This window comes from Diospyros lotus, chromosome 9 (assembly GCF_014633365.1).
Source record: "Diospyros lotus cultivar Yz01 chromosome 9, ASM1463336v1, whole genome shotgun sequence".
In the NCBI taxonomy this organism is placed as follows: Eukaryota; Viridiplantae; Streptophyta; class Magnoliopsida; order Ericales; family Ebenaceae; genus Diospyros; species Diospyros lotus.
This window is the reverse complement of record NC_068346.1, coordinates 31,388,038-31,460,126: the sequence shown is the minus strand read 5'-3', so window position 1 is coordinate 31,460,126 and position 72,089 is coordinate 31,388,038. Positions and strand designations below refer to the sequence as shown.

General features: G+C 34.2%; 2 protein-coding genes across 3 annotated transcripts; both read left to right on the top strand.

Annotated features, from left to right (window-relative positions):
* Positions 1-43,041: 43,041 nt before the first annotated feature.
* On the top strand, positions 43,042-45,583 carry LOC127810193 (uncharacterized). The gene is made up of 3 exons (XM_052349527.1): positions 43,042-43,485; positions 43,576-43,734; positions 43,824-45,583. Exons 1-3 carry the CDS (start codon positions 43,168-43,170, stop codon positions 45,246-45,248), a joined length of 1,902 nt encoding a protein of 633 aa, XP_052205487.1. The 5' UTR covers positions 43,042-43,167; the 3' UTR covers positions 45,249-45,583.
* A 5,675-nt stretch (positions 45,584-51,258) lies between these two features.
* On the top strand, positions 51,259-64,987 carry LOC127810473 (uncharacterized). 2 transcript variants are annotated; one of them, XR_008025456.1, is made up of 12 exons: positions 51,259-51,406; positions 51,782-51,880; positions 53,152-53,279; positions 53,357-53,504; positions 53,653-53,762; positions 55,350-55,433; positions 55,517-55,565; positions 55,656-55,747; positions 57,201-57,339; positions 59,548-60,616; positions 61,010-61,195; positions 64,009-64,116. XR_008025456.1 is itself a non-coding variant. In XM_052349985.1 (12 exons), the coding sequence occupies exons 2-12, from the start codon at positions 51,788-51,790 to the stop codon at positions 64,818-64,820; spliced, it is 2,625 nt and encodes an 874-aa protein (XP_052205945.1). In that variant the 5' UTR covers positions 51,259-51,406; positions 51,782-51,787; the 3' UTR covers positions 64,821-64,987. The 2 variants fall into 2 exon arrangements, 1 of the variants encoding a protein (XP_052205945.1); XM_052349985.1 differs by lacking the exon at positions 61,010-61,195 and adding an exon at positions 64,216-64,987.
* The last annotated feature ends 7,102 nt before the right edge of the window (positions 64,988-72,089 follow it).

The following is a 72,089-nucleotide window of genomic DNA, read 5'->3' as shown; positions in this document are numbered from 1 at the left end:
TATATACTTAAATGACGGATTTCTCACGACTAAATTATGTGGATTACACTGTTAGATTTAATTAATTTAAGTCATAACTCTGTTAATCACAACAAAACGTTTTACTTTGTAACGGGAGCACAAGAGAGGCCTAAAGCAGCCAGTTTCAGGCAAGCTCCTAACCTTCTCCTCGCGTTATTTATTTCCCGTGAAAGTCTCCGTAGTTTCTCGTATTTTATTCTCTTTCTCACTATGACTTGGTTCCATGCACTAATAATGATAATCCGCATGGTAGCCACCCTACGACTTTTATTTATTTAATGAGGTTATTGTTAATGGAAAGAGTTAAACAGTGATGTTTTGGTGTCTTTCATTACGTCCGTCACGGGGCCTTGTATCGCTCTGTTTCCATTGGGAATGATGTTATACTCGTTGGGCTAGGTTCCTAGAAAAGTTTATTATGGTTTAATGGGGTTATATTAATAATTTATTATGTATGTTGAGATGGTTTTATGTGAATGAGAAGGAATGAGAATGGTATCACGATGTTATGCAGTTATGTACATGAAGAGTTATGGAGAAATGTTGTGTAAAGTTAAGCTAGGAAGATATAAAGTTAATAGTGTCTATGTGTGTCTTAAGGGTATGGGGTACAAAGTCACTGACTGTCGACCGTTGGTCGTGGCAGTTGATGGCTGGATGTATGGGCGCCAGTCATCGGTTGTTACGGTAAGCGCTAGATGGGCCAGAAGAGCTGGTATTGCCAGATTCTCGCCTTAGCTTGTGCATAGCATGATGTGTGTGCTGCAGAGGATTGAGTTGCATTCACTATTGGGACATGCTTTGTGTGTGATGGGATGTGTGAACATTTGCATGACCTGGTTGGTCTAAGAGCCAACTTGGGTACTCTAGGTGAGCCGGTGCATTTAGAGCATATCGCATGTGTGAATTCCTATGTGGGCGTAGCATGGCCTGATGCTTGGTTTATGGGGGCCTTGTCATCATGTTGATGCTACATAAGCCATTGCATTTCTTATTTGGTACATTGCATGGTGAGGATGTAAGCTCGAGGTAAGACCTTAGAAATTAGCTCAAGGGAAGCCCGAGGGAAGATCACGATCGCGGAAGGATATGACAATGTGATGGATGACAAGAAGATCATATGAGGGTATGATGAGTATCAGGAAGAGCATGTGACGAGTGTCAGGAAAAGCCGACCATGGTCAAGAAAAGGCGGGTCCTATTGAATGATGAAATGGTAGCCTATGTTAGGCTGCAACAGGTTTGTATGCGAGACTTGGGTGCCAATGTGTGGCTTATGTGGGCCCCAAGAACCCTTTATGTGCAGTTGATTTTATGTTATGCATTTAGAAGTAAGGCACGTATGGATCATGACATGATGTGGGTGCATTGGTATGAATTGCATGGGATGTTGGGAAGAGTCTTATCTATAACCAGTTGCCTTTCTTTCTAGAGCTTGCTGAGTCTCGCGACTCACATTTGCTTTATATCATTCTAGGTAAGAGTATCTTGAGACTGCAGGTGCATACGGCAGAGTTGGGTCTAGACCGTCGTGTCATGGTAGCAAGTGCAGAGCTCTCCCGAAACTAGATCGTGGGTGTCATTGTACTTGTGTATGATGTAAGCCAATTGGGTTCACGATGATCAGCTATGTAATGATGATTATGAGATGTTATATATATATAAAAAAAAAAGAATATGATTTTAATAAGGGTTGTATATGAGTTGTAGTTGTGTTATTGTTCAATATCATTTTAATAATGACCCTCTCACGAATCTTATATGCTAGCGGAGGCTCTAAGAGACGAGTCGTTACATAAAAAATAATATCTAAATATTAGTGTATAAATAATAAATTTATAAAGTATCACTAATGCCATTTTTTTGCAAATGTTTATGTTGTGAATAGTATCTACATTTTTTTGCAAATATAAATAATACTCGATTTTCAAACTACTTTGAAAAATCTTTGTTGTGAATAGTATCTACATTTCTTAGGTAAGCATGTGAACGTCGTAGCAATTGTTTATGTTCTCTATAAGAAAAGTATACTAAGTATTGAAGAATCACTCAATAAGGGGTTGAATTGGGTGTTTTGACTATTTTTTTGATAATAAAGAAAATATACATTATGATTGAAAAAATAAATTTCATAGTGTAGAATGAGTTGCAACAGTACTTTAATAAGTTTATATGCATTAAAAAAAATTTCATAAAGATTTATTTGATCATACTTTAGACATAGAAAAAATATGTATGGATGAAAGACAACATTTGAAGAAGAGCATGATAAAACTATTGGGATGGCAGCAACAGAATCCTGCTTGCTTTTTTAAATTTCAATATACAAATCTTATGAACAAAAATATGCACTTCAGAAAGAAACATGAAACATGAAAGATTAAAAGTCATTTATACATGCAATGAAAAAATGAGCAATCTTGCATGATGCTAATGAAGTTAAATCAAATGAGAAAGCATTTTATGGTAGGAGAAAAACAATACCATTAAAGACATAAAAGTCAAACTATATGAACACAACATTTTGAGTGGTTCAACTAAAAAGCCTAGTCCACTACATTAGTTTCTTACTAAGGATTTTGAAAACATCCATTAAGAAATTTTAGTTTTTAGGGATCAACTAGAACCTATACATAGTTTTTATAGGTTTAACTAAAACCTTCATTTTTCATGAACTAAGTAGAAACCCCATCTTTTAAAAGATCAATTGTAACCTTTACAGTTGGCTTTTTCATCCTAGGCTCAGCCACAACCACCATCTTTCAAGGATAAGGTGTAACCTATACAGTTGTCCTTTTATACTTGACTTAGCCAAAACCAATACACTGTCTTTCAAATGATCAAGCGTAACCTTTTACAAGTTTCACAAATAATATGAAATGATTTCTCAAGAGAAAAATATGACATGATAGAATGATTGCTAACATTCTCTTGAACAAAAGAGAGTTTCAATATATGAATGAATAAAACACTCAACTCTCTTGTTTATAATTTTTGGTTTAAGAAAATCTTCACAAGGTTTGACTAGATAATGAATTGAAGTGAAGAAAATGTGTCTAGGTTTAGGTTGGCTCTACATTGCTTGAACAACAGCAGCATCTCTTGCAACACTTGGACTTTTATAGAAGTTTTGAGATTAGCCTTGATATCTACACATACTCACAACTTCTTTTCATTTGATTCATAACAGTCAAATTTATCAAGAGAAACATGCATATTATAAAGATAGACATTTTGCACATTATATATATGTTATTTCTCATCTTGTTATAAGAAGACATAATCAGACTTCTTAAAATAAAGAGATAAATCTCAAACAATCAAAAACATTCCTTTCTTTCTTCTCTGAGTAACGACTGTATTTTTTGAAATCTGACAGTCAATACTCGACTATCGTATAGGGTTACTCGACTATTATAGCATCTTACTCGATTGGACTTTTTATATAATCGATTATATGATAGACTTAGTCGAGTATGACCAAGTCAATACTCGACTAACACAGAAGCCTCATAAACTTTCATTACTTACTCTATTACAAGGTTAAGATTACTGGACTATTATAAGATTTCACTCGAGTACCAACGTATGTTACTCAATTGCATTTAGGTTCAGAGACTTAGCTAGAAACCAATCTATCTTCACTTAACTAATACATATATTTACTCGATTAACAAAATACATTAGTCGATTGAGAAATAAGCTTCACTCAAGTAAAAGATGCTCAGAATATATTGTAAGGACCCGTTTTCAAAAGTCCCATAAACATAGGAGTTTAGAGAGAAAACCCTCATGGAAATGGATACAGAAGCAGACTTAAAAAAAAAAAAAAAATCTCTAAAGAGCTTTTCATTAATATACACAACAGAAGCAGAAGTCATATAGTACACAATCTTTAATGACAACATTAGGGCCCACATACTTTTACATCCCACAAGAAAAACCAAGCCTAGCAAAGCAAGACAATATTCTTCCAGGACTCAAAACAAGACAAAACGCCCAAGAATCTTTCAGTTAAGGTGTCTCTATACAAGACATCTATCATAGGGAAAGCAATGCTTGTTTGAACCCACCCTCAACTTGTTGTATCATATTTTTTGATATATGAGAAAAAGTGTTTGGTGAAAATCCAATCTTAGAATGAAAAATCTTTATGAAAATCTCATATTTCAAAATAAGTTTTTCATATTTCCAAACAAGCATGATTAGTGTTTTGGCGCAAATGTTCAAATGTTTGAAAAATCCAAAATTCATGCATCATGTTTCGAAACATCATTCTGCCATGTTTCTATACATGTTTTGAAATGTCTTTTGTTAAGGTTTCAATGTTTGCTAAGTTTATATGCTATATTTCAAAACCTATTTGAAATCTAAGCATATCTTTCGAAACCTATATAGTATGTTTCAAAACCTCTGTCATTTCTGTCAGCAGAGCATTTAAAAAATATGTTGCATATGTTTTGATATATGTTTTTAAAGTATGTTTCGAGACCTTCATAGCATGTTTCGAAACATCTAACTTTATCAGCAGAATATTTGAAAAACTGACATACTTTTGCTTTTTATCTAATAGCTGTTTAAAAGCTTACTTTTGACTTAATCTCCATACCCTAATGTTTCAATTTCAAATATTTTGAAAGTGGAGAATAAAACATAATCATTTTATTTTTAAAAGCATTGTCTCCCAATCATTTTGTCTCTATGTGCATTACCAGCTATAAAGGCTGGATGTTTCGAAACATGTGATGTATGTTTCGAAACCTTAGTGTAAAAGTGTGTTGTTTCGAAACCTATAATGTGTGTTTCAAAACCTACTTTATCATCTTGTCTCTAATGGTTATAATTAGCCAAAATTCTTTTTGTTGGTATTTATATCAGTTCCTTGAAGACAAGAAGCACTTCTTACAAGCATTCATACGAGAACACACATACAAGAGACATTGATACATACATAAGCACAAGTGAACCAAAATCTTTCTGACAGGCTCTCAAAGAAGATCCATTCAACAATCCTTGATGTGCATTGTGGTGTAAAAAGAAGAAGTAAACTGAAATCGACGTCTCATCCATTCTAAGCTCTCCTCACCTCATACCAAGAAGTTTGTACAACCATTTGGTAAGGTTTTCATTACATTAAAAATGTTGGGTTGTAAAAGATAAGTTTCATTTATCTTGTTATTGATTATAAGGTTTGAGTTTAGCTGTAAAACTCATTGTGGTGTTAAGATTTGTGTTGAGCCATAAAAACTCATTGTGTATAAGGTTTTAGGGTGAATCATGGTAAAACCCTTGTTGTGGTTAATCACTAGTGAAAGTGATTGTGTTTGAAAATCCTTTAAGTAGGTAAGCTTGAAGGTAGTGGAGTAGGCGGGTGTCGAACCACTATAAATCTTGTGTGTACTTGCTTTACTATTTTATTTACATGTTATCATTGTTCATGCTTTCAAAAGAAACATTTTCAAAAGCTAAAGGCCGTGTTCTCTTTACTTTTCAATTTTCAGTTTTGAGTTTTGAATTCATTTTCAGTTTTTTGTTTTGATAGTCTATTTTTAGAAAATTAAAAACGCGTTCTTTTTATCATTTTGAAAAACTATTTTTCAAAATAGAAAATTAAAAAACGCGTTCTCTTTGAAATTTTGAAAATATTTTTTTAATAATATCTTATTCAATAAATTTGATTATTAAGTAAATTATAAATATTTAATGTTAATATATTATTAAAAATATATATATACATTTTTAAGTTAATGAATTTTGTAATATTTTTTTCCATTACAATAATAAAATATGAATAAATAAATATGTTTTGAGTTTGTTTTGGATGAAAACACTCAAAACAACTTTTTGTTATTTTCAGTTTTCTTTACAATTTTTTTTTTTTTGTTTTCGAAAATACATTTTTAAAAACAGTAAAGAGAACGCGTTTTCATTATTTTAGAAAATTGAAAACTAAAAATGACTTGAAAATAGTAAAGAGAACACAACCTAAAAGTTTCAAAATAAGCAAAACAGAGAGGAAACTTTCAAAACATAATCTCTTAGGTTTTGAAACATACTTAACAGAATGGTTGGTTTCGAAACATATTTAACAGAAATGTTGATTTCTAAACAAACTCCTTGATATTTCGAAACATAGTGTTCTATAAACAATAGAGTTTTAATCTATCGAAGAATTTACCCTAATCCCAATTCACCCCCCTCTTAGGATATATTAACCATCATTTGGAACTAACACGAGTGTCTTTCCACGCTTACCTGGAATGATGTAAAGCGAGAGTGAGTCACAAGACTCAACAAGTATATATATATATATATATATAAGAAAAAGGATAATAGGGTTGTTAGCAGACTCGCACATAAACATCCCCACACATGATATGTATCGCATTTCAAGCCATGCCATAAATCGTAATGTCAAGTCATAATTAAAAATGCATAAATGCACATATATGGTCCTTGGGGCCCACATAAGAAATCACAGCCAATGGCTCCCAATGCCTCATATACAAACCTGCAAGGTATTTCCCATTTTTCCCTTTTCTTTTCTTTTAATCTCCACCTTATCCCTTGACCATTTAAATAAATGCAAATATCATATAATTCCTTTAAATAAATCCTCTTTATGTAAATACATCGTTATCTTCTTTTCCATTTCTCATATAATATTCTACACGCATACCTTGCATAGTTGTGGGTCCCATTTTCATCAAAGTCAAATCCCTAACTTTGCCACCATTTTATCTTATGTGCCAAACCAACTAAAAATAACACATATAATCCTTCAAAAATAATGGCTCAAACAAAGCAAATATTTTATTTCCACAGTTAACACCCGAACCCACTAACGAGTGGTTACATATATAGCTTTAGAGATACTTGATTTTTCAAAAAAGCTCACTCGAGTGATGAAAGATTCTTACTCGATTTCACAAGCTCCATACTCAATTTAGCTTCAAGATAATAGAAATTTTCATAACATACTTGAGTAGGAACCTATGATAGTCATTTGAATCAATTCATATACTCGATTGTTTTTGAAAGCATGCTAAGTAGTACTCGATTGAGTTTTAACAAAAATCTTTTTCATACTTAATGGATTTTCATAAAATTTTCTCTCAAGCTTTATAACATACTCAACTAAAATGAAAGTATACTCGATTATTTTGAGTATAAAATTATCATCCTAAAGAGAAAATGTTTTGGAAATATTTAATAAACCAAATTTACTAAAAATATATTTAATCACTAAAAAATATTTTCTCAATAAATCAAAATATAAATTTCTCAACAAGTATAATAAGGCTAATAAAAAAGATAAAACAAAATATAAATCATTTTCACTTAATGAATAGTTGAATTTCAATAGAATTTTTTAAAACATAAAGATGAGTTGATAGCCATTCATCCATTGTAATAACTTATGTGGGGTTATTTTTCCTAAATCACCTCACTACAAAAAAAATTGACTTTTTACAACGGTTTTTTTGCGGCGGTTCTAAAAACCGCCGCAAAACATGGTATTTTGCAGCGATTTTGAAACCACCGCAAAATATGATTTTTGCGGTGGTTTCTTTAAAATTTTGCGGCGGTTTCAAAAAACTGCCGCAAAATTCAGTAAAACATGTTTTTTTGCGGCGGTTTTTAAAAAATCGTCGCTAAATTTAAAAAATAATTAAAAAATTAAATTCTTTTTCGCAACGGTTTTTAAAACCGCCGCAAAATTTAAAATTAGCGGCGGTTATTCCAATAGTTACTGAAAATTGCCGCTAAACGCTTCGCGACGGCTGACTTAGCGACGGTTAAAAACCGTCACTAAATGTAAAAAAAACCGCCGCTAAATGCTGATTTTTTTGTAGTGCCTGTCCTTTTGATAAAAACAAATTCTCCTTCAATACTTGATTCTCTAACCTCATCATAATTTCGTTAACACAATTAAATCGAGTTTCAATTCCATCCAAATACCTAAAATAGAATATCAAACATTCTTTTGTAAAATATCCTTCTGCAATAAAACCCCTCCTAATGTCTCTTATTACATAGATAAGATTTAAACGTACATAAGTACCTATATAAATTGTATACATATAAAACTTGAGTGATGAAATATACCTTTTAAACCCTAGGTACAAAAGTAAATAATTTCAAATATCGAAAGAGAATCTTTCAATTAGGTACATCCACCGATATTTATACTAACCCTATGATTATAGCTTCACTAGGTAATGAATGGACGAGTGTTCCATAATATTGAAGAATGTTAGGAGAAATATATGTTCTAATTTATAAAGAGTTTATATGATTTCCATGTCAAGTTGACATAGTCTTTCAACTCATAATACTTTAGAACACAACTCCCTAAAATAGTTGTTTAGTTCAATCAACCACCCATGAACATATTTGGGTAAGAACAGTTATAGTACTTGTTGAAACTTGAAATTTTTCATTCCTTAATATTTATACATCTATAGATGTTCGATGAGTAACCATCAAGAACTTTTATGTTTTTCAAGATTTCAAGCATCATCAACTTTTACATTAAAGATAAAATATAGCAAACCAAAGGTAGATTACAATTATTTTCACCGATTATGTGAAGTTGTGCTCTAGTACCCACTTCTATCCAATCCATTTGAATTTTCTTACTGTTGTCACTCAGACACAATAATAAAATTTGTAATTGGGAAATTCATCGTCAAACCGTTTGAAACCTAGAAGACAGAAAACAAGCAAAGGTCGCAAGCCATTCCCCACACAGACACTCTGGTGCTTAAGTCAAGCACTTGAAATTGCAAAATTTTGTGAAGATACTTAATTTACTATTTAAAGCGTACCTTTTCTAGGTTGAGGGCCTCCCTATTTGTAGGAGAGGTAAGGAGTTTATGATAAGCATCCCTGATATTCCAAGATTGACTAAGATTTGGACTCTTACAGATAAGCCTTATCCCTTGCTTGATTCCTGATGAGATTTTTGGAGGTAAATTTGCATGTCTTCAATGGGAACACCTCACAAGAGAGTTTCTAGGAGACTTATAGGTCTCTCAGAGCTTGTTTTCTCCCTTTTGTAGGATTTTCCAACAGAAGAGTCTCTAGGGGACCTCTGGGTCTCCCAAGCCCCTTCTTGGTAGCCTTTCTTAGCTCTTTTTTAGCCTTCATTTCCTTTGGGCTCAAGTTTGTTAGTAATGGGCCTTGGTCCATGACACATCAATTACTCCTTACTTTTTCCTTCGAGTTTCTCAAAGGAAAGAGTATGCTATGATATTTTACTCTTGTGTTTAGTTTTGATGATAAAAAAACATCAAATAATTATATACTCTAAATCAAAGTGTATGATTTGGAAACAAAAATCAATTTCAAGTGCTTTATTAAAATGAAACCAAATGATCTATAATTTTTCATAGATAGAGATTTGCACGAACAAATATTAAGATTTAAGAGAATCACCTAAATGATTTTCATAAATTGGTTTTAAACCATTAACAAAACATTTTCAAAAGAAAAAGACCATGCGTGCTCTTTATGAATTGATGTTTTTGTCTTTGATATGATTTTTAATGATGAAATTCAGTTATATTTTATGATGGAATTATTTTATTAATTTTTATTAACTTGGTGCTCTAAAATTCTTTTATATGATTTATTAAGCATCAAAATAAAAATTAATCATACAATTAAATGTCAAAAATATTGTTATAAATTTCTTAATGACATTTGAAATGTTATGTTTCTATTTAATCAAATTTATTGAATGAAAATTAAATCCAATACCAAAATATCTTGTGATAAATTTTTTAATAGCATTTGGAATATTATATTTTTATTTGATTAAAAAAATTATTATTAAATGAAAATTAATTTCATCATGTGATAAATTTGTATTTGAAATATTATGATTTTTATTTGATTAAAAATACTCCAAAAAGTTATTTTTCAAAGAGTTTAAAAACAAAACCAGCTTGTTGCCCCTGAGATTCAAACCCAAGCCACCAACAAGCCTAAGCCTTAAGTATAAGTAAAGAACCACTCCAAATGGAAGCTTCTTTGTTTCTTCATACGCGCAAACTACACTACAAGAACATTGTTCTTCTGTGATGACCTTATGTGGTCACAAAAAGATAGAATTTCATCACTAAATCTTTTCAGTGATGATCAAGTATTCGTCATGGACTCGTCACTGTAAGTCCCCTATCGATTATCTTTGGTGACGAAATTATCATTTCATCACGATAAATGCATTATTGGTGACGAAAAAACTTGTCACCCAACTCATCATCTAAGATCATTGTCTTTTCATATCTAATCACCAAAAATACTATTTAGTGACAAATTATTTCATCACTATTGGCATAAAAATTTCCATCACCAAAACATATTTATGACCACCATTAATTCTCACAAATATTTTTTTATCTCTTCACCAAAACTGTCTCACGATGTTATCTCCTCACCAAAAAACAAAATTGTTCGTTATGAGAAACTTTTTGTGACAAAACACTTAGTCACCAAAAGGTACTTGTGATAAAGTGAAGTCCTCACAAAAATATTTTGTGATGGTTGGTAAAATACTTGTAATTTACATATATATCAAGAGACTTAGACATCACCAAAACATTTCTGTGAAGAAAGCATCTCATTGCAAAAACTCTTTTACCACAATACAATATCATCACCAAAAACTTTTGGCGGTGAGAATTTATCAAGGAAATAGCATCACTAAAAATTATAGATGACTCACCCAACCTGTCACTAAAAATTTCTTGTCTTTGATATTCTCATCATATAGTCCCACAAACATCCCTATTAATAAATTCCAACCTATTTAAAATACCAAACACAACTGCCACAAATTTCAATGAATTACATCATCCAAATTGTTAGTCCATCAAAACATATCCCACAAATGACAGAACTCATCAAATCTAATATTCAAAAACATGTTCCAAGCATAATTCATCAAATAAAGACAAACAAGCAAAAAGTATATCAAGTCAAAATAAAGTTTGAACTTCTTTAGATCCTTAAAGTCCCACACATCTAAGAGTGGTTTCCAACTTCTGCATTTGATTATTCATCTAGAGGTTTTTCTCCAACTTTTTCTAAAACAATGGCCAACATACTCTTCAACCGATGGATCTCCTCTTTCTGTGCTTCAAACTCAATTTCTCTTGACTCATTATACCGTAACAAGTTCTCCACTTATTGTTTAAGTTGTTCTGTTTCTGAATGATTCGTTGGAGCTATCCGAGTCTTTTTAGATGGTTTAGTAGTAAAGTAACATAATTTCAACCTTATTGATGAAGCACAAATTTCTTTTTGAGTAAGTGTTGAACTTTCTTCTTCTTGTGATGCAAAGGCCGCAACTTGTTTCTCCAACATCATCTCCTAATGGAGTGAGAAACATAATTAGTATAACATCATAACATTTTAACATAGCATAAAAAATGTAAAATGAGAAGTTTAATGAATCAAATATGTCTATATCACAACTTACATAATCTGCCTGGGCTATTGGAGATGTCCACTTTCGACTTTTTTCATTGTAATGAGTTGCTTTAAAAAGAGGAATATCATCAAGTAATTGTCCCGTGGTTGGATCATCCTATTGTTTTTTTAAATATAAGTTAGTATAATGTAAAACTATACAATTTATGTCAGAATTTAATAGAGGGAATACATGAGTAAATGGTGATTCATGAACTTGATATTGGGAGGAGGGTTTGTCCAAGTACAATTATCAAAAATAAAAAATATATATGATATATCTAAGAAAAAAGCTAAACAAAAATAAAACAAACTTAATATAACATGTGAAAGGATATGAAATGAAATTCTAATATTTATACAACACTCTTATTGAGTTCAATCAACTGTGGCATAATGAATTGAGTCATTCTTGGATATAGTGATCAAGAAAAAAATAAAAGAATACATTTTTTATGAATAACAAGAAGGCAAGTAAAACTAGAAGAATAAATATACCTTTTTCTTTCTCACTTGCAAATATGTGCTACATCCTGCTGTGTGGTTGTAGATCAAGCAAGCTCAATTAGTTGTATTCGTTAAACTTTTTTTCTGTTTACACGAACATATAAGATATATAAGAACATATAGACAAACTAATATAAAATATTGACTATTAAAAATTATATATACCTTAAATTTTGGATCCTCAAAGAAATCACAATATGCACTCCATGCCTCAAGAGAATCTACATTTTTTGGCTTATTATCCTTGGGAGCTAAACCTTCGAATATGCATTTCTTATAGTGGGAATGACACCTATTTTTGTGATTGGTATACAAATTCTCCAACTTTGCATCCACAACATCTCTAATCCATTGGTGCTCATCATACCCAACAATATCAAAGTGACCCTAATAGAAGAAATTAGATATATATATATATATATGATCAATTTGGACATTTGGACATGTTTCTAAATATTTTAATATCAAGTTTAATGTGATAGAATTGAGCTGATGTGATATCCACCAAGAGGGGGGGTGAATTGGTAAAAAAAAATTTCTTTTGGAAAGTGAAAGTATTTATTTTTTTTTTGTAAAGAGGAATAATAATGTGGTCTTATTGAAGAATACACAAAGTCAAAAGTGCAACGATGCATGCTTAAAGGAGAAAGTATGAAGAGCAGTGAAGACACAGATTTATAGTGGTTCAGCCTTCCAAGCTTAATCCACTACCTTAGTTATCCACTAAGGATTTTTAAAACCAATATCACTATCAACCCCCTACTCAATATGAGTAGGTCCTCTAGTCCTTGACTAGGCAATGAACAACCTCCCAATTTAATGGGCCCTCTAGCTACTGCTAGGAAGAAATACAGACAATGAATTAGAGAGGCTAAGAGTACAACTCTTAGTTACAGATTTCTCTCTTTAAATAAATAAACGAGGCTTAAAAGAAATAGAACAGTATATATCAAAGCCTCTTAAATGAGAGTACAGAGAGAAAAGAAGTAAAAATCGATGTAATAGTGAAGGCACGATCGTTCAAGATATTCAATAGTTTCTCAACAGCCTTTAATGCATCTTCAACCACCTATTTATAGTTGATGGTGGGTATGTTTGAAATTTGGACCGTTGTGGGTGGTTGGCGAGCATTTAATGCACCAAAAACTAGCCGTTGTAAAATCTGAGAAACAAAATAGTCGACAGAAGAAAAGATTAGTCAACTATTTTTACAAGTAAAACTAAGAATAGTCGACAGACATATACTGATAGTCGACTATTTTTAATACAAAAATCCAATAGTCGACAGACATACTTGAATAGTCGACAGTTGCTGAAATGTGAAGAAATTTTTGAATTTCATGAACAAAAATAGTCGACAGATCAAAAGGCATAGTCGACTATTTTTACTCAATAGTCGACAGATGTTAAAATAGTCGACAGATACTTAAATAGTCGACAGAACAATAAAAACAGTCGACTATTTTGAAACATAGTCAACAGAATAAACCTGATAGTCGACTATTCTTTTAGAAAAACTTAATTTTCAAAACAACCTTATTCGATTCTTTAAAAACTCATTTTGATTATCTTAAAAACAAGTTGAGATTATCAAAAGTATGATTTTGAAACAAATCACTCTTAACAAATCAATCTTTCATCCATACTCAATATTTCATATCTTGCTTTAAGATTTATGTACTAAAAATGCATTTTCTCATTCACAAAATCCATATAGATTGATTTTCATATATTGATTTTCATATAGACATTCATCAAAACCATTTCATTACTCAAGAGTAAAATATCATAATGAAGTACTTACTCTTAACTCACTGATAAGAGGCATCTTATCCACATCATCCATTAAACTCCAAGTCTCTTTTGTTGGTACTAAACTCCTCACGAAGCTTCCCATTAGACTAACAAAAGGATGATATCCTTCATTATCATCTGCATGTCGAGTATCAGGATTAAAAGTGATTGTCAAATGTTGAACACCAGAAAGCCGTTTGACTTTTAATAATCCAACTCCTCTTGTTAGACCGCGATCTTTTCTACTAGCATTTGAACCTGCATTTGAACCTTGGAGTTAGTGGAAAATACCTTAAAGTTTTGTGAGGAACCCACTTGCCTTTATTGTCATCTATCTTCCATCGAGGTTCCTCACACAGAATAAGTATTTCTTTCACTCAACTCCTTCCAAAACAACACGCAATCATTCTTGCATGTATCAATAGACATATAACCCAATCCCAAATCTCTTAAAATTTTCTTCTCTTCATAGGGTGAGTTAGGAATTATCGAATGCTTTGGTAGAACTTCCTTGAATAATTGGAGTGTCATTTCAAAGGACTTATTACTCCACTTATTCAATACCTTCAAATGAAGGATTTTTACCAAGAAAGATAACAATGAAACATCTTGGCAACCTGGATAAAGTTAACGTTTGGCTTCCCTGAGCAACCTATCAAAGCAACACTCTTCCATTCCATCATTGGGATCATGATCCTCTGTTTGTCCTTCTGCATTTGTCCCTTCATATATTTCTCCCACTTCATCATATTCCTCTCCTTCATTGTTTTCCTCTTCTTCACCTAAATCATCATTGCCATCATCAAGATCCCAATAATTCATATTTTCTGGCACATCTTCTCCATACCAAAACCATCTCTTATAGTGTAAACTGAATTTATGAATGTACAGATCTCCAATGATGCCTTCAATCGTTTTCCATCTCAAATTATTGTAATTATTACATGGACAACGAATTTTTCTTTCACGGTTCATATTGTTCTTAGCAAAAGCAATAAAGTTTGATACTCCTTATTGGTATTCAGAACTTGTAATTGGTTGTCTAATCCAACTTCTATCCATGCTTATAGTGAAAGTGAGAAAATACCTAAATCATTTTACCAGTATTAAAATCACAAGACTAAGTCAAAACATATAACAATATATTTATTGGAAAACATTTAAGACAATCACTACTACAATATATTTATTCGAATCATGAGCACAAGTATTCAGATAGTCGGATATGATGTTTAAAGACATCTAATTTTTTCCAAAATATGAAGTTGTGGCCGTTACAAATGCATGTATTTTGAGTCTAATTAGTATGGGCCATAGTGAACACTCCTTTCATCTATTGACAAGGAAAAAACAAGACGGCCCATAGTGATTATTGTTGTTGTTGTTGTATATAAAAGAAGACATTCTACCAATACTAATCATATGCAGGAAGTTGGTTTATGTATTTCAAAGGTCTCTGATGTGGATCGTGTTGCATTAGCGTATTTGGACTAGGACGATGGAAAGAATTTGAAGACATGGTTGTAGTGATCAGTGTGCGGTTTTATGGGCATAGAGTTCGCATACGGTGTCCGTTTTCAGCCCATAATATATGCTTCGTGGCTATTGTTATCATGTTTTAGCCATTTTAAATTGCCTTTTATGATTATTTACGATTTCTTTATTTTATGTTTGGGTTATGTTTTTGTTTTGGGAATAAGAGTTAATCCAGAACTTTGACAAAAAAAGGGAACATAAATAAAGTACACGCATTGTTTAACAAAGTAAAATATACAACAAACAAGTGATCTTTAGATCTGGCGATGGGCTGGAAACAGAAGGAGATGAAGCACTTGCACTGTTTAACAAAGAAAAAATCAAATCTCATTCTAGAACCCCAAATAGCACACACACCAAATCATCTAAAACACATCAAAAGGAGAAACTGAGAAGAACGAGAAAATGTAAAAATGTACAATAGTAGTGTTGGACCCCAACCCAAGTTCCACAGACAAGCTGAAATGGAAGGAAATAAAACAACTTAATTAGATCTTGTTAGTAGAACTAGAACTTACATTCCTTAGTAAATATCCAAAGCTAAAAGCAAGAACAGTAAGCCTAGAGATCTGTTGCTGCAACTGCAAGAAAAATACCAATAATATTAAACCGTAAAATATGGTAAGAGAGGGAATGAGAGCAAGCAGAAACTTGAAGTTTGCTATTATATATCCAAGCTCACTAAACGTAAGGAAGAAGAAGACGGTGAACAGAGTTGCTAGAATGAGGAAGTTAAAGAAACGATCGTTGGCTTCTCCATGGAACAAGGAAGGAAGAAGACGGTGCTCTCGTTGTAGCGATTTCTCACTGGAACGAGGAAGGAAGAAGACGGGGTGCTCTCGCTGCTACGGCTTCTCACTGGAACGAGGAAGTAAGAAGACAGTGCTCTCGCTGCTAATCTTCTTTTTTCCCCAGCTTCTCTTCTATTAGCAAGAAATGAAGGGCAGAAATAGACTCAAGATGAGCAACTTCAATATCTTTTACTGCTTTCTTTTATGTTATATACGATACGCACACAATGTCTTTCTCCCTCAATATCTTAAAGCTGATAATATATGTATATATATATTTATGCATCTCTTAATATATTACAATAGCTGCACATTTGGACCTTGAGGGCAAGCTTCTAGATTTCAACTTTTAAGATGCCATCATGATCTCTGCTCTGCTCATGCCTTTTCCTTTCTTATCAATAGTCTATCAATTTATTATTATCAATAGTCCATCAATTTATTATTTAGCGTGGCAGCACATGGGAAACCCCCTTCCTTCCCCACATAATATACTTTATGCTATTACCTTATATATATATCACTTTATATTCATATTTAATACATCATATTTACACATTCCTCTAGACCATTATAATATTATCCACCTAAAACACCATTTAACCTTCAGATGCCCATTACTTTATTATCTACTGTCACTATAATTTTATGTTAACTCTAAACATATATTTAAATGGCTCTCTTATGTTATTATTATATTATTCAGTTATTGATTATTTTCTTTAAAATACAACCATACATTAATAGAACATAATATAATATATCATATAACATATTTACTCATTTACTCATATACGCATACCATCCAGCCACTTGAAGACAAAGCTTCCAAATCTCACCTTTTCATCCTCCCAGGTGAATGATTGCACCCTGCCATCCCTCATTTAATTTCAATTGAAATTTTTTTATATTATATAATATCTATGCTATTTATATATATTAACAATATATATATTACATAGTTTTCTTTGTGGGGGCAAGTTGCATGGCCAAAAAAAAGTTGGAAGCTTCAATTGCCTTCTTAACTATTTACTTTTCCAATACATAATATATATTTTAACTTAGTACAATATTATCAATGTAATATATTAACCATAGGTTTACTTTACACACACTGCTAATTACCATCACTTCCCTATTAAAAATATGATAAATTTAATATTTTCCTTTGAATTCCTCTAAGCCACTGGTTTTCTTTCTTTTTCAAATATTGGGTCTTTATAGTAGCAACAATGGAAAAAATAAAAAAACTTGTTGAGATTAAGAATTAATCAAAGATGAAAAGAAAAAAAACCAGCGATGGCTGCTCCATGTTTTTTATTTCAGGAAAATAGAAGTAAAAAAATAAAGAAATCAAAATGAACGAAAGAAAAATAAAGTTGCCTAAAGTTAGTTGTGGTTTGGCAAAGGCTGCTCCATGTTTTTGATTTTAGGGGACGAGTGATATATGTGTAGGAAGAAGAGAAATCAAAAGGGGAAAAGGAAGGGATGGGAAATTGTAATGATGAATTTTAGTGTTGACTTTTTAGTTATCACAAAAATTACTTTCGGTGATGACTATTTTTTATCCCCAAAAGCAATAATATCATCACTGAAAGTTTTCCCACCACGTAGCAGGAAAAATTTGAGGGCCAAATATTAAAATGCAAATTTTGAGTGATGACCTTTCATTATCCTCACCAAAAGTTCACTTTTGGTGACAACCCAAAAATCTCGTCACCAAAAGTGATCTTTGGTGAGGAAATTTCCCTCATCACAAAAAAAGTCCGTCACGAAATGTCCTTTTCCTTGTAGTGCTAATATATATAATAATCTGTCGACTAAATTCTTTGAAGCTGTCAACTAATTCATTGATCTGTCGATTATCTCACTTGCATCTATCAACCAAGTGTTCTCATCTGTCAACTAACTCCTTGATTTTGTTGACTAACATAATAAATAAAATGATTCTGTGGACAGATAATATCAATTTGTTGACTAAGTCTAGTATTATTTCCTGAATCTGTTGACTAACTTATTTCTTCTGTCAAAAATTTGTTTTGCAGAAAGTTTCCAACAGCTAGTTTTTCAATTTCCAACAGCTCTAAATAGTTAGTTTTTGGTTGAAGCTTGTAGGATGCCTATAAATACAAGTCAAGGATGATCTAGAATAGGCAAATGGATGGGAATGAAGTGAAATGAGTTTACAAATTATTTACATCTTCTCAAATTGTATTTGTGCATTCATAATTTTCTTTCAAAGGCTTTGATCTTCATTTGTATTTAATTATTTCAATCCTTGTATCTTCTTGGGAGACATTGTAACTAAGAGTGCATACTCTTAGAACCTCTCTATTAAACATTTCTTGTATTTCCTAACTTGTGTAGTTAGAGGGCCTACTTGGTTTAAGTAGAAGGTTGTAATTCCTAATCTTTGACTAGAAGGCCTACTTGGGTTCAAGTAGGAGGTTATAGTGGATTGGTTTACAAAATTCTTAGTGAGGAGTTAAGGTAGTGGATTAGAGTTGGTTTAAACCAAACCACTATAAATCCTTGTGTTCATCTCTTGCTTATGCTTTTTGTTTCATCTATTGTTACAAGGATTTCATCAATTCTCACTTGCATTAAATTTTTATTTTTCATCAAAAGGATTTTAAGTTTCAAACTAAATTTTTAATTACCCAATTCACCCCTCTCTTGGGTGTGTGCCATAGCATTTCAAACCTATCATGCTAGACTAATCTCTGGAAGACTCTCTAGAATAGGTGTATTCTCCTTTGTAGTTTATTTTGGAGCTTATTGTGGACTTTACCTGAGAGAAACCTTTCTCTTTTCATCATAAGGAGGTGCTCTCCTAATCCTTTTTACCTTGCAGCTGAGTTTTATTATTGTTTTGTCACTTTGTCTCTTGAGGTTTGTGAACAAGGATGAAATAAGCTAAATAATGGAAAGCTTACTCCAATAATTGGAAAACTTACTCGAGTAACTTGAAAGCTTACTTGAGTAATCGAGAAACTTGAGTAAGTTAGAAGATACTCAAGTGATTGGGAAGACTTACTCAAGTAATTAGAAGACTTACTCGATTAATTAGGAATTCTTTCTCAAATATTTATTGAACTCAAGTATGGTATATATATACAAGAAACCATTTGACATATCTCATAAAAAATAGAAACAAATTTAAACTAGGCTTAGATGAGAAAGTTTATTAATGAAACTTTAATCTTTACTGGAATTATCTTTTGTGAACTATTCACTACAAAAAAATGGGTTTTTTGCATTTAGCGGGGGGTCAAAATCGCCGCAGATACAGCCGTCGCACACCATTTAGCGACGATTTTTAGCAACCGCTGGTATAACCGCCGCTAAGTGATATTTTTAGCGACGGTTTGGAAAATTTAGCAATGGTTTTAAAATCGCCGCTACAATTAATTGAATTTAATATTAAATTATTTAATTTAATATTAAATTTAATTATAAAAAATAATTTGACTGCGATTTTCGTAATTTTTTGCAGTGGTTTTGAAACCACCGTTCTTTCTCGCACGCGGGCAAAAATAGCGCGTGCGCAAGGCCCGCCCCTACACGCCTGCTGGAATAAATTCCAGCAAATGCCTTCCCCAAGTTTCGATCCCATGACCTATCGTACGCGCGTGCACGAGCGAAGTCACCTGATCTGCAAAGCCACCTTGTAATATACTCGCCCATATTAATTATAAAGTAATCGAACCACTATTTTTCAAAATTTCCTTTGCACCCACAAACTCAAGTTTTTGAAATTACACTTGACCCCAAATTAAATAAAATAAAAAATAATTTTATTTTTATTGAATTGAATTGAATTAAATTAATTAATTAAACTCTCAAAACACCTAAAAAAGAGTTAACATATTAAATTAATTAATTGAACAAAAAATGTTTTAAACTAATTAATTAAATTAAATAAATTAATTGATTAATTAATTTAAAATAAATAAATTAATTGATTAATTAATTTAAAATAAATAAATTAATCGATAAATTTAAAATAAATAAATTATTTAATTGAATTGAATTAAATTAAATAAATTAATTGATTAAAAAATAAAAAAAATAGATTATTTTGTAAATTTTAATTTAATTTTATTTTTAAATTATTAATTTTTTTAAATTTAATTTTTTTATTTTTTATTGCTGAATTTTGCGACGGTTGATTAAAACCGTCTCGAAATTTATTTTTGAATTTTTTAATTAATAAAATTTGCGACTGTTTCAACAAAATCGCCGCTAAATTTAATTTTTTTTAATTTTTTTATTAATAAATTTGGCAACAGTTTTAACAAAACTGTCGCTAAATTTATTTTTTTATTTTTTATTGCTGAATTTTGCGGTGGTTGATTAAAACAGCCAAAAATTTTATTTTGAATTTTATTTGTTAATGAATTTGGCGGCGATTTTGACAAAATCGCCACTAAATTTAATTTTTTAAAATTTTTTTTATTAATGAATTTGGTGGCGATTTTGACAAAACTGCCGCTAAATTTTATTTTATTTTTTTAGTCCTGAATTTTGCTATGATTGTTTAAAACCACCGCTAAATTTAATTTTCTAATTTTAAATTAATTAATTTTACTACGATTTTTCAAAACTGTCGCAAAATGTTTGATAAACCGTCGTAAAAAACATATTTTGCGGCGGTTGAAAAACCACCGCAAAAAATCTATTTTTTTGTAGTGATTGTTACATGAACTTTGTTTGTTTCGGGGAAATCTCAACAAGAAGTCAGTAGGGCCTGGCTTCGAACAGGGTCATCTGGGGGGTGCTAGAATATGCTCGATCTGCTATTAGGGAGAAAGTGATTTGCAAGACAAAAGCATCTTAGAAGGCATGCGAGAATTTCTCTTGCGTTGGCCCTTGGATTCTTAAGTCAAAAAATGAAGTCCAAATGGGGCAAAAAGTATGCAATAGTATGTTATGTAATGTCATGATCGAATCGGGAGAAATAGGTTTTCTTCCGAAAGAGGTGAAGTCATCAGGGTGTTTGAAATATAAATAGTCGAGCTAGCAAATAGAAAGTCCCAACAGAATGAGAAAGAAAATATGATTGAAGGTCCTTGCATATGAAAGGCGAAAAGTCCCTACATGTGAAGGCACTTAGGGTATTTATAGACTTTGTGATTGGGACACATGGCACGCATGCATAGGGGACACGATGCTCTTCCAGTCACAAGACACGGTGTTGTCCCGAATGCACACGATGTTGTCTTGAAATTAAGCTCAAAGAAGGGCCTTCATTAGAAACCCACCCTCCCTAGCTAGAGGAATGATCCCCTAGAGGAAGGATGGCCTGTTGTAGGCAAGCCACATTGTACGAGACAACATGGGGCAAGGTCATCAAAGAAATGGGTCTCCTTTGATCTTTCTCGAAAGATTAGCTTGACTAGGTGGATTGTAGCATGTGAGGTATCTCCAAGAGGATTGGCCCTAGATAACTCTTCTATGAGAGCTTTATCTCTTCGAAAATGACGCCTTCTCCGGGAAACTTCCCCCCCAGGGGATAGGCTACAACAATAGCTCCTCACTCTTGTCTTCAATTGAAAGTCAAAGGGAAGTGTAGACTTGGTGGCGAAAGTTATCTCGAAGAAGCTAGAACTTACTCCAACTTTGAGTTGCAACTACCTAAAAGAAAGGGTGAGTTGCCTAGGGGAAAGGGCATGTGTTATTAATCTAGAAGAGACGCATTTTATAGGTTCGAGAAAGGCGCGTGATGATTGTGTGTCAATTTTCCTTTCGAGTAAGAGGTCTATAAGTAGCGAGTGGTCCCCTCACAGGTCCATACTTTTCTCTTACGTTGTGTTGAGATCCTTATACATTTGAATCTTACCAAACAACTTCACTTCCTAGGTTGCCTTGCTAAGTTTCTAGAAGAAAAATGCCAGTCATGCGGAAGAACTTTATCCCACAAAACTTGTTCTAGAGGGTTTCTCGAGATAACCTTTTTCCAAAAGAACTTGCATTGTTTGAACAACTTCAAGTCCTGAAAAATGAACCGTTTTAGAGCAATAGCTTAAGTAAGAGTTGCTAAGAAGCCAAGGTTGGCTCCCGAGGCTCAAGAGCATAAGCAACAATAGCAGTTGGGGAAACAACAACAACAACAAGAGGGGGCTGTTGAGAGCCAATGGGAGGCTGAGGTCCCCTTAGAGAGGAGAAGTAAAAGGGTAAAGGATGAAGTCGGTTCCTTAAGTCAACCAAGTCCACTGCCTTTCTAACCATCAAGCTAGTCATACGAGGGACTTGCCACCTCCATTCCCTCTCGATGCTTCTTTTCAAAAGAGACTTCAAGCAACACTGGAGGAGGTGTCCTCACAACTGGATATGGCGGTCATGGATGAGTACTGTCAATAAGGCCATGCCACTAGCCAGCAGCCTTACTAATTAGAACGTCGTGAAAGGAAGCAATTGGACGTCAAACAACCTTCTATGCATCTTATTTTTCGAGTTTGCTTCCCTTACTAGGCAAAATGATGTTAGAAGGTGGCCACCATCCTTCCAGCAAGAAATTTTAGGTTTACCCTAGGTTCTTGGATACTAACACAGTGACTGAACTAGGGGTCAGGGTAAGGCTCATCTATTTGACAATCTTTCCTCGTGATGAATGGTAGTTCTTTTAACGGGCTCCCAAAGACACAGATTAAGTTGAACGCCTGATTATTGATGTAAAGATTGTACTTTTCATCAAAGCCTTATTGTGAATCTTGCTCCAACCCTAACCCTTAACATTATTGTATGTTTGCGAGGCGTGCAAACGATGGTAGTCACCAAAGCAAATAACTGTGCTCGCTTAGCATGGGCCGAGACATAGGCCGCAGCATAGGCAGACGAGAGAGCAGGTTAGTTGAGAGAATGAAAAAGTCTTTTAGTGCGAATTTGCAAACTTGAAGTGATGAAGTCACCAATCAAGACCCAACCCAAGGCCGACCCGACCAAACCAGAATAGTAGCTCTAAAACAATAACACTGAAACAGTAGCAAATAATATTTTAATACTTCATATATTTTAGGATTCTACTTCATGTTTGATTAGGGTTTTATTTTTATTAGGATATTAATTGAATTTTATTTATGATTTATTTCTATTAGGATTCTAGTTGACTTTTACTTATGATTTATTTCTATTAGAATTCTAGTTGAATTTTATTTATAAATATTAGATGGATTTGGATTAGCCAAATACTATAAATATGCCTAGAATATAAAGTTTGTAATCAAGTTTCTCAATACAAATTTCAGTAACCTATTTGGTTTTTCATAGCAAAACAGTCTTATTTTTGTGTCTTCTTGAAAGCCAAGCTATAAGAACTCATATTTTCGTAAGGTTGCCACGTAATTTAAGCAAGTTTAGAATATCGAAAAATTAGCTTGATAGCAGTTATAAGTGTCGAATCGACTGCAGGAAGTGCCCTGAAGCCGAGATGCCAAAGGAAAATGATATGATCTCGATGAGCATTCCGAGATAAGATTTATGGTATCGAAAGAAATCAGAATGGGAACAGTTTTTGGTACAGTTAAAATGCAACTGTCATTTAGGCTGTAAAATCGAATTGTCGTCGGGGACTTTCAGGAAGTCAACGGAACCCTATGGGGGCTCCGATTTTTCATAATGAGCACCATTCAATGGTTTCAGGACGAAACGATAGCCCGGTGAGGATACTGGGGCAGAATCGTAGTAATCTTGGATTATTAATTTTGCATTTTCGGTATCGTAATGCAAATTAATTATATATTTGAGGCTGTAATTGCTGAAATGTGAGGTTTAAATGTATAAATTAGTAAAATAAATAGTTATATATAATTATATATATGGGCATGCGTGAGGCCATTCATAGCCATGCCCTGCAACTTAGCCCATGCTCTGCAACTTACTCCATGTCCTGCAATTTCATAGCTGCAAGTGAAGGATTTACACGCAAGGAAGGATGGATGAAATGTGATTTGCACACATGGCAGGAGAGTTGGTGATGAACTTGCTATAAATAAGTAGCAAATGGAGAATGGAAGTGAAGAAGAGAGCAAGCAATGGCCTTTTCTCTTGAAATCAGAATGGCCAAGAGAAGCAAGAGAGTGAGAAGCAAGAGAGAGAATGAGATGGAGGCGGTCGGAACGGGCCGCAACAACTTGCGGCAGCCATGGTCGCAAGCTTCCAATAGCTGGGCGGTGTGGCGGTGAAGCAAGGGAGCTACTTGCAGTGGTTCGTGGCGAGGCCAACGGAGGCTAGAGGCGATCGGAGGAAGCCCAAACGACAACCGGCAGATGGTGCGCAGAGGGCTGGCCGGGGTTGTTCGTTGCAGAGGAGGAAGGTAGGAGAAAGAAGATGAATAGGAAAGAGAGAAGGAAAAACAAAAAAAAAAGAAAAGAAAGAAAAAAGAAAATAAAAAGAAAAAGAAAAAGAAAAGAAAAGAGAAGAAGAAGCATGGTTGCGAGCGCAGGAGTAGAGACGGGAGGAAGAAGAAGAAGAAAGAAAAAAAAAAGAAGAAAGAAAAAGAAAGGAAAAGAAAAGGAAAAAAAGAAAAGAAAATGGAGAAAAATGTCAAAAAATCCTAGAAAATTCTAGAAAAATAGGATTTGGAAATTTAGTAATATTTCAAATATTTTGGCAAGAAAAATGATTCGGGCACACGTTTCGAGGATATAACACGCATACCGAGAAAACCTAAGAGGCTAAGTCAAGGTAAGTAAAATTTTCTAGAAAATTTCAAAAGTTCAGGAATATTATTTTATGAATTGTCATAGTGAAATATTTGAGAAAATATTTAGTTTGAATTTATTGAGGAAAAATAGGAAGAAAGAGAGAGAAAAATAAAGAAAATGTAAGAAATTATAAAAAATAGGTTTTAATACTTATTTAAATAAATATGGTGATTAGGATGGTTTGAGGCTTAAGTTGAAGTGACTTGTGCGAATTTTGAGATTGGCACACAAATCAAGGCGATGCACGTATTTCAAGGTAAAACACGAATTTCAAGGTAGCTCGATAAGCTTGAGAAGGTAAGTGGTACTTGCCAACTGGATTTAGTTTTATGAAAAATGCTTGGTTTATAGGTGATTTATGTTTCAAACCCCGATCCTTGGGGATGTTTTCATCATATTGACATGCTCTGATATGTATCAATTACGTAAACTGTATACATGACATGACTATGAAATGCATAAATACACATTGATATCATTGATCACGCACATGTTGTCCATTTGAGAGTACGAACTAGCACCGCTGCTTTACCAAGGGTGCCTCCATACACCTCGACTTTGAAAGAGGTTGCTGTAAAAATGGTGAGTAACATGAAAGGGTGTAGTTAACCCCTATGAAAAAGTAAGACATTGCATACATGCATGATAAAATATTTTGTGCCCTTACTTAGATGAGTCATCATCTGACTTGGGCTTTGCTCCTAGAATATTCAAACGTTCCAGATGGAGATTGTAACAAATACGAGGATGAATGAGGCATCAAATGACACTTAGCAAAGTGCACGATGAATTGAATGATGAATGAAATGTATGTTATGTAGCCCCTGTATTTAAGTTCTACTGCTTTGAATTCTGAACGTTTTGAGGCATGATAATGTATAACCTTATTCAGGGTTAACGATGATGTAAGAACTTATTTAAAGTTAAAGTAAGATGTTAAGTTCGATCCTTGCTTCTGCATTTGATGTGTATAATGATTCTTTTTCGAGAAAATGTATGAAAATTTTGGGATAGATATGAGGAATGATATGATTTAGCTTTAAGTTTGAAAGAAAAAAATTTATTATCCTAGAATTGTCCCAAGTTATAACGTGCCTGAGAAAGCGAGGCGTTACACAAGTTTCGGCCATTGAAGTTTATCCTTTTAAGAGTTTATTTTAGTGTGTGTTTTTTACACATGCGCTACACGTTGCGTCAGGTGATTTCAAAGCTGTTCATCAACCAATCAGATGGCCAATCTTGAAGGTAACGATAGCAACTAGTCTCATGACAGTGATCGAGGGTTGCCCGCGATTTGGACAGCAATCGAAGAATAATGGGAAATAACTCATACAATGCAGCAAGAATTGAAGCGAATCCACAACCAAGTGGGCGTTTTACAACGAGTTAAGGATAATTGGAACCAGACCAATGGCGTGAATCAAGCCGGCTATGTTAAACAAAGAAGACTAGCCGTTAATCCTGTCCTCTTTAATCCTAAAAGACCAATGATGGATGATAGAGACGATGACAACAATCTTAGCCGTATGATAGCCAACCCTAGTGGTAGAATGGTTAGGAGGAATGTGCAACGACACAATCATTGGGGAAATGATGAGTATAAACTAAAGAATGACTTTTCAATGAGTTTAGAGTTTGATCTCGAACATTATGTTGTCCCAGCAACCTCAATGTTTGCAAACTCATGCGTGGTTTATGTTGCTAACATGACAGAAACTCTAATGTTCTTGACTCATACTGGGGTATTTTCCAGTCCCGAGGGCTCAAGCATTGCTTTGCAATCCAAGGATGAGAGTGTTTCTTCTAATCGGCTTGCGACTATAAAGGAGATAGAGGCCATAGTAGAAAATCCTTCTACAATTTATTCAGGATCTGGCATGGTTGAATTAAAGGCAATAGGAACATATTCACCTTTGCGATTACAAAAGCAAGATGGTCACAGGGGTCTCATTATGGATAGAGGTGTTAAATCTTCTAGGCTAGTTAACTCAGGTAGCGCAACTGCTTTTTGTATTAATTTGAAATTAGATTTCGAAATTAGGAATGTTGTAGCAGCTGCCACTATAGTTGATCAAGTGTCTGGACCAAAGGAGAATACAAGCATCAATATTTTAAGTGATGGAGAGACTACTGGTAGTCATGGAATAAGCCTATATTCAAAATAGTTCCAAAAGAATGCTTCTCCAAGTAAGAAAACTCTACGGGTGAAATCAGAAGTTGTTAAGGAGTCAAACTCAAGAAAGCTAATTAGAGGAGAAGGGCCTGTAATAAGATCTACCAGATTAGAGAAGCGCTCAAGGTGGAAAGTTCAACGTCCTCAATCTAACAATAATAATACAATGGAGGTAGAGGGAAAAAAACATGGTGATGGTTGGACCCATGCCAACGAAGATAGGGCTAAAAGGGGAAGGAATGTCTTTGCTTATGTTCCTTTAACAGAAAAGTTCAAGCAGTTCAGGAAGATGTCAAGCAAAAGTTGCATAAATAAGAAGTACAAGGCGACAATTAACAAGCACAGAAAGCATAAGGTATTTGAGGTTGGAGATGAAGTCATGATATTCTTGAAGAAGAAATGAATTCCAGTAGGAAAGTAGAACAAGCTCAAGCCAAAGAAGTAGGGTCCTTACAAGATTGCAAAGAAGATCAATGATAATGCTTATGTTGTGGATTTTCCTGATCATATGGATATTTCCAAACATTCAAATTGGCTAATCTCTCTTTGTACTTGCCAGATATGGGTTTGTCTTACCCAGATCAAAATTCGAGGTCGAATTTTTTCTCAAGTGAAGGTGAATGATGCGGTCACCAATTAAAACCCCGCCCAAGGCCGACCCGACCAAACTAAAACAGTAGAGCTGGAACAGTAGCAAATAATATTTTAATACTTCATATGTTTTAGGATTCTACTTCATGTTTGATTAGGGTTTTATTTTTATTAGGATTCTAGTTGAATTTTATTTATGATTTATTTTTATTAGGATTCTAGTTAACTTTTACTTAGGATTTATTTGTATTAGGATTCTAGTTGAATTTTATTTAAAAATATTAGATGGATTTGGATTAGCCAATCACTATAAATATGCTTAGAATATAGAGTTTATAATCAAGTTTCTCAATACAAATTTCAACAGCCTATTTGGGTTTTCTTAGCAAAATAGTCTTATTTTTGCGTCTTCTTAAAAGCCAAGTTTCGGTCATTGAAGTTTGTCATTTCAAGAGTTTATTTTGGTGTATTTTTTTCATACACGCTGTGTCATAAAGAAGCCCAAGATCGAGCTTGCAATCTTGAGGCAAACAATGAGATGTTAAGGGCAATGAATCTTTATGTGGAGGAAGTGTACCAAAGAGTAAGGCATATATGTTAGGAATGGCAGGGGCATTCAATGAGTTACAAACGTCCTTTACCACCCTCATCTAAGACCATAATCAGGTGAATAAGGCACTAAACCTAGCGTGCAACAAAAATTCACATCTTCAAACCTGCCTTCAAGAGGTATGCCATACATTTGAAGGGGTAGACATAACAGTTGTTCGCTCGTAAGCTGCGAAGGAGTATCTACTCTAAGGGTCGCTACAAGAGGAAAGAATCGTACTCCTTCAACTTCATAAAGTATGGGTTTTACCTGGCCCATAGACTGTTGTAGTCACAACATCCTAGAGAGTTGTTCCCCGAGCTAGTTTATATTGATGAGATCTCCACAATGGAGGATTTGGATTGGAGGAGATATAACTCGAATCCTCATGATCCTAAGGAGTATTTCAATTTTGCTTTTGAGGGTGACCTGACTAACTTATCGGGGTCATGGAGTCCACACATGTGGGAGCCATATATGACTCAAGAAATGATCAAGGCAATATTGGACCTTAATCCGGAACCTCTTGAGGAGAACTAAATCAGGGATCAACTTGGGGTTCCTGCCACGGTTGTTGAGCGATTAGAGGTACCTCTTTGAACACCTATAGAGTAGTCTCTTTGGTGTATTTTTTGGTTTTTGTCTTGTGCGTATTGTAAACACAACTCATTAATGAAATGAGTTTTTTATGCTTAAGAATGATTTCTAATATGCATGGCTTGTGTATGTATTACATCCATGTAAAATTCTAACAGCATAATAAGAAGATAAATAACATAAGTCCCAAAGTGAGATAGACGTACCTGACACTTGATTCATTAGTTATGTTTTCCATAAACCTGTCAACCACAGAGGTTAGGGAAAAAAATGTTAAGTCTGCATATGAGTTATTATGTGTGTGATGAGACTGCTTCACATAGCATGCTCGTGTCTTCTTGTTATTCCAATACGAAAATCTTAGGTCCCCAGTTTAGGAGTATGGGGAAGCCGATTTTTCTCGAACACATAAGAGTGAGATATACTTTCATATGAGGAGTTGTACGAGCATTTAAAAAATTACGAGAATATAAATAACTTACTATAGAGCATACCTTAACCACGATCAGTGAAGTGTTTATATAATTGTTACTTGTAGCTCGAACCAAGGAGTGGTGAGGGCTTCAAATGTCTCGTACCCGTATCTTAACTCAAAGAATAGCGAAGATCTTGTTTGTTATGTTGAATACTGTTAAAAACTAGGACAAAAGCCTATGCCTAGGTCCTGCACTTGGTCTTGGTCTCAAGTGTGATCACCACATAGAATCCAAGTGGGTCACCCTTCGCCCTGATCCCCCATTGATAAAGAGTTAAGTTAGCCAGAGTTCTATGGTAGTTCGTTACCTTGGAATGAGTCATTAAGGTCTTAGTTGCCTCAGAATAAGTCGTCAAAGGCTTTATTGCCTCGAAATGAGTCTTCAAGGGCTTTTGTTTGCGAGTAAATTATGGAGTAGGGTTACTCAAAGAAGGTAGGCACACATAAGATCACTTTGAGGTGAGTGTAGGTGAGATTTGAGCTGAACAAAGGAGTAATGTGCATCGGGCTCCCCAACAATGTGGGAGCTTGGTCTTTTGCTTGCTTTCTATATGGTGCTACCTTGCTTAATGGCATGGGTGGTACACACGTGCACCACTGTTTAAGCACACCTTTGTTTGTGCAGTTCACTACTATGATTTTGTTCTGCAGTTCAAGTAGAGCCTACATCTACAATAAGAATATAATTTTGTTTCTGTGATTCAGACCAATCTATATCTGCTATAATAGAATGCTGAAAGATTATCATTTATTTATTTATTTATTTATTTTTGCAGTTTGACCCTACTTACATTTATAATAAGAATACCAGAAGAATATCATAATTTTGTTTTCATAATTCAGGCAAAGCCAACATTCGCGATTAGATGGTCACATACATACTTCATGAGAAGACAATTCACAGATACTCTACGAGAGAATGATCCATGAGATGATACCCATATATGCTTAAGAAGATCACCATATATTTTTTTTTGTTGACGTGATTTGGTCTTACCTATATCCGCAATAGGAGTACCATAGTTTTGTTTATGTAGTTTTGTTACCACCTACATCCATAATAAGAGTACCATAGATTTGTTTACACAATTTGGTTACTACCTACATTCGTAATAAGAATACCATAATGAGAATGCCATAATTTTGTTTACACGATTTAACGTGTCTTGCCTACTTTTGTGATGAGATGATTGGAAGTCCTTTTATTAACGAAGTTTGAGTCCCCAAACCTACCTCTGCAATAAGAATGATAAGAGTGTCATAGTTTTGTTTGTGCGATTTAGGCCCCCACCCTACATTTGTGAGTTTTTAGGTTTTTATGTGGTTTAGTTCCCTACATCCACAGGGGAATTAATGCTTTTAGGTTTTATGTGGTTTGGTCCCTTAGGTCCACGGGTTGAGATTTTTGGTTTTTACATTGTTCAGTTCCCTATGTCCACGATGCTATACTGGTTGTGAGAATTTCGAGTAGGGCCTACTTCGCAATGATCCTCATATGTAGTTCGACGCAATATGCATATCCCTATGGATACATACACGCTTAATTCACATGGATCGTACAGACTTGTCGGTAGGATTTTTGTTTACGTGGTTTGGAAAAGGCCCATGTTCGCAGTCAGGATTTTTATTTGTGTAGTTCGAACAAGAACTACATTCGCTGATGATGTAATGATAGTGATGATGAATGTTTTTGTTGACGCCGTTTGTGCAAGGCCTATGTCTACAATAAGCGAATTTTGTTCGCATAGTTCGGGCAAGCCCTACATCCATAATACAAGTATAAGAATGCCTTTTGTTTGTGTTGTTTGGACAAGACCTACATTCGCGATATAAGTATAAGAATGCCTTTTGTTTGCATGGTTCAAACAGAGTGTACTTTCATTATTAAGAAACCATATATGGATGACAAAAGGAATAATTGTAGATGCTTCAGGTACTTAAGAAGATAACCATGGGTTCTTGGAAAGATAACCATATGTAAGTGCTTCATGAGAAGACAACCAATGAGTGCTTTTGCGAGCAGATAGCCCATGAAAGGCATAGCCATAAGAAGATGAAAAGGTGATCATGGGTGCTCAAGGAGGTAATCATGCATGAGCACCTCATGAGAGAATGGCCATGTATAGATGCTTGAGAAGGTAAATGCTTTGAGAAAATGCTCATGTATAGATATCTTTTATGCGGTCAACAATTTATAAAGGCTTTATATTGAAGCTAAGTCTTTAGATGCTCTTGTCATTGTATAATGATCGTGACTAGGCACAAGGGTTTTTCCACTAATGGTTGAGCACAAACTAATCAAGCTTTCCCTCGCAAATCCAAGTGTTCTGACTGATTTCTCAAGGCACGACATTCCTTTATTGAGTGGAGTGTTTTGGCGAGGGACTTTGAGAAAGGCATGAGGGTTTGATACTTCACTCCAATGCTTCTTTCTTTTTGCTTTGAGGAGCTACATCCTTTGAGTATCTACACTTGCACCATAAAAAGGTGCTAGTTGAATGCCATACATCCCTTTAGTGGGGTAGGGGTAATCCCTTGTAAAAACTCCTATCGCAGTTGGTCATGTACAAAAGTAGACCCTTTAGGAAGAGTGTGGTCCACTAAGGTTAAGGGGAACATGCAGCATACCATGGCACTATCCCATCCATGGAGATGTGTGAGGGATCATCACTAGCATTGAAAGGAATTTTGCCTCCACGAGTAGATAGGTAACTACGAGAGTTCACATTTTGGGATAGCAATTGCTTCACCAGGTTGGCCTTAAATTGGCATTCTCTCCTAGTTGGCTCTATTACGGGCAACATTATCCCACTCAAGGAACTCTTCGATGATCTTCTTTAGTTGAGACCTTGAAAGGCTTTGTGAGGCATCCTCTTTTCTTTACCTTTCTGTGTATCTTGGTTCAAGGGGAATCACATGAGGAAGTGGCCCCGAAATGTCCTCTAGCCCTTTTGAGTTCTTGAGAAAAGACTGGTCCGAGAGGATACCTCTGTGGTCTAGCATGTCTTCTTTGACCAAAAGCTGGAGGAACTTATCTTGGGGAGTTGTCCAGGAGAACCTATGAGCAAGCCTCTAGCTCCCCAACTCTTAGGTGTTCATGAAACTTCTTTGGTAAAAAGTCTTTAATTTCTTCTTTTGAATTTTGGCCTAAGTTTTTTAAAGACTTCCCACCTAGTCTTGGCCCAGCTGGATCCCAATGAATGAGCTTAGGTTGTGGCTTTTTCCATCTTTTGCCATCAAAGGGAGGTGATGGCATTGCCTGAGGTATCTAGCTATTTTTATAAGCTTAGGTGTGTCAACCAAAGGGTTAATTTTTACACCTTTCAGCAAATCCTTAGGACAGACAAACTATTTATTGATCTCCCAACGAAGTAGAGGAATTTAAAGGTACTTAGTTCGTGTTAAAGCCTTCAGTCGATTGGGATGCCCCCCGTTAGTAGTGCTGGGATAAAGAAAGCAAGGATTGGGCAACTAAGTTCCTTGCTCTTAAGATGTTTCGTGTTGTATAAAGTGTGGCAATATGGGATTTGGTGTCTTTGGGCCTTGCTTATCTTCACGAGACCCTAACTATTGAGAATATAACAACTACCAGATAAGGGTTCCTAATATAAGCTTTAATGGGTCTTTTTTGGACTTTTAATGGAGTCAGTGCATCCCTTCTTGGTTCCTCCTTTGGGGCTAGCGATCAATATTTTCCAAGTGAGGATTTTCACTTGTCATACTCTTCTTCGAAGGTTGAGTGGAGAGAGAGAGAAGAACTAAGAGGTCTCACATGCACACTTCTACACCCTTATAAGAGTAAGCTTCTCTTAAGGATATTTTTTTTCTTTTTATCTATTTTACAGCCATAGTCTTCTTTTCTTCTGGTTTCTTTCTTGGTAACTTATTCTCTTTACTTTTTTATTTTTTAGAGATGGGATGATTTGGAGATGCCTTACAAAAACAAAAGGCCTTAGATGTAGGGAAGAAGTGGTTAACAGCCCATATAGAGGGCCCCAATAAGCATCTTCTTCTTTCCTGTCACATTTTGTGGGCCTCCTCCCACTTTGAGCCTAGGAAGGTGTTAATCCATCCTCGTTTTCCTCTTCCCAACTTTAGGTTATAGTTGTAGATCATATAGCTAATGTAAAGGTCGTATCGATTGCTTCTTTTACTCCAGCTCCATCTGGCTTCATTCCTCATCCTCGTCCACTTCCTAATGTCGATAAAGGGAAGGGAGTTATGTCTCCTAGCCCTTCCTTCAAACAAGTGGCGTTAGATAAGTATAATTATTTGGATTAAGTTGAGGGTAACTATCCTCACTCTTGCTCCCCATTTTGAAAGGATCATAAGACTCTTACTTGTGAAGTGGGTCTTTCACAGTCCTCTAGTCTTCCCTAAGCTCAACCCCTCATGTCCCTAGTTGATGCGATTGTCAAATGGTAGGCGGGTCCAAGGTGATCATTTTTAATTCTACATTGGGTTGGTGTATACTAACTCAGTGGAAGATCCTAGCATTATGACCCACCTAATTTATTCATCCATCCCACTAAGGGATGAGCAACACATCTTTGGTAACTTCCTTACTATTCTTGATTAACCAAAGCAATAAATCATTCGGGCAAGGACCTTTTTTCATAATTTTTTTTAGAGCATATGTAACGCCTCATTTTCTGAGCATGCTATAACTTAGGACAATTCTGGGATAATAATTTTTTTTCATTCAACTAATACTAAACCATATCGTTCCTCATATCCATCCCAAAAATTTCCATACATCTATCTCGAAAAAGAATCATCATAAACAATAAATGCAGAAGCTAGAATCGAGCATAACATCTTAACATTAATCATAAATCAGTTCTTACATCATGGGAACATAAATTTCTCAACATGACTTAATACACAACATAAGTTCTCAATTAACATTAACCCTAAATAAGGTTCCACATTATCATTCCTCAAAATGTTCAGAATTCGAAGTAGCAGAATTTAAATACATGGGGTACATAATATACATTCAAGTCATCATACAACTCATCATGCACTTTGCTAAGTACCATTTCATGCCTCATACATCCTCGTTTCTGCTATAATCTCCATCTAGAATATTTGAATATTCCAGGGGCAAAGCCCAAGTTAGATGATGAATCATCTAAGTAAGAGTACATCATAATGCATATGTATAAATGCAATGCATATAACATCATAACTCTCATGTTTGGGTTGACTACACCTTAAGATTACCCGTCATTTTTACAGTCTCCCTACTAAACCGGGGTGTATGGGTGTACCCTTGGCAAAAGCAATGGCATCAGCACCTAATCCCAAACCCATGAACCGTATGATCGTGAATCTCATCATGCTCATATGCATACTTTGTCATCAATACATGTAAATGTAATCCACATGACATGTTCACATCAAGACATGACAATATGATGAAAATATTTACATAAAATCAAGTTTTGGTGGAACCACTTACAAGCCATTTTCATAAACTAAATCTAGTTGAATAGTACCACTTAACTTACAAAAAGATAATTTTACCTCTAGCGTAATTTTGCCTCAGAATTCGCGTCAGACTTCAAATTGTACTCAAATATGAGCCTTGATGTACCCTAGGCATCATAATTACTTAAGAAAATCAGATTTCTAATTTTCTCTAATTTTCTTAATTTCTCCCATTTCCTCCTATTATTTCCTCAAGATTATGAAATAAATACTTTTTCATAAAATTTTCTCAATTTCTCTTCACAATAATTCCTAAAACAATATTTCTAAGCCCCAAAAATTCCCTCATAATTTTCAGAATCCATGTTCTATTTATTTTTTATTTTTCCTTTGATTTTCAAGCATCTATTGCCTCAAAAATCCATAATAAATATCAATAATGCATTTCTCTTCCAATTTCATCACGAAAAATTCTAAAATATCATTATCATATTTTTGAAGAAATTTTCAAAAATAACTCACATTCCCGCGGAGCGATTCGGTATTCTTTTATATTGCAACGAAGTCTCAATTTGCATATTTAACAATGTCTTCTGCCACAAATTTTTATACGAATTACTAAACCCAGCCTATAAGGTTTTTTCTAAGAATTTTTTGATATTTTTCTCTATATATTTTTTTTCTATTTCTTTCTTTCTCTTTTTCAAATCTCTCTATCACTCTCAAATCTTTCTTTCTTACAATCTTTCTCTTTCAAATCTAAGTTCTCCAACATTTTAAGTGTTCTTTATTTATAGAAGGTTGCATTAAGCTTAATATAATTGTAGTGACCCACTATCTTTAATTATTTTTTCATATTTCTTAATTATTTTCCATTAAATCTCACCTATAATCTTTAATTATTTGTCTACACCCTACTTTTTCTCCCACGTTTCTCAATTATTTCACCCATTATCTTTGATTATTTGTCAACACTATACTTTATCTCCTACATTTCTCAATTATTTTACCCATTATCTTTAATTATTTTGTCACATTTCTTAATTATTTTTCATTAAATCTCACTCATAATCTTTAATTATTTGTCCACACCATACTTTGTCTCCCACATTTCTCAATTATTTCACCCACTATCTTTAATTATTTGTCTACACCCTACTTTGTTTCCCACATTTCTTAATTATTTCACCCATTATCTTTAATTATTTTGTCAGATTTCTTAATTATTTTCCACTAAATCTCACCCATAATCTTTAATTATTTATCCACACCTTACTTTGTCTCCCACATTTCTCAATTATCTCACCCACTATCTTTAATTATTTTGTCACCTTAATTATTTTTCACTAAATCTTCTTTTATTCTTTCATTTAATTCATTAATTTTAAGCCCACTTTCTAAGCCCATTTACTTAGCCTTTCCTCCCACTAAGTCTAAACTCATTTACTTAGCCTTTCCTTTTTCAACTTAGCCCACTAGCTTTAAGCCCATTTACTTAGCCTTTCATTTTTTACTTAGCCCACTAATTCTAAGCCCATTAATTTTCTCAATTATAATCTCTAATGAATGTAAAAAATACACAAAAAATAATTATTATTATTCTCAAAATACTAGAATATTACAGCATATCTCTTTTTCATAACATTTTTTTTTATATAAAGGGTCTAGAGAATGGTGGAGGCCAGTGCTTAAGGCCGAGCATACCACTATCTTATATAGGAGGATTTGGACTATTAGAGGAAGGCAAAATAGAAGTGGGATGAGAAGGCTTATCTTCTGTGGGAGGCTTGGATGTGGGCTAAGAGGGAGAATCTGGAGCTTTACCTAGCTTTTAAAAAGTTACACAATCGATTGGCAAGCATAGAGTTTGACTGTGCATGCTAGCTTAGTTCCCTTGAGGAGAAAGTTGAGGGCCTAAAAAGGGTGAATATGGACCATAAGAGAGACAATCAAGAACTAAAAGCCATCTATTCTTGTTATACATCATTCTTTACTTCAATTGTTTACCTATCTTATAGAGTATTTGTTGTAAGAATAAGGTTGTAAAACCTTATGAGCTAAAATTTTATCATTATATTGAGTAAGGGTCGGGCTAAAAAGCTTAAGGTATAGCTCTTGGTTATTGGGTTTGTTAGTTCCTAGTGAAAGAAAAACTAGTGAGTTGAAGATAGTGATTCTTGTTAGATAACATTTACTTGTATGGCACCACACACTCAATAATGGAGTTAATTTGGTGTTTTAAAAATTATATTTTGAAGATTGTTTTATCAGTGAAATACAATAAAATGACAAGATTTGAGAAAATGTAAAAGCACAAGAGACAAGAAGATTTTAGAGTAGTTCGGCTATCCCCAGTCTATATCCATTACTCTAACTTTCTACTGGAGATTTCCAAATCTACTAAATCAAAAACAAGACTGCAAATTATAATCTAATACAACTGCTGGCTATCCCGCTAGCCTTCTGACTCTTCCTATTAGGAAAACTTCTTACAAAGAAAAATAAGGAAATATACAATTAAACAGAAAAGTCTCAATACGAGATCTTATTACAACAAGGCTAAAATATATTTTATAGAATAAGAACAAGCCTTAAATGAGAAAAGATTGAGATAATTAGCTCAAAAACTAATTTGAAGATCTAATCTCTTAGATGAATAAGCCCACACTTTGGACAACTCTATTATCTTTAAAGTGATTAGTATTTATAGTCTTGAATGTCCCTGGGAGAATTCTAGTCATTGGAGATTGAAATAGTATAGAATCAGTCTGCAAAATATTAGTTGTTTGTAATTTCCCAATAGAAACAGTTGACAATTTATTTCAGAATATTGAAAAACTAAGATAATTTATTGTGTAGTCCTAGAACATTGATTCAGAATGTATACATTAAATCAATCAACTTGTTTTAAGCACCAGTCAATAATTTCAAAAAAAAAGGTAGACAGTTCGAAAAAACCAATCAACAGTCATAAAGAATGGGTCAGTTTTTCACTGATTTCAATATTTAATTGATTTTTCTTCCATTTTTGAGCTTTTTTTTTTTTTTTTACTTTTAAAACCATAACAATATTTTAGGATCCACAAGATTTTATTCATTTAAAAGACAATTTCAAAAACCATTTTCAAGAATTCAAGAATTGTTTAAGATCAAAACCTTAAAGTTCAACACACTTATTTCAACATGTCCAATACTTTAAGTCCAATATTATCAACATTTTATTAAAGGCTTGTGCTTAAGATATACATCATCAAAAGGTCATCAAAATCGAGTCAACAATTCTTTATCCAAAAAAAGAATTGGATTGTGATCTTGAACCCAAATGATCATTGTAAAGGTTTGGTCTTCACCTTTAAAAAAGATTGAATCTAGTTGATTAAAATCTCAAGCTTGATAAGTGGATCGCTACAAAAATTCAACGTTTTAGTGACGAAAAATTCCGTCGAAAACATAAAAATCCGTCGCTAAATTTTAGTGACGGGTACCTTTTCGTCGCTAAAAAGACCGTCATTGAAATTTAGCGACGGGGTTAGCAATGAGAGTATTTTAGCGACAAAATTAACGATGGGGGTTGTACCCATCGCTAATCAGCGACAGGGGTTGTACCCATCGCTAATCAGCGACGGAGTTGAGCCCGTCGCTAAATTTTATTTTTTTTTTAATATTTTTTTATATTTTTAGCGACGGGGTTGAGCCCGTCGCTAAATTAAATTTTTTTTATTTTTTAGCGACTGGGTTGACCCATTCACTAAATTTGAATTTTTTTTTTTAATTTTTTAGCGACGGGATCGACCCCGTCACTAAATTTTAATTAATTTATTTTTTTATTTTTTATTTTTCAGCAAGAGGATTGACCCCGTCGCTGATTCTGTCTCTAAATTCAACCCCAAAATTCAAAATTTAATGCACGCCAGGCCCCAATCACCCCTCATGTAGGTCACATGGCCGCTCTTCTACTCGCCACGTGGCAGCGCTGGGATAATACTCTCAACAATTATCTCATGCTCTCATGACCATGTTTTGCGCGTGAGCCAGCCGATCTGAAAGTCTCTTGTTCATTATGTATATAAAATATATTTATACTATTCTCTTTTAAGAATTATATTTATACACCAAATTTTCTCAAACTTATTTAATGATATTAATTTTAATATTTAATGTTAGTAAAGGGAAATAAATATTAATCTTAATTTTATTTTGTTATTAATTTAAATAAAACTTTATTAATTATTATATTAGTAGTGAAAAATTATGTTTTTATTTTGATTTTAATTTTAATATATTTAAAAAATTATTAGTTTAATTTTTACTAATATTAATGTTAGTAAAAATTATTGTGATATGTTTAAATGTAAAATTCTTATTTTTTATTTAATTTTTTTTATTTTTTAGTGAGGGGTTGACCCATCGCTAAATTTTAATTCTTTATTTTTTTATTTTTTATTTTTTAGCGACGGAGTTGACCCGTCGCTAAATTTTAATTCTTTATTTATTTATTTTTATTTTTTAGCGACGGGATTAATCCGGTCGCTAAACTTTAATTTTTTTATTTAATTTTTTTTATATTTTAGCAATGGGGTTGAGCCCGTCGCTAAATTAAAATTTTGTTATTTAATTTTTTTTAATTTCTAGCGACGAGAAATACCCCGTCACTAAATTTAATTTTTTTATTTTTTAGTAACGAGGTTGATCCATCGCTAAATTTTAATTTTTTATTTTTATTTTTTAGCGACAGGATCGCTTCGGTTGCTAAAACATAAAAAAAAAATTAAATAAAAAATTAAAATTTAGCGACGGGGTTACTCTCGTCGCTAAAAAATAAAAAAAATTAAATAAAAAAATTAAAGTTTAGCGACGGGTCATCCCATCGCTAAAAAATAAAAATAAATAAAAATAATAATTCGAATTTAGCGACAGGTCAACTCGTGGCTAAAAAATAAAAAAATAAAAAAATTAGTGATTGGTCAACCCGATCGCTAAAAAATAAATAAAAAATTAAAATTTTGCGTCGTTAAAAAATAAAAAAATTCAAATTCGCTAAAAAATGAAAAAAATTAAATAGAAATTTTAAAATTTAGCGACGAGGTCATCCCATCGCTAAAAAATAAAAAAATTTAAATTTAGCGATGGAGTTGAAATAAAAAAAACTAAATAAAAAATTAAAATTTAGCGACGAGAGTTTAAAAAATTCAAATTTGCTAAAAAATAAAACAAATTTAAATAAAAAAAATTAAAATTTAGCTATGGAATTTCCATTGCTAAATTTAGTGACGGGTATTCCGTTGCTAAATTAAAAAAATATTTTAAAAAATACCAACGAAAATTCCGTCGCTATCCATCACTAATTAGTGACGGACTAATTCTGTCTCTAAATTCCGTCACTAAATACGATTTTTCTTGTAGTAGATCTAGGGGTTCAAGGAGGAACTGAACTATTATAAATCTTTGAGTCTATTACTCTCTTACCTTATTAAAACTTGAAATCTTAATTATTTGTACTTAATATTGTCGCTTCTATATTTTATTCACCACACACAAATTATTTTGCTATTTGAGAGAAAAGTAAAAAAATTTAACCCCCCCCCAAATTGGGTTGGCTCATCACCTGGGCCAATAATTTTTCTTAGAGATAATGGTCTTGATTTCAGTTTAACTGCTATGAGTGATCCAAGTTCTTAATCTCAATTGTCTCGACCCTCCAACTTCCACATGTAATAGGATATCAAGTTAAAATAAACACCAATTCTAAGGTACGATAAATAGATTAAATTCTTTGTTCCTTACATATAATTACTCACAAATTATTTCTCTTTGACTTGAGCATCAGAGTATTTTCGAGTACACTCTTGGATGGTCCTTCTAACTGCAATTGTAGGTTACATAATCATTTAACAGTTGATCCAGATCAACCTCTATTATATTGTATTGTTTTTCATACCATATAATAATCATCAAATATTTTCACTTTTCATTTGAAAAAATTCTTCAACTGGAGCATAATTAGCAATATAACCCTCAACGTGGGCTCCTTTCAATTATTATATGGTATGAAAAACAAAATTCCTAAACAATGCCATACTTGTTAGAATCGCATGATTTACAATTTAAATCTCACAATTCGTCAATATGAATTTATGGGATAATTGAGAATTAAAAAGGATCAAAAGTCACTCACTGAATCGAAAATGATATCATAAGTGCATTGGTCGATTCTTATCCAACCCAAATTTGAAAGAAAAAAAAATTCTATTCGCCCATCCATCTTCTAATGGTATTTATATTTTATGCAAATTCAAAAAACTTAAGAATTGATTAAAAAAGAAATGATAAAGTTGTTAAGTGAATAAGTTAAATTGATTGAGCTTGAGGATGATTAATTTGAAAATAGAAGATAATGATATGCATTTATTTATTAATTTAGTACCTTAAGATATAATTTTAAGATATTAAATATTTTGCAGGAATATTTATTAATTTTTTGTTGAGTAATATGTGATCATTTGTGCTTGGATTTTATATATTTATTAATTCCAAATATATAAACAACTGAATTTGATTCTTAATCTGAGATTAATAAAATAAATAAATCAATTCACAATTCGAATCTTAATTTAACAACTATCGCTATCATCACTCACACATCTGACATCTCTAAGCTTAGAGGTGCCAAGTTTGGTAAGAAACCAAAGAGTTTTTAGCACTTCCCTATATTTGAACACCATAGGGCTAATTTAAACAAAATGCAAAATAAGAATAAAATTACAAACAAAATCAATTATCTTTTGACCTCACAAGAGAGTGTCTCCTATCTAAAAATATCCACAAGTTGCATGAATGGTGTTTTGATGATAAATTGTTTACAAAATACTATAATAAATAAATATTCTTGATGATGCATGATAAATTTATAAACTTCGATGGAGTATATCAAAACTATCGACTAAGTTGAAATTTTAGAATTAAAACAGTCGACCAACAATTATAAATTGTCGACGAATTGTCAAAACTATCAAACCTTTAATTCAAAAAATTTGTCGACTAATTGCTAAAATTTATATTGGATCTTTTTTGTCACAAAATTTTAAACGGATAATTACACTTAATCTCTGCAGATTAAGTTTTTATTTCTAACGATAATAAATTCAAAAAGAGACAACAAAGTCTATAAATTTGAGAAGATTCGAAGTTTAAAGTTAATCAACTGGGCTTTCAAGATTATACACTTTCAAGCTTCTTATGCTTAAATTGTCTCCACTCTCATTTTTCTATCAAAGCTCTTTTCTTCATCGTAACAATTTCTACAAACCTTGTTCTAGATAGATTTCAAAGAGAGATGTGGGATTTGATTCTCTTCATATTTTCCTTATATTGTATTTTTTCCTATCGGGTATAGCTTGAAGAACTAGCTTATTTCCTAATTAGTGTAAATGATTGTGGTTTGCAACATAAAAGATTTCTAGTTGGATTTCTAAATCTTTAGCTGTAAACTAAAATAGTGGATGTAGGTCGCGTTGAGCAAAACCACTCTAAATTCTCTCTCTTGCACTTTTCATTCTTTACTTATCTTGCCATTTCTTATTCTATTTCACAAGTTACTATTCCATTGACAAAAACTAATATTTATCTTCAAGTTTTTGCAAAACAGACAACTTTTAAATTACCTATTTTACCCTCCTTTTGAGTGTGAGGTACCATAACATTGATCATTCTATCAGTGATGAACCACCCCCCCCCCCGTGACAAGGAGAGTGGTACTCTAAGAATACCCACAAAGTTATGATCCGCAAGGGGGAATCTCGTACCAAAAGAATACCCACAAAGCCACCTTTGCTTTGGCATTTTTGGGTCTAAAAGAGAGTGCTATAATACCACATCACATTGCCAAAAAAAATCAAAGAATTATCTGTCAGCCAGTTCTTTTCAATACAGTTGACATGAGGTATACAAAACCCAAGAAAAATAAAAAAAGAAAAACAATGCATCAGACCACCGTACCAGAGAGTACAAAATGCCATAGTTTAAACCAAGCAAAACGATAATCTACTATTAATATAATGGTAAAGTAAGAAATGGGTTATCTAAATAATACATTATGAAACCAAGTCAAGGATCATGAGGAACACTCATTTTTAGTTCCCATGAGCAATATAGAATAAACTAACATAACAGCAACAGAAGCACAATAAAGAAACAAGAAAAGGAGAATGATGATACATCTACTAGAAGCCATTTAGTTGCTGAAATAGTCAACGAAGATAATCTCACACAACCACTCCAGGGTATTCTACTGCTTTTCAAATTTGCTTACACAATCAGAAGTTGACATCAAAATGCTCTGTTTCATCCATTAATCCGAATGTCAACACCCCCGAAAATTTCCTTTTCCCCAATTCCAAGTAATATGCCTTAGCAGCTCTTCTTGTTAGCACGAACAAGAAAAGTTCAGAAACCTGGCAGAGGTCTAGTCGTTGAGCAAGATGCCGAAGTGGGATGTCTCCCTTTCAAGATCAGAAACAAGGAGTTTCAAGCTCCATCTCGTAGTATGTGATCTTGAAGGTTTGCTGATGGATGATGTATCAAATAGGGAGAAGTATACCATCAAAGTACAGATAGAATGGGCAGTTCCGAGGAATAAGTACCTGGCAAGAAGAAAAGTCGAAAGGAATCAGACATCCAATCAGCATGTGAATTCGAATGGATGCGTCCAGTGGAATGAAGGTTTTGTACATGAGTGCAAGCTGAAGATAAAGAACTCCGAGAGTTTCTGCAGCCATATGATCAATTTAGTGGTTCATGTAAGTACTAAATCTTGGTAACTTCAAACTTAAATGTTATTAAAGCGGGAATTATATTCATTTAAATGAAATAAACAAATGAAATACCAGGGATTAGGTGCGGAATCAGACAGCAGAGCAACAGAGCTGGCAAAATTTAGGATGGATATAGCCAAATTTGCTGCACAGACAGAAACTTCAGAGAACATTATCAAACTTCCAGCCAGGTGCTGCAATATTGGAAGCTCCAATGTTGTTGCTAGGCTAAAGGTAAGTGGAGATTATATTTTTTTGTAGCATTACCACACCTTGCCTTGCCAAAACATTCTTGAAAAGATTTCCAAGAAACTGAATTGCAGGTGAAACTGAACTCCTTCCAGCTCCAGCCTCTACATAAAAACGGCACAGTACACCCTCTTTGCCCTACCCATCTATTGCCATCTCTGTCAATATGTGCAGGATATCAGAATCATACAAAAAATGACATCGACAACTCTACTTCAGAATCAGATGAAGAAGCTGAGCCCAGCTACAGAAACCTGGCAGCAATAAATCACCAACTTGGTAACCTCATAACTCACAAGTTTGTGTATGACAAAGATGAGAACAGGGGAAAAAGGCAGCAATATCAACTCGCACAGAAATCTCCATTAATCAGGTATTTTTCGTCTAAGAATATGAGGATTAGTTATAGAGATATTGATCATCTTGGAGACACTCCCCTCTTGAACAAAGCATGTAGAGAAGATGGTGGAGATGACATTGACAATGATCGCCGTTACCTCTTTTCGCTCTCACAAGCAAGTCAGAGTAAGGCCCAGTTGAACACACAGCTTTTCAGAATTTTGGGTAGTGATCGATTTGAGATAGGCAACTGGCAAAGGAGGAAGTTTGCAAGCAGAGACAAAAATCTGGAGCTAGAGACAGAAGTATTTCTAGCTTCAATTGATCAGCGGAGTGAGAAAGCATCAGGTGCAGGCGCGTGCACAGCTCTAGCAGCAGTTATAGCCTATTGGCTGCATCAGAACCCAGAAGAACTACCACTACGATGCGAATTCGACAAATTGATCAGGGAGGGATCTTCTGAATGGAGAAGACTATGCAAAGAAGAAGTGAATAGGGAGAAATTCTCTGACCAGCACTTTGACCTTGATACTGTCCTTCAAGCACAAGTTCGACCACTCAAGGTGGTCCACGAGAAGTCCTACATAGGCTTCTTTGAGCTTGAAAATATGCCAAATCAGTCAGAGTTCCTTCAAGGTGCAATGTCTTTTGATAGTATATGGGAGGAGCTTGAAAATATTGAATCAAGATCGGCAGAAGAGATCTACATTGTGAGTTGGAATGATCATTTCTTCATTCTGAAGGTAGAAATAGATGCAATTTACATAATTGATACACTAGGAGAAAGGCTGTGCGAAGGGTGCAACAAAGCCTTCATATTAAAGTTCACCAAAGAAAGTAAGCTTTACAGAGTGCAACCAAAAGTAGGCTCAGAAAAGGATGCAGAGAATCAGCCAAGGAAAACAGGACAAAGGATGAATCCCAGAAGTCACCAAAGAAAAAAAATACATGAAGGAAAGTCTGCTTGCAAGGAATTTATAAAGGGGTTTCTTGCTGCTCTCCCTCTGAGAGAACTAAAAACTAACATCGAAAGAGGAATCACTGCAGAAGCACCTCTCCATCGTCTCCTGCAAATCGAGTTCCAATACACAGCTCCATGCAACAACACAGCCAATCATGATGATCATGCACTGATCAATCAGAGGCCTGCAAAGCAGTAAGAGGCATAAGCCTAGATGGTGACAAAGCTCTAAGACTTCCAAATTGTAATCAATAGCTAAATACGAACTTCACCTGCAATGAGCCCATCTCTAGTTGGGATTTATCAGCATTCTCCAACAGTTGGTTCTTTGCTCTTGTGAAGTCCTCGTTAGCTAGTTATAAAACCAATATATGGCACTGGCTCATCTGGAGTGTATAGCCACTAGTATTCTCCACTGATCAACTCTTCACTCTTGTGATGGCTTTATTAAGTACATGTAGCCATTTATATGAAGTTCAACTATGATACTTATGACTCAAAATCCTTATTTATCTATGATTGGGTTTCTTGATTTGATCATGATTATGATTTCGAATTTGACTATGATTATGATGTTGTTAAATTCAATTTTATGTGAGATTTATCTCATCTAGAGGAATATCCTCATGCATCATCTTTTGATTAGTATATGATTTCATGTGTTCATCCATAAATGATTTTAAGTCTATAAATAGGTGCCCAGGTCACATGAAATCAAACACAGAGTGTATGAGTCAATGTCACTTTTGTATTACCAATATTTGGTTAATGATATTTTATTTTTTCTGCTCATGATTTTTTTCGATTTGGGTTTTTCGTATTAAATTATGTGTTCGTGTATAGTTGATTGGTTTGATTGTTGGTTTATTTTCAATCCAATTTTGTAACAAACTGGTATCATAACCGTTGCATCAAACCATCAACATCTGACAGATCTCAGTCGTTGATCTGCATCATCACATCATCATCTTCTTCTTCTTCGTTTTCAAGCAGCAACCACCACCTCCTCCAAAGCTTTCACCACCGTCGCCCGCACCCGCCACTTCCGTTAATCACAACCATCACCGTCGACCCCACCTCCATTAGCTATCGTAGTCGCCACTGCCTCCGTTCATCTTTTTCTCCATTGAAGCCTCCGCCAGATTTGAAACCGCTGCTTATGTTCATCATTCGCCACCACCATCAACGACATTGTCTTCTCTAGTTATCTTCGCCAGCGACCCTGCCTCGCCATCATGACCGTCCGACCGCCTTCTTCCAATCACCGACTATTTTTTGGGGTTTCTTGCTCGACCCCCAGAGTTCGTCGTCGACCGACGACTTGTCGACTGCCTTGTCTTCTACTATTGTTATCGTTGATCAACTTCCCTCATGCTTGGCTAGTCATTGTTCCAACTTCTCGTCACTGTGCATCCCTGCCTTCATTGTTGTTTCTGACATTAACAGTCATTCAAGCTTCACCCAGATCTTACCCAAATTCGGGTTGACCTATCAAGACCCACTCCAGACCCAGCAGCCAAATCAAATAGATCCAAATCTGTTGTTTGCCAAATTTGGCCCAAATTCGATATTTTAATCCATTTTTCAGTTGGGGTTATTATTTAAATTATTTGGGGATATTTAATGGTTTCGTTGAAGTACGATATTCCTTTATTGGACCGAAATATCATATTTTCACTATGGCAGGTTAAGATACGTATAATTGTGGCACAGATGGATTTAGACGATGCATTTTTGGGCTTTGAAAAAATGTCACAATCATGGAGTATTGAAGAAAAACAGTGTAAGGATTATAAATCATTGTCTCAAATACATCTGCATTTATCGAATCAAATTTTGCCAGATATTTTGAAAGAAAAAATCCTTGTCACTCTATGGTTGAAACTGGAACAGCTGTGTATGATGAAAAGCATAACTTGTAAGTTGCATCTAAAGCAAAGATTATATTCTCATCGAATGACTGAAGGTACGTCTATTGAGAGTTATTTAACAGTTTTTAAAGAAATTGTTTCTAATTTGGAATCCATGAAGGTTAAATATCATGATGAGGATTTGGCTCTAATTTTGTTATATTCTCTACTAGTCTCATATTCAACTTTTAGAGATATCATACTCTATAGTCGGGATACTCCCACCCTAGATGAAGTTTATGATGTTTTATTCTCAAAAGAAAAAATTGATAAGCAATTATTAGGGACTTATGAGAATCAGGGGGAGGGTCTGTTGACTAGAGAAAGAACAACATAATAGAAATTCAGGCGGTAGAGGGAAAAGTAGATCCAAGTTCAAGAACAAAGATAAAGTTTGTAATTATTGTAAGAAGAAATGACACATAAAGGAGTATTATAAGCTACAGAACAAACTTAAGAGACAAGAAACCGACCAGAAAGGAAAATAACCAGAAACTTAAGGAGAAACCAATGTTATTAAAAATAATAGTACTGATAGGGAACTTATAATAGTTACTAATGAGATTATTAAACATAGTGGAGATTGGATTCTCGATACAGCATGCACGTTTCATATGTCTCTTAATAGGGATTTAATATTTTCGACATATAAAACTTTGAATTCTGGCGATGTGTTGATGGGAAATAATTATTTTTGTAAAATTGTTGGTATTGGAATTGTTAAAATTAAGATGTTCGATGGTATTATTTGAACTTTAACTGATGTCATACATATTCCCAAATAATATCATCAGTTAAAGTTCGAATAACTCCAGCAAAGAGCTCTCTCTCTCTCTCTCTCTCTCTTTCTCGTTTTCTTTTTCAACCAATTTTTGTGCAATCTAACCATTGGATCCTAGATCCGATCACATTTTCTCCATGAAAGCCATCTCAATTTACAAAAAGGTAAGTTTTTTAGCTTCATCAGCCTTATGTTTAGCATAAAATTGTGATATATGTATGTATACACGCGTGGATTGAGTTGGCCAAAACTTTGAACTTAGATCTAGAAAGATCTAGCCGTTGGATCTTGATTGTTTTGGGGTATATTGGTCTACGAGGGTAAGGGAGTTGAGTGGTAGTCTCAGATCGCCGAAAAATGTTAGCCGCGGTGGCCAATGGTGACAAATAGTTTACTTTTTAAATCTGGCCAAAAATTAAAAGCTAGATCTACAAAAATTCAACCGTTAGATATTGCCCATTTTTATATATGTTAACCCCCTTGGGCCAGCGGTGGTCGTCGGTGGCGGCGGCAATGTGACTGGTTATGTTGTTTTATTTTTTCTGGGGTTTTGGGCCATCTATGGCAACCCATGGGTTGGTCCAAATGTTGTGTGAGTTGATATTTATATTTATGTAATTCTCATGTAATTTGATTATTTTGTTAGGTGACTTTGACGTACCCTAGCCGAGAGGCGTTTGAGGGAATCCTACGTCTTCCATAACACTGTGAGTAGGTAAATTGTATTATGGTGGTATTTATTGCGTTCATACATTTCATTATTCTAGTATGCTATACATACTATTCATGACTTCTTTTGTGTATTGCATACGAGGAAATTGGAATCCATATTGATGGTTTTGCGAATATTGACACTTATGATTGATTGCATTTCTGTTAAGGTAGATTGTGGATGGTGATACCTGTATGTGATATATTACATGTGGCATTAATAATACTAAATGTTGGTATGAAATGTGTGTTAAATGGAGTAACAGTTAGAACTCTGTATCGCTAACCACAATAAGAGTTAGCCGTTGGTGCACCACGTATGTGTTAGGGTGTGAGATAGTCCACCTTGGATGGGTGTAAAATAGTCTGTCATCCATGTTTATATCCGACGTGAGATAGTCTGCCAAAGTGGATCTTAATGGTGTAAAGATAGTCCGCACCAAGGAAATGATATGTGTGAATTTTAGTTCTAAATGGTTTACTCCCAATGTGTATATTTATTCATCATCTCTCATTCGATATTATATATTACTTGAAATGTCATGGCATGATAATCTATATTTGTTACATAGATTCTATATTTCCCCCCATTATAATATGTGTTACCTCTCACTAAGCTAGTGTCAAGCTTACCCCTTAATATTTCAGATTTTGTAAGTGGGCATGCATTTTGACGGAATACCCTAGCCACGCTCTGGTATAGCATATACACGTCATTTCACGGGGTTGTGCATGGGAAAGTTTAAGTTCTTCTTGTTGTGAATTGGTAACTTGTGATTTTTGTAAGTACATGCTTAGTATTGGGCCGATGACACCTTAATTTCTGTATACATGTTACGGTAATATTTCTGTAAATGAATTGAATGTTGATATGTTAGAGGAATATGTGTATTGCAGGCTTGCTATCCCTTATTGGAGTCTTCGGCTTCTTAAGGGGTAGTGCCAGTCATGGCTGTTGAATTTTGGGTCGTGACATTTGAAGTTCCAGGTAAAAAAGATTATGTGTGCTTGTTGAAAAAGTCTCTATATAGCCTAAAATAATCTCCTCGGCAATAGTATAAAAGGTTTAATTCTTTTATGATTAAGTATAATTTTAATAGATGCAGTTATGACAGTTGTGTCTATTTTAAAAGGAACAAGAATGGATCCTCTATATATCTGCTTCTATATATTGATGATATGCTACTAGTATCAAAATATAAGGATGAGATAAGGAGATTGAAAACTCTACTCAACAAAGAATTTGAGATGAAAGATTTGGGAGTAATGAAAAAGATACTAGGAATGCAAATCTCAAGAGATAGGAAGGCAAGTAAATTGGATATAAGTTAAAAGGGATATGTTGAGAAAGTCTTAACCAAATTCAATATGTAGAAGGCTAAACCTATGAGTACTCCGTTGGCTGTACATTTTAAGCTTTCATCGAGCTTATCTCCTTAATTAGATAATGAAATTGACATGATGTCAAAAATTCCATACTCTAATGTAGTTGGTTGTATTATGCATGCTATGGTTTATACACGCCCTAATTTGGCTCATGCAATAAGCGTGATTAGTAGATATATGGCTAACCTTGGTAAAGAACATTGGAATACAGTCTAATGAATTTTTTGATATTTATGTGGTACCACTTATGCCTGTTTACAGTTTGAAAATACTAGAGATGGAGTTATTGATTTTGTTGATTTTGATTTTGTAGGTGATCATGACAAGAGAAGATCACTTACTAGGTATGTTTTCACCATTTGTAGTTGTCCTATCAGCGGGAAAACTACCTTATAATCCACTATTGCCATGTCTATTACAAAAATAGAATATATGGCAATTACTTAGGCCATTAAAGACGTTATTTGGCTAAAATTGTTGATGGGTGAAATCAATGAAGATCTTTATGACAGTATAGTCTATTGTGATAGTTAAAATGTTATTTTTCTCACTAAAGATTAAATGTTTTACGAGAAAACGAAATACATTGATGTGTAATATCATTTTATTTAGGATATTATTGCCCGTGATGAAGTTACTATGAGAAAAATCAGCACTCATAATAATCTTATAGATATGTTAACCAAGTCTCTCCCTACTGCAAAATTCAAGCATTGCATGGATTTAGTTGGTATTCGTCAAGGAGATTGATTCTCTGTGATTTTGTTGAAAGAAAGAATTTTGGATAATTCTGTTTGTGGATTTAGAACTAAGATGGAGATTTGTGATAAGTATGACTGAAAATTTTTATTCATCTATGATTGGATTTCCTGATTTGACTGTGATTATGATTTCGAATTTGACTATGATTATGATTTTATCAAATTTGATTTTATGTGAGATTTATCTCATTTGGAGAAATATTTTCATGCATTATTTTCTGATTAGGATATGATTTTTTGTGTTCATTCATAGATGATTTTAGATTTATAAATAGGTATTTAGATGATATGAAATCAAACAAAGAGTGTGTGTCACTATTACTTTTATATTATTAATATTTATTTAGTGATATTTTATTTTTTTTGCTCGTAATTTTTTTTATTTAAGTTTTTCACGTTAAATTTTATATTTGTGTGTAGTTAATTAGTTTGATTGTTGGTTTATTTTTAATCTAATTTGGTAACATTAACAAATAGCCTAATGGCTAAAATTGAAAAGAAAAATTTTATTTACCAATTTCATGGAGTTACTTCAGGAGCATGCTAATTTAAAAAATAGATTAAAATATCGAAAGTACACTCAATTTTGGGTGACGCGAAGCACCCGATTCCATTTTCTGTGAAGCGGTGGCCAGAACTCGCTGAGGGAGAGACAGCTAAGCTTTAAAAGCCGTCCGTCCATCCATCCATAGAAAGCCAAACTCCCCTCTATCCTGCGGTTTACGATACCCTTTATCGTACTGTCTTCTGCCTTCTCCTATCTCTCTCTCTCTCTCTCTCCTTCTGTTCTTGGATCATCGAACCCACTGTAAGTTCAATCGCATTCTCTCCATCAACCCGCCTCAATGTGTATCTTGTTTAGATATATAGATGTGTTTATGTATCTTTTTCTACTTCCGGTAATTTCTTCGAAAAATTTCGGTTGTTTGTCTTTTGTTTCGTGAATGGTGGTTTTCGATGTACATTTCGGTTCCGTGGTTTGTCCGTCGAATGCAATGTACGTGTGTTTATGTTTTTCGTGAATTTGGTCTTCATTCAAGGAAACAGAGGTGGTACGGAGATTTCGTTTTGTTTTCGATAGGGTTTCCTAGACTCTTACAACCTTATGCGTCTGATTATGTATGCGTATATGCCTTTCTTGGTTTTTGTTTTTTGTTTTGACTGTGGGTTATGGGTGATCAAGGCAATCATGAGCAGCGAAGAAGAGAAGAAGTGCCCTCTATGTGCCGAGGAAATGGACTGGACTGATCAGCAATTGAAGCCCTGCAGATGTGGTTACGAGGTTTGTAAAAGCCCGCATTCTTTTCTTTTCTTCCCTTTTTTTTAATCTTTTTTGTTTGCTATTTTGATATGGAACATTGTTCATTGGAGTCTTCTTTTTTGCATATATGGGCGTGCTTAGATTTTTGTTTTTGTTTTTTTGATTTTTCGATCATGTCTTATAGTGTCTTTATATTAGAAATGTTGTCTGTCATTTATATATCAAGAGAAATGTTGTCTGTCATTTATATATCAAGAGAAATGTTGTCTTATCTTTTTACATGGAAATAGAACAATGCATCAGGACTTGCGAATGCTTCTGGTTCTTGATTGATTTGAAGTATATTTTGTACCCCTGTTTGAATGTGGAAGTTGTATGCCTTTGTTTTCTGATCCACATTAACTTACTAATACTATAAACAGAGTCCACACAAACAACTGTTTGAACCAGTGCTCAGAAATTTGGTATATGGGTAACACCATTTATCATGTTAGATACAACCATAATCACATCTTAATCCTATTAGGTGAAGTCAGTTACATGAATTCTAAATCTTTGGCCATCTCTATTCATAACCAAATTCTATATGAGACCATTATATCCTATGTATTGTAAGATTGATGAAAGAAACAATTATTTGCTCTGGACAGTGGATTGGACTGAATTCAATCTTGTAATAAAATTTTTGTTTTGTATCGTGATTTGTTCTTTTGTGGCTAGTGTGGGAGTTTAAAGCATGGGTTCTTGTCTGAATGGGATGCTTTATTACTTGCTGTGGTATCATGATATGTTCTTCTATTAGAATTTTTAATAGATTATGTTAGAATTAGGTGATATTAAGTTACTATCTTAGATAGGATTAGACTTAAAAGAGTCCTACTTGTTTTTGAAGTTTTATCAAGCCTATAAGTATGACTTATTAATAAATCAAATCATGATTTTTTTTTTTTGATTAATAAGAATTGAATATGTGGAGGAGCTTGAGCTCTCTCTCCTCCTCTTTGTAGGTTTGCAACAGTTGGGATTAACCTTGTCTAGCTGTAGTTTTGTTTTTCCTGTCTTCTGCTTTTACTGCTTTGAATTGTGTATATATGATTGCTTTCTCACATGATGGAATATTTAATTTAAGTGCATTTGTAACTATGACGTGGCAATATTTATCACTAACTAAATAAATAAGATAACTATGACTGTTAAATTGCTATTTGTGACTTTGTTCAGCACTGAGACAATTTGAAGTCATGTGTTTTACGAACAATTAATTCATTTTATTGTTTTGAATATAATTACAGGTGTGTGTTTGGTGTTGGCATCACATAATGGACATGGCAGATAAAGATGAGACTGAAGGAAGATGCCCTGCCTGCCGGACACCTTATGATAAGGAAAAAATTGTAGGGATGGAAGCGAATTGTGAAAGGTTGCTATTCTTTCATGACCAGTATTATTTTACTAGTGAATTAGGAACAAAATCTTACAGTAAATGCTTTTGATTAGGATGGCATCAACAATGAAAGATCGGAAAGGTAAGCCGCAGAAGGTGAAGCCAAGAAAATCTGAAGTAAAGGACTTGAGCAGTGTTAGAGTGATTCAGCGAAAAATGGCATATGTGATTGGGCTTCCTCTTAGTCTAGCTGATGAAGATGTGTGGATCTTCTCTACTCTTTTATGTCTTTCTTATTTCAACTTAAGTCTTCTTGTATTGGGTTGAGTCATTAGCCTACACCTCCTTGAGTTGATACTTTTTTTTTTGGTTCACCTTAGACACTCAGTACTTTTGTTTATTTGAACAGCTCTTACAGAGGAAGGAGTACTTTGGTCAATATGGCAAAGTGTCTAAGGTTTCCCTATCTCGTACAACAGGTGGGGCTGTTCAGCAATTTGTCAATGACACATGTAGTGTGTAAGGCTCTTTCAACCTAAATAGCAACATTCCTGTATTCTCTTGGTCCTCTATGATTTGCTCGCTATTACTTCGTATCATATGTAAATCCATTTTATAGTCTCCAGATGTTTTGCTATTGATGGGAGTTTACTCTGGGATCCTAATTCTTTATATATGGTTTGGAGGCTTCACTTGTATTCAGACACCTTTAAAGTCAAGTTGTTGCATGTCTAGGCATGTGTCCTTGCTCTGTTGTTCATTAAAGTGATTCATTTCTATCCTGGTTCTGTTTTTATTTCATGCTAATCTTTCCTTTGTGCTTCTGGGGAGAACTTATTATTTTATTCCATTTTGTATCTGCATTGTATTTCGATACTTGTTCAATAGATGAATTTGGGGCAATACCCATGCATTAAAAATTAGGTGGCATATTTTGTCATAGAGTGTGTTTTGTGACACCAATATATGCAAGTAATTGAGTTGATGCAAGCTTTTAAGTGTGTTTTTTGCATGATTTTCATTTTAGCTGTTGATGGAGTATCTTGTTAGGGAGGATACCATGCCTAGAAATAAGATGACCGTTATTGTCATAGCACTTGGAATGACACTCTTTATCTTCTGTTGATTTAGAGGTTTATTTGTTTATAATTCTCTATTATTTCATGTTGCTGCTATCTATTGTTGTGCAATTGGACTCAACCAGTCGAAGTAAACTTGGCCATTACTGTCTTTCTTTATATATATTTTTTCTATTTTTTTAAAATATTTGAGGTTATAGTATAAGTGTCTTAAAGGGTTTATGGTGTCCAATGTGCTGTATTTTGAGCTTCCCGACGTGATAAAGATTAAGTGATTACTTATGCACTTTTACTATGTTCAAAAGGAAGTTATAAAGAAATGGTTTTTGGTCCTCATGAATGAAAAACACAATAATGATGTATCGCTCAGGGCAGTGTGTGGCTTGGATGCATTAACTTGTTACTGACATTCAAAATTTGGTCCTATTAGTTTACCTAAAAATAAAATGAAAAAGAAAAACATTAAGTATGGAGATAACAATGGTGCAGCCCGATTGGGCTGTATTTCAGCTACCTGGTGTGGTAACAATGTGTTAATTCTGGTTTCCAGATAGGGAACTTGAGTATTGGATGGACCAACCAGATTCTGGGTTCCTTAAGTGGGAAAAAAATCTGGTGGAGATTTTAGGGAATGTAACGAATTCAAGTATTCTTGTCATGTGCTTGTCTGATTGATCAAAATATCACTTTGGTATATAGTTCAATCATAATATCACTTTAACATGTATTTTGAAGGAGACAATCAGAATATTACTTTAACATGTAGTTTGAAGGAGAATAATTCTATGTTGATATTACAACATGGTCATACTGGAATCTGACTTGCAAATTTGAAGGCATTCTTTGTGTTGGCAAGCATCCTTATGCAATCTGACTTGCAATTTTGATCACCATATAGTATTATCATGTACCAAAGTGCTTATTAATAGTTTAATAGTTTGATCCATTGATTTTGTAAAAGGATGTATGCGTCATATATGGTGTAGTTTTCTGTCAACAAATTTGATTCCTTTAAGATCGTTTCCAGATATATTACTTACTCGAAAGAGGAGGAGGCCATTCGCTGCATTCAGTCTGTACATGGTTTTGTCCTGGAAGGTAGGTTGTTAAGGTAAGGATCTACCTTGTTTCTCTAATTGCTTGAATACTCTTTCACTTGCTGTTTGGATGAAAATTGGAAAATTGTTTTTGCAGAGCATCATTTGGTACTGCAAAGTATTGCCATGCATGGTTGAGAAATGTGGTATGGATGAACTTTTAATAGGTTTGAACTTTGAATAAAAAATAGTCAAATTTATTGTTCCCACTGATTTTGGTGTTTCTGCTGGTCCAGCCTTGCACAAATCCAACTTGTTTATATTTACATAGTATTGGTGCTGAAGAAGATAGTTTTGGCAAAGATGAAGAAGCTGCAGTTCACACAAGGTACTACATGCTGAAGTTACTTTCTCCTGAATATCTTTCAATTGGTTGGAAAATCTGTGTGGAGTACTGTAACTTTAAAATGCAATGTTAGTCTTTTTTGTGTTTTGGGGATCAAACCTTTTAGCATTTGATAGATAGCATTATCTTCCACAACATTAGCTTCTGTTGTTAGAGTAGAAAACTGAACAAAATAAACCATTCCTCCTATGTCCATTTAACTTTGCCAGTTGCTGTTGTGAGTTTCCAGTTAATACACCCCCCCCCCCCCCGCCCCCCTCTCCTCAAACTTCACCACTTGGTCTCAATTCACAATTTTCCTTGCATGAGAGCAAATCTATAGACTGCATTTATGTGTATGTTCTGATTTTTCTAGCACATGGATATGACAAATGTTTGAGAGAGAGGCTCCACCAATGCTGTATAAGTAAGTCATGCACAATGGTCTCTCTGCCAATTTGGGATGCTATCATATGTAAGTGTTGATTAATAATGCAACTTGACTGTCTTTGAGGCATGCAGAAGTTTTGATAATCTTCCAAATCACACCAATAGCAGGTGTGAGAATTGTGAAGTTGACTTGTAAAGGAAGAAGAAGAAGGAAAAGAAGAGAAAATAGAGAGAATTTTGGGATAAAAGGCTGAATCTCAATGATACAATGAGACTTGTTGAGTTTATATATTCCTCAACAGAGTTTCTAACAAAGCAACTGTTACTGACAGCTGGCAGTAACAAACTGAGCAAACACTGCTGTTTGTTGAAACAGAATTAAAACTAACTAGCCACATAAGTAACTGAGAATAAACTGCCTACTGCTAATAGTAAAACAAATAATCTTCTTTTCTGTCCTCCTCTTATATGCGCACAGCATGAAACAAATCCATCCTTAACATTGCCCCACAAATGACACCTGGTAGCTTGCTAAGAAGCATTTTGCTCAGCCAGCTTCTGTGTTGTAGAATTCTGTGAAAATTTCTGCTCAACTTCATGCTGACTCCCTCACTTGACCAACATGGTTCTATAGTAGTGTTTCTGCGATATTTTGCTTTCTCATCTCTTGAATTTTCTCCCCTTTACACATTTTTTTGAGAGTTTCTTTTAAGGAATGTATTTGCAAACATCTCATTATGGAATTCTCTGTATTTGTGGTTAGTCACTCTGAAACTATTATGATTTTAGCCTAGCTTTAATCATGTCTGCAAAGTCTGCAACTGTATGTTTTTTAGCTGTGATTTTAAGTTGTTTCCGTAGCAAATGTTTTTCAGTTTGGTTTCACTGGTTTTATTTTTCTCTTGGTTTTAGTTGTCATTCAGAATTTATACTCTTTCCTTTCTGTTTTGAACTCTGGGTTTGTTTCAGACTCTTCAGAGTGTTCTCTGGTTTTGCGTTTGCCTTAAGTACTCTATGGTGGAAAAGTTATTGTTTTGTCATTTGGTTGTGCATTTTGGTTTTACAGGAATAGAGTCCACCAAATTGTAGGTGCTACGCATGATATGCAACAGCGCTCAGGGAATATGTTGCCTCCTCCTCTAGATGATCCCTTCAACAGCAGTGGTGTTCCCACTGACACAGTTATTGTCAGAAGTGCCCATAAAGTAAGACTCGTTGCTTTCCAAAATTCTGTAGTTCAAGAAATATTTTCCATGCCATGAAAAATATAAACTCAGTTTTATTGTAATAGAAATATTTGTATGGCTAAAAATTGAAGGATGCAGAAAATCAATTATAGGGAGAATAATAGTTATGTTATTGCCCTTGGATATGATATCAATATATACACAAGACATCTACATGATGTAGGAGTCTAATCTAATTTACTTTACAAGATATTTATTCTATCTAAAATACAAATATTCTACCTCTAAAATTTAGGAGAATAATTAGAACTAGATAATTTTATCTTTATAAATCTTATCTCCTGTAATTTAGGAGTCTTCACAGCAATCCTCTTTTGAATTCTTCTTTATCTTCCACACTCCCTCTTAAGCTGGGCTGAATATATTATTCAGGCCAAGCTTGGTACTTGGCTCATCAAACACTCTTCTTGGTAGTGGCTTAGTTAGAATATCTGCAACTTGGCTATTTGTAGAAGTATAGTTCAGCTGAAAAACACCTTCTAACTTCTCTTTAATGAAGTGCCTGTCAATTTCGACATGTTTTGTTCGGTCATGGTAGATTAGGTCTTTGGCAATACTGATAGCTGATTGGTCGTCACATAATACTTGTATTGGTTGTGTCATAGATACCTGTAACTCTTGTAGCAATCGTTTTAGCCATATACCCTCACAAAACCCATGGGCCATAGCCCTAAATTCAGCCTCTGTGCTGCTCCTAGATACCACAGATTGCTTCTTATTGCACCAAGTAACTAAATTTCCCCAAACAAATGAGCAATATCCGGAGGTTGACCTTCTATCACAAATTGATCCTGCTCAATCAGCATCACTGTAAATCTTCACCTCTCGAGTAGTAGTTTTCCTAAACATTAGCCCTTTGCTTGATGTCATCTTAAGATATCTCAGAATCCGATATACAACTTCCAAATGTCCTTCTCTAGGATCATTTATGAATTGGCTTACTACACTCACGGGAAAGCCTATATCCAGTCTTGTATGAGACAAGTATATAAGTTTTCCCACTAATTTTTGATATCTTCCTTTGTCCATTGGAGCACTTTCTTTGCCCACATCCAACTTTAAAGTGGTTTCCATTGGTGTATCAATTGGTTTGCATCCCAACATTCCTGTTTCAGTAAGGAGATCTAGGATATACTTTCCTTGAGAAACTGATATTCCTTCTTTGGACCTTGCAACTTCCATACCTAAGAAATTCCTTAGGCTTCCAAGATCCTTGATTTCAAATTCTTTTGCCAACACTTCTTTAAGCTTCTTGATTTTAGAAATATTGTCTCCTGTAACAATTATATCATCAACATATACAATAAGTATGGATATTTTACCTTCCAAGGAATTTTTGATGAATAAGGTCTAGTTTGCCTAATATTGAACATATCCATATTTCTTGACTGCTTTTGTAAATTTCTCAAACCAATCTCTAGGAGATTGTTTGAGCCTATATAGTGATCTCCTTAGTTTGCATATCTTGTTCCTTGTGAGATTAGTTTCAAATCCATGAGGGATTTCCATATATACCTCTTCTTCGAGGTCTCCATTTAAAAAGGCATTCTTCACATCCAATTGGTAGAGTGGCCAATCCAGGTTTACAGCTAGGGACAGTAAGACTTTGATAGTATTCAATTTTGTTATTGAAGCAAAAGTCTCTTGGTAATCTATACTATAAGATTGAGTGAACGCTTTTGCCACTAGACGAGCCTTATTCCTATCAATTTCTCCATTTTCTCAGTATTTAATTGTAAATACCCACTTGCAACCTACAGGATGTTTTTCGGGAGGTAATTCAGTAATTACCCAAGTCCCATTCCTCTTTAAAGCCTTCATTTCCTCAAGAACTGCCTCCTTCCACTTAGGATGTTGAAAAGCCTCTTGAATTGTTCTAGGAACCTGCACCTTACTGATATTTGATATAAAAACATTGAAATTAGGCGAGAGACCTTTGTAGGAAATGTAGTTGTGAATGGGGTGTTGAGTGCATGATCGTACTCCCTTTCTCAACGCTATAGGCCAATGTAAATCCTTATCTTTATAAATCTTGTCTCCTGGAATTTAGGAGTCTTCACAGCAATCCTCTTTTGAATTCTTCTTTATCTTCCACAAAGGAGAATAGTTGAACTGATTTAAGAATTTTTCACCGCCTAATCAGAAGTGTTTCTTGTGGTTATCTAGGAAACAACTCATGCTACAGTATCTCCAACTGGAAAAATGACTTGCTCCCTTTCAACCAAAGATAAGGATGGAGACATTAAAGCACCTAATAGAACTTTTGTAGATATCGTTGGACGGTCTAGTTCTGGTCCAGAAAAAGTTGGGAATGTAGCTGAAGATGGGAAGATTTTAAACTTATGCTCTGACTTCTCATCAGAAACAATTGATAGAGGCAAACACGTTGATGGTAGATCCTCTAATTCTATGCTATATAAGTTTTCATCTTCAAGTTATTCACCCATTGGAGTGACAAGGGATAAAGATTCTCAGGGATACTCTATCAGATCGTTTGGCAAACATTCAAAGTTTTCAATATTCCCCAGAGCTGATTTTACACACAGTGATGCATGCATTGCAGAAGACCAATCTCACTTGATTTTTGATTCACAAAGACAAGTATTGCCCAATTCATGCTGTGATGGGAGAGAAGATTTACCATCAGTTGATGATCAGAGATCAAATGGTTCTGACTGCTTAATTCAGGGATCTTCTGTGTTTCCTTCATCTGACGTGGATCAGAGCCCCATACGTAATCATGTTGATAAAGCTTCTATACCCTTTAAATGCGTAAATTCAGTTTTGATGGATGGATGCGATGACAGGAAATCCGACAGTTCCACTGAATCAGAGGAGATTTTGAGATGTTCTAACTTTTTCTACACTGAGGATATAGTAGAACAGTTGAGAAGGCTTGATGACGATAATGTTACCAATGATGATGACCGTTCTGCGGTAGATGTGGTTGAAAGCAGTATAATCTCAAATATCTTGTCACTGGACTTTGATTCTTGTGACAAGTCCTTGACCTTTCACGAATTGCTTGAGGGAACTGGTGGGTGTCATGGTACTTGGAATTTTCGTAATGGTGATGAATCCAGGTTCTCATTTGCCAAAGAGGAGAATTCTTCAAACCAGGCAACTGTTTTGGACTACCCTGCCAATAAAATGGATCAGGTGTCAGAGAACTATTCTTACCTTCTGGATTCCATGAAAAATGATGATCATTACTTGCATGGGCCTCATCTTTGTGGTAATTGTTTTTTTATGATTTTTATTTTCATTTTTGTAAGTATTAGTTCTTTAGGAGTACTATCATCTTATTTAACATTACTGTTATCTTGTTTGTTATACTGAAGGCTAGTTGCGCATTTTGTTTTCTTAGATTTTGCTTCATCTTCAAATCAAGGCAAACCTTTTTTTTAGTTCTCTACCTCTGATTGCTTGCTGCATATTTTGAAGATTTGATTCACTTATTTGAGAGAAAATCTTGAAGATGTTCTAGTCAAGTGGTTGTTTGCATTCTATAGGATCTTCTGAATAGCGCTTCTATATCACTCATATTTCAAGCATTTCTGTGTTGGCATGTGACTTTATTACTCTGTAAGATATTTGTGTCATTCTTGCTCTTTTGGTGTTCTTGCAGTCTGTATTCCATTGATCATTCAAGGAAGTGCCAAGTTGAGTCTACCTGGTTGAAAATGCCCCTATTCTTTTATTGGATACTGTGATGCAGATTTTTGTTAGTTTTCTTCTCTGGGATGTTTGAGTGGATTTTTTACAGAACCTTCCAAATTTGAGAATAAGTGGCAAATTTATCCGCATTATGGAGGTAGCTGAAGATAAAACTGTTAGCACTCGAGTTTTAATATTTCACTGAATCTGTTATTCTAGATGCAAAATAAACTAAATTCTTGGAAGGTAGCTCATCTGATCATTCTTTTCTTTTCACTAGTGATACTCATCGGATAATATTATTTTAACTCCAATGATTAAAGTGTAGACCATATATTATCATGCACAATATTTCAATCTCTGTAATGCCCACATGTATATATGTCCGGCCAGACCACATGGATTCTTGGAGACTCTCTTCCCCCATTCCTACAAGTAGTCTGTCTCTTGTGCATGTTTGTGAGCTGTTGCAATGAAGCTCATGCACGTTAAAAAGGATGTCTTGATGCTTCCTATCTGCTCCCTATCTGCTTCCTAAAGCTTAATACATTTCAAAGGACTGCATTTCCTGATCTACTCTCTTCTGCAGCTTCTGCTTGATGTTTCTAGTTTTATGTATTATATACAAAACTGTGCTTACTAACTGGCAGTATTATCTATTGGGATGCTTTTTTGGTATTTTAGCAGTCATCTCTGCATGCTTCCATCCAGTGTTATTAAAAGCGCGCCTAGGCACCTAGGGGTGCCTGGAAGCATTCTTGGTGGGTGCAGACCATCAAGGAGCGCCCAGGCACGCCTAGGCCCAAGGTGCCTTGGGCCTAGGTGCACTTAGGCTTTTTTAACTGTTTTTTAGGATTTTTATTTTACTGCTTATTACTTTATTTAATTTTTTACTATTTAGGGTTTAAATTTATTGCTTCAACTACAAATTTGACAATGAGTAAAAGGGTTACTACTTCAAATGCTCTAATTGAATTTGAACTAGATGAAGATGGAGAGGGAGATGATGTGGAAGAAGATATTAGAGATGATGCTTCTAATGATGAAAATATGGAAATGTTTGATCTTGATGATGAGGATGATTTTTTAGATTATTTAAAATGCATAATTACTTAATCTTATTAAGATTTAAGACTTATAAATTGTTTAAGATTTAATTTAAGTTGATTTAAAAAGACTTTTAGATTGCGTTTTTTGGTATTTTTTATTGTTCTTTTCATGAGTATATGTTGAATTTTTTAGGTGATGTTCTCTTTATGTTTTATTTTTCAGTTTTGAGTTTTGAATTCATTTTGAGTTTTGTGTGTTTGTTTTGAGATTTTTGAAAACGCAATCTCTTTGTCATTCTGAGAAACTGATTTTCAAAACTAAAAACTGAAAATGTGGCTATTTTGAAATTTTGGGAAAAATTATTTTATGATATTTTACTCATTAAATTTAATTATTATTTAAATTAAAATAGTTTAGTGCTAATATACTATTAAAATTTAATTATTATTTAAAATTTAATAATTTAATATACAAAACCATCAGTTAAGATAAGAGAACATGACTCAACATCCTTAGATGTTTTCGTTTTACTTCAACAGTAGACAATAAATAACATAAACCCCATAGAAATTCCTTTTTCTCTCATTTATCTGGGCAGCCAAACAAGAAGCACAAAGTTGAAAACAAACATAAATCACCTATGTGCGCATGTCTGTGTTGGGAGGAACCTCTAACACAATCACCCAACAGCCAACAATTAAACAAACAGAGGAAGGGACGAACGGATCTGGCTGAGGACGAACGGCAGCCGTCGGAGGGGGCTGATCTCAGGCAATGGTGGCCAGGAGGAGAACCAACAGCGGCGATCGGAATAGCTGATCTTGGTCGACGATGGTGTTCTCTGTGGAAGAGGAGAAGAATGAAGAGAATACAGAAGAGAGAGAGAGATGAGAATACAGAACTCTGAAAGGCAGAGGCAGAAAGTGGACTGAAAGGCAGAGGCAGCGTTTTCTGTGTTTTGGGTTTGCACCGTGTTTTTGGCTGAAAACAGCCAAAATGTGTTTTTGGCGTTTTCAGTTTTGTGTGTTAATTTTTTGGTGTTTTGAAAAATACATTTTTGAAAATGGGTAAGTAAACGTGTTTTGGGTGTTTTGGAAAACTGAAAACAGAAAACAGCTCAAAAACAAAGAGAACAGGCTCTTAATTTCCTTGATTATATTCTTGTTAATATGTTATTAGGAGTTAGGATCTATTTTATATGTTATTCTTCAACTAGGATATATATATATATATATATTTTAGTTAGCATGCGCCTCGCCTTGCACCTTGTGCTTTAGGCTCCAACACTCTTTTGCGCCTTAGTGCGTCTTGGACCTTTAATAACACTGTTTCCATCAATCCTCCATTTGATGGTTCTGTTTAGCGCTCGCAAAAAAAAAAAAAAAAAGCTGTTCAAATTTTGGTCCCTGATTTTAGTAGCTTGTAACAGATTGTTCTTTCAAAGGTTCCCATCTTTGGGCAAATTTATATTATGTTCTTAGAAAAATCACATGGTCATCCTAATCATTTATGGAATTGAAATTTTGGTACGACTTCAATTATTTACAGCTAGTCATTGAGTGGAGGAATTAACTAGTCTGTTGGGATCTTTTGGCTTGGGGAATAGAAGTTGCCAATGTGTCAATAAGCATTTCTTTATTTTGTTGTGCAGAAAATACACGAATGAATATTGGAATTTTTTTTTTCTGATCAGAACCTTTAACAATTTTCCATTTCTCATAAATTTCCTCGAAAAGCTGCAATGTGTTTGGTTATGTAATATGGCATTGTTGGTCTCGCTACCATTTATACGTGACTACATACAGCAGCTAGATGTTATGTTATGCCTTCAGCATTTTGCCTGCTTAATGTCAAATTCCATGTGATGTTATATATCAAGTTGTGGGACACATTTTAATTTTTCCTTGTGATTTCTGTTAGTGTCCAGATCTCTAAGTTCAACTCCCCAGGGATTTTCAATGCCTTCCAAAGAACCACCTGGGTTTTCTGGGTGTGAGAGAACACACCCGGTTCTTAGTGCCACCTCTGGTATGGCTCTCTCTCTCTCTCCCCCTCTCGCTGAAGGTTACATGATGAATTAATCTTTTTCTGCACATCTAAACCTCTCTTCAACACTTGGCACCTCAGGGACTCCGTTGGTTAAGACCTCTTCTTCCCCAAACAATCAGCACCGAGCACTGTCTGCAGGAAATGTCAACAACACTCCTAATTTGGATTTTATTGATCCTGCCATATTAGTTGTTGGTGCTAAAGGAACAACTGTGTTAAATAATTCAGGCTTAGAGACGAGGCCAACATGTACGTCCCAACCTACCATGTATGACGATGAGGCAAAACTTTGGCTCTTGATGCAGGAACCTGTATCTGCACATCACAACCCAAAATTTCCCATGCAGGAGACCCCATCTGCACATCGGGAACTAAGCTTTTCTGGTTTCCTTGGAAATGGATTTTCTGTCATGAGTGACAGATTTGATCTATCGTCAAGGCTTATGGAGCAATGCCAGATGTATAATCCATCTCTGTTTACTCCATTGTCGAAGCAGAAATATGGGAGTGGATGCATTTCAAACGGCGGCGGGTGCTGGCCCCATCTGGATGAGGTCCAACTCCAGGTCAGGAATGAAGTAGGAATGGCAGAAATTCAGAGAAATGAGAGACTAGGATTCAACAAGGTGTTTCCGGGGTATGGGGTTCAGATGCCGGGCTCGGGGATGTTGTATACAATATAGAGTATATGGGTTACAGATAGATTGTCGTTTCTTGTTCAAAATGACAACTCTCTTTTGCCATTCTCAAACTGTGGGTTTAGCAGAAGATCAAATATTTATAATTGTTAATATCCTCTTGATGTAGGAGCAGTAGTAGTATGTATTTATGTTTACCGTCTGTTGCTGCAGCCTATTTTTTTTGGTTCAACAGAGGGTGAAAGTATGTCCATTTCGTTCCTTCTAGTTCTGAAGTTGGGTGGGGTTTGCATGATGTGATGAGCCTGGGCCTGGCCTCATAGAGTTCTGGCTGAAGTTGGGTTTGGGTTTGGTGGAATGGTTGTCACTTGGGAAAGGGTACGCTACATATATACACATATACATGTGTACATATAGCTAATATTTAATTGGAGGATATTCTTATAATCCATATAACCAAAAATATTTTCTTTATATGTAAACTAACACTAAAAATTAATAGTTTTATACGAGGCCGATGCAGGCAAAGTCCGGAAGAGAGTAGTTTAGTAGGTACTACTGCCATTTAGTTATGGCTTTCTTTCTATTGTGTGTGTGTGTGTTAGAAGTATGTATTCGATTGAAATGAGAAAATTTTATGTCTATAGCTGCTGAAAATGAATATAAATTTGTTACACATTATCAGGACAAATAAAACTGTCATTCCTTCTATAGAGGTAGTAGGCTACGTGATCTTGAAGCATGTTAGTCCACCCAAGTGACCAAGTGATTGAAATTTAAGATGTTTAATCAATTTATTGTATGTTCTCTACATATATAGTAGCTTGAGGTAGGAGCATTACAATGATGTGTAAATTTATTGACTCATGTTATCACGTGCAATATCTTTTGGACTTAAAAATGTTATTCCTAGAGTCAAAAGTCAAATGGTCTAAAAAAATAAGGAGGACTTGTGATTTTGTTGCTTCACAATTGACATTGAATTTGGTCCTATCTATTTATGTCATTGATTGTTAATTATCGTTAAAATACATTGTGGAGTACTCAGATATACAAGGTGATTTGTCTATATATTAGCGTATTTTATTTTTGGTGTCATATGATTTAGATAGCTTTTCGAGGGAGATACACTCAACACACTTGGACATTATGTTATGTTTCATAATGTGCATATTGTTAGTCTTTTTTGAATTATATGATCAAGCATGCCGGTAGTTAACTCAACTTGATTTGTGCCATCATGTGTGACTTAAGTCTATTTCAAATTCCTTTACTAGTTTTATATGTAGACACTTTATTGAACTTAGTGGATATAGGTACACAATATAATGTCTTTATAATTTTAACATTGTATTGTGCAATTTTTTTTTTTTTTTTATCATCTTCGTCAAACTAATTTTCCTTCTTTCCAACCCATTGTTTATTGACAATTTTGGTAGTTTTTTTTTTACCCTATTCTAAATAGATTTTCATACCTCGTAATCCTTTGCTTAGATATAGATTCTCATCCATACCTTCCAATAGGCATAGTTTGTGCCATTAAAGAGAAGAGGTCTATTTGTGGATTACTCTTGGCAATCCGATTTCCTATAAAGGTTCTCATACACCCATATACACAAATATCAAATAATTAATGAATGAACAAGCAATAAACATGCTATAATACCAATTGTAGGCCAAGTAGCAACCCAATATGAGGTGAATTGGGTTTTAGGGCTAAAGGTGTTGTATTTGAAAAGCTTTTACCCAACGATATGCTTGATGTCCTTGTGTGTGTTTACTTTTTATTACATGAAACAATAAGAGAAATATTAAAACAAATATAAAGAAATAGTATAAGAAAGAGCAAAGGAAGAAGAATACAAACCATATTCTATCTTCTCAAATAGCAATTTAAAGGGAAGATCCATGTAGCTTAATAGGTGCTAGACAACCTTGCAATTCTTCAGCTTCAATAGGTGCTAGTCAACCACTCTAGTCATCACAACTCCCTAGCTATAGCTTTAGGGTGTAGAGCCTTTCACCTTATCGGTTGGTTGTGGGTGCTGCTAAAGAATATCACACTCCCCAAACTTCAATATATAGGTGCTAATCAACCTTTTTTTTTTTGTCATAGCAAGTCCCTAGCTCAAAAGCTAGATAAGTCCCCTCCCACACAAAGAGAGAATACAATACAATCGCTTACACCTCTCAAGATCAATGATTTACAAGAAGAGAAACAAAGATATGTAGATATATGAAGAACCATGTTATGGGCTCAATCAAGGTGGTTCCATTTTGTGGGCATGCAGATTTATCAGTGTAGTGTTACACATGGGGGAAAGAAAGAAGGGCGTAGTTCGGTGGAAACAATCAAAGGGAAGTTTAGTTTTAGTTTTTTTTTTTTTTATTATATATATTTATAGTTTTTTAATGACAATCAAAGTTCGATAGTTTGAAGTTTTTCAAACTATCGTTGGAGGAGAGTTAAAAATGGGGAGAAAGATTATCTTTTGGTTTAAGGAAGAGTCTATTTTTTCAAAAGCTTTACCTTTTTGATTTATGACAAAAAGGGGGAGAGATTTGTTGAAATTGATTTTAAGTTTTGTCATCTTCAAAAATGGGGAGAATGTTGTTTTACTTTTATATACTTAGTTTTGATGATGAAAAATAATATTTTATTTAATCCCTAAGTTATGAATCAAGGTTGTGGTTTTCAACATAAATCAATTTCAATATCAAGTATTATTTTATGAGAATGAAAACCAAATGAATTTCAAGTATCGAGAATTTAAAGTCATATTTTTCTAAGTCTGGAAGGTTAGAGCACCTTATAAGGAGACATATATGAAAATGATTTAGTTTTAGAAAACTAACTCCCGGTAATTCAATAGTTAACATTCATTAGTGATAAAATGATTTTTAACGATTTTTTCAAGAAATAGAAAGTGTATATCTTAGAGGTAGTAAAATCGCAAAATCCTAACTTCCTACTAAAATCCAAATTCTACTTTTTTATTCTTATGGATTTTGATTTTTTTTGATATTTTTATTGAATCCAAATGGGGGGTACTTTCTTATTTACATTTATGTATTAAAGTAAATGGAAGGTAAAATATAATTTAAACAAAATGAGGACATTTACTTTGTATTAATCAAAGTAAATGGAAGGTAAATATGTGGTGATGCTTTGTATTAATCAAGTGTGTCTCTACATGTTATCTGTTAAGTTTTCAGATTTTCCAAGAAGATAGTCGACTATGTTGTTTAGTGCTGTCGACTATGCATAAGGATAGTCGACTATGCTTGTTTAATCTGTCGACTATATATGACCTCTGTCGACTATATTTCATTCTGTCGACTATTGTGTAAGGATAGTCGACTATGCTATTTCATCTGTCGACTATGTTTGTACATGATATTCAAAATTTTCTTTGTAATTTTTGATCTGTCGACTATGAGAAGTTTTGGTTGAGCAATAGTCGACTATGCTTTTCTGTCTGTCGACTATGGCTAGTTTTATTTGATAAAATAGTCGACTAACCTATTTTCTCTGTCGACTATGTGTTTCACAGAAACTTACAACGGCTAATTTTTCAATCTCCAACGGCTAGTTTCTCATTCTCCAACGGTCACAAACGGCTTCATTTCTCTTCAATCTTGTGGGAAGCTTATAAATACAAGTCATGGATAATCAAGAAAAGTCTAATGGACGGGAACGAATTGATTTGAGCTTACATTTTATATTCGTTTGTATTTACAGTGTTCTGTGCTTTCATTGTTATACTTTTCTCTCCAAGGCTTCGTTCTATTATTGTTAATACATTCATTTAAGACTTGTTTAATCTTGAGAGACATTGTAACTAAGAGATTCATCTCTTAGATTCTCTCACATTCTATATTTCTTATGCTTCCTAGCTTGTGTAGCTAGAGGGCCCATTTTGAGTAGGAGGTTTTGTATTTCCTAGCTAGGTGCTAGAGGGCTTGCTTGTATAAGAAAGAGGTTGTAATTCCTAGTCTTGGACTAGAGAACCTACTTGGTTTAAGTAGGGGGTTTTAGTGGATTGTTTGCAAAATCCTTAGTGAGGAGCTAAGGTAGTGGATTAGGTTTGGGTTAAGCCGAACCACTATAAATCCTTGTGTTTCTTGTGCTTGTGCTCTTTGATCTATTTATCTTTCCAAGCATTTCGTTTTTCCTCACTTGGTTCACATATTTATTTTTTGTAAACTTTCATCTGTCACTTTTATATACTTCACGTTTTATTTCATAAAACCTCAATTTGTGTTAAAAAGCTTTTCAAGTTCAATTAAGTTTTTAAAATAACCAATTCACCCCCCCTCTTGGTGTGTGCCATAGCACCTCCCGTTCTAACAAATATCCTATGTGATCTACTATTGATGTGATAAGACAGTCCCGGGCTAGGGTAGATTGAAAGTTAGGAAAGACATTTCTTGAGGTATCATCTAATCACATTAATGAGCTCTAACACATAATTATTGAGTTTATGAGTTTGTTACTCCATGGCTCTCTCTCAGTCGGGACGTTAGGTAATGGAAGAATTATAGCACACGATAATTGTTAACTATAATAAGTTCACTTTAAGTGAGACTTCACTGCCACCTATACTGTCTTGAATAACTATTAGGTGTTATTAAGGAACTCTCGAAACGTTGTCAGGATTTGGATAAGTTTTGGTTATAGGTCAAGGGATTGACCGATACCGAAATGGGTTTCAGCGTTATCTGATTACCTAGAAAGTCATACACCATATAGTGTTGTGTTTGGTATCGACATCATGTGCCTAAAATGTCTCTGAAATGGTTGGTCAAAAGTTGACCCTTGACCCCTCTTGCCAATAGTGCATAGTGTGAAATCAATTATTGATTGCACAATAGATTGGCGATAGATTGCAAATAGTGTATAGTGCATAGTAAAATCAATTATTGATTGCATAGTAAAATTAATTATTGATTGCACAGTAACAAGGGGGGTTGCATAAACGTGAAGTTGGATTTCAATTTGGGAAGAAAGAAAAGGAAAAATGGGAGGGGGTTGATTATTAAAAGAAGAGGGAAGGCCTCTGCCTTCTCTCTCTCTCTCTCTTTCTTTCCTATGTGTGCAGCTTCTTCTTCCTCTGAAAATATTTTGTTGCCATAAATATTTTACGTGTAATTGTTATGCATATAATTTTAAGATGTGGGCAATGGTGATACGCGGAACCCCTGTGTCTAGCACGAGAAGAGGTAACCAAAACAATACCATTAAGTATACTAGGTTTGGACTGACTAGGACCACCACATCTTGAGGTGGATTTAGTCTTAGTACAGAAATAGTTTTTGTACTCTATCCTTACATCGGGCAACAAGTATGCATTTATTTATATTCAATTGTTAAATATGCGTGTTGCTCAAATATCTATGGCGTGTATATTATATTCTGTTGCACGTATCTGACACACAGTAAAAATTTTATTTTTGCCTGTACCACCATACTAGTGATTCCTTTTAGCTTCTGCAACAAATTCAGCTACAAACCTTTACAACCAATGGCTTTTCAATAGGATCAACCACAACTAATACCTTTTACTAGGGTAAGGCTTAACTTTTACAAATTCATAGGAAAAATGTGAATAACAAATGCAAAAGAAGAAATAGATGATACACAATTATTGATTCTTCTCTTGAATTTACAAAGAGATAAAAGGATGGAAAACTATAAGCTCTATCTCTTTTCTATTTTGATGCATGTAAACAGTAAGTACTCTTGAAAGCTTTTGAAATCTCAAGATTCTCTTCATCTTTTCAAGTTCACAGCGTTATTTTATTCTTCAGACATTCAGCTTCTTTTATAATGTTTTGCCATTCAATGCTTCTGTTGAGTTGTCTTTCAAGAAAAGAGAATGTTCTTTTTGTGTCTTAACTGCCATATTTTGTCTCTATAACATCTCAAAATTCAATAAGAATATAAAAAATCATGTACAATTTGTCTGAAGATCATTTAATGTTCTAAAAAGTAGAAACATATTGCATTTAATGTGTTGTAATGGCTATAAATTTCAAATTCAAATATTACTCGAGTACAAATCTGCGTTTAATCAACTAAGTTTGATATTTACTCGATTATATGAGTTTTGTAATGAACTATTTTTATAGCTTACTCGAGTACAAACTGCCTTTTACTTAATTAAATTTTTAACATAGAAAATTTCAATACATACTCAATTATAAGGCTCTATTTGCTTGAGTACACAAAGATTTTTACTCGATTACAAATTTTAATAATCGATTAATGTTATGGTCCTAAGACTTGGCATATTTCTGATAGATATTTACTTGATTACAAAATTTGTTTACTCGAGTACACATAATTCATTACTCGATTACAAAAAAAAAAAAAAATCTAGAGACTAACAAGATTTTGAAGGATATATGCTCGGTTACAAAATCTATTCACTTGAGTACAAATGAATCATTACTTGATTACAAAAATTAAATACTCGATTAATTTTATATTTCTAGAAACTTGTATGATTTTCTTGAATACAAAAGCTTATTTAGATGAGTACATTACATCTTTACTCGAATATACTTATATTTGTAATCGATTATGGATTAAATAACTAATGCTTACTAATAGAATGCACTTGATTAGAAAAACATGATTACCTTGAAATCATCTTAAGGCTTTTCTGACAAATGAATTACTTGAGTATATAAAGGTTTTTACTCGAATACAAGAATTGAATCACACACCTACTCAATTGAACGAAGCTTATTACTCAAGTATCAGAGTGTATAGTTTGACTTGATTTTTGGATTTTACTGAATTACTCGATTGAACACTTTGACTAACTCGATTACTATATATATCTTACACACTATTCTGGTCATTATCATTTAACACAAATTTTTCTATTCCCTCATCAAATCAAAACTAACACATTACTCAACAATCTCCCATTTTTTGATTGATGAGCCCATTTTTTATGATGACAAAACACATAAGATTGATTTAAGATTTAATCCTAGATATGTCCTATTTCTTACTTTTGTTTATGAGATTTCTTCTCTTTCTCCCCCTTTTTCGTCATTAACAAAAGAGGTTCCCCTAAAGAAATGAGAGGTTGCACACTGATGCTTCCTCGGTTTGGTAGCCTAGAAAAGGCTCAATCTGTTGGTGGGGAGAGCTGTGGAGCCAAATATGTCGAGATTACGAAGTAGTGGCAAAGGAATCTTCATCTTTCAAGAGGATCCGTAAGACAGAAAGCAATCGGGGGCATACACGGATTTCTTTAGCATAGGCCCTCGATGCTTAAGTTAGAAGAAGTCTCCATG

Coding starts and splice junctions, on each gene's coding strand:
- LOC127810193 (XM_052349527.1), top strand. CDS start 43,168: ATGCCGAAGTGGGATGTCTCCCTTTCAAGATCAGAAACAAGGAGTTTC. Junction 43,486..43,575: donor TGATCAATTTAGTGGTTCAT/GTAAGTACTAAA, acceptor ATGAAATACCAG/GGATTAGGTGCGGAATCAGA. Junction 43,735..43,823: donor ATGTTGTTGCTAGGCTAAAG/GTAAGTGGAGAT, acceptor ACTGAATTGCAG/GTGAAACTGAACTCCTTCCA.
- LOC127810473 (XM_052349985.1), top strand. CDS start 51,788: ATGAGCAGCGAAGAAGAGAAGAAGTGCCCTCTATGTGCCGAGGAAATG. Junction 53,505..53,652: donor TTAGTCTAGCTGATGAAGAT/GTGTGGATCTTC, acceptor TTATTTGAACAG/CTCTTACAGAGGAAGGAGTA. Junction 64,117..64,215: donor GGTTCTTAGTGCCACCTCTG/GTATGGCTCTCT, acceptor TTGGCACCTCAG/GGACTCCGTTGGTTAAGACC.